Source organism: Ylistrum balloti, unplaced genomic scaffold (assembly GCF_031769215.1).
Source record: "Ylistrum balloti isolate Yb309-2 unplaced genomic scaffold, AGI_CSIRO_Ybal_v1 Utg370992, whole genome shotgun sequence".
NCBI lineage: Eukaryota > Metazoa > Mollusca > Bivalvia > Pectinida > Pectinidae > Ylistrum > Ylistrum balloti.
In genome coordinates, this window is record NW_026782555.1 from 340,713 (window position 1) to 412,801 (window position 72,089).

Here is a 72,089-nt window from a genome sequence, read left to right on the forward strand (position 1 = left end):
GTAAATTTCCTACATTTTGTAATTTTTCTTTTTGTTGAAAGATTAATGTGTATGAAATAAACAACACAATTTTATCCAGAAAATGATCCAGAATGATTTTCACGGTATTTTTATATAAACATTGTAAAGCAAAAGGCGACAACTAGGTAAGAGATGTCTACATACACTGGTTAAGTAAAGACACACCACAATTTTTATCTGTAGTCTCCATATTCAAGATTGATGTTAACAACTTGTAGAAAATGTCCTATTCATTGTTCAAAATTATTTTTGATCAGATTTCAAAGTTTTCTGATGTATTTGAGTCCATTTTATATGTTTGTCTCCAAAGAAACACCACTAATTTTCTCATTTACATGTACCAGCATATGATAGTTTCCCCGATTTGTCTTTTTAATGATTTGTTTTTTTATTGTAATGAAACCAATATATCTTTGAATTGTATCTGAAACTTTTGTAATAAAAAAGGATTGATAAATATTTAGACAACCTGGCAAACATTTGGGCTAATTATGGGTTTTTCCACAGATAACTAAGTACCTCACTAGAGATAATCCACAGACGTTAACTTGTTTTAAGCAACAAATAACAGGATAAATTGCCCTATATATAACAAGACAGTAGTTATTCCTATACTTTGCCTGCTAATCTTTATCATTTTTTTCAAATTTATTTTCCAAATTAACTGAATGTTCAATATTATACTGTACAGAGACAATACCTTTTGGCAAAGTGCTCGGAATAACTACATCTCATTTTAAAAAACATCTTTTGATTTGGTTCCTAGTAACAACAATATAGTGATCCAAATTACACACAAAAAAATATTTTTATGAATATGCAAATTTTTAAACAAAAAAAAGTTATGCTTCAGTTTCCATGAACAAAATGTACAGTTATGTATGTAGGCTTTGTACTTTGTTTGTCGCACATGATGCCAAGTGTTTCTACACAAATCATAATTATGGCCGATTTCAATAAATAACTCCATTTGAATGGGTGTATGATTATATATGTCAAGAAGAGACATTTCAATGAATGAAGTTTGCTGTTTCAGGATGTATGAGAGTCGGTTTTGACCAGAAGTATGACATATTCCAATATAAACTTTGATATCTGTAGCTGTAATGTGATGTAGAATTTCTGCTGGTGGTCTCTATCTTGTGACATTGTCAACGAATTCTATGTTTTTTCCATAGCTAGTATACTTCTCTGGAAATATTTTATTTAACGAAATTTGGCATGAATGATCACCACAAAAATGTGCAAATTCTGATCACTTTTGTTGACTTTAGCACATGAAAAAACATATTTCAGTTTTTTTTTTTTTTTTTTTTATTAGCAACCCCCCTTTTTCCTTAAATTAAGAAAAAAATACCAGGATATGAAGTGTCAAAGGTAGGATTTAACAGTAATCAAATTTTTTTAAAAACTCTCAATCTTTCTGTTGGTATGCAGTTTTGATCCTGTAAAATCATAAAGAAAATAACATTATTCTTTCATCCATAGAAACATTAAGAAAAGTAAGTTTCAAACATTTTAAAAAGTCATCACCAGAACTTAAGATAAATTTTAGAAATGTTGGTCGTCTGACCTTCATACATCCTTAAAGAACAGATTTCATTCTACTGTGAATATGTGTATATACTAAATTTAAGAACATATATGATGATGACAATGATGAAAAAGTCTAATGATAATGACTGATGTGATTAAATGACATTATTACACCTAGTTATATGGAACATGAAAGTGACAGTCATCATTCTCTATGGATGAGATAAACATATTAAATATACCAGGCAGTCACAGAACTACCCTCACAACAAGCACTTTAAGATATACAATAATACCAAAAAAAAAAAAAAAAAAAGTTCAATGCATGAGTTAAACAAGTCTTGTGCCGCAGACACTCTGTTGTAGTATTGATCGGAGATGGAGGAACCTTGTATGAACGCGAGCCCGTCAACGGACAAGTCACCATGTGAGAAGAAATCAATACAGACAAGGCTTCATAATATGCCAGAAAATTCACTCATATGTTACCTCCTTAACTACCACAAAAATATTTACCCCATCTTATACTTAGCATGCGGAGAATCAAACAATAAAATTCTAAATGGTATTAATTTTTTTAATTTCAGTTTTAAAATTGTGTCAGGTTTAAACCTGATTTCATGCAATACCATTAATGGTATTGATGAGAATTATTATTCTTTAATAGTACAGAACAAGATTCAGGGAGTTTGTGGTACAATTGTATTGAAAGAGGAGAGGGCAGCAGGACAATGTTATAAACAGGTAAATGGTTCTTCAGTGTACTATTGTTCTGGATGAAGGATACATTCCTATCTCATGGTGTAGTTTGGCACAAGACTTGTACAACATGTAAGCAACAGTAACAGTATAGCCTCTCCAGTGCTGAGTGTCGTTCAGTATCACAACAGGTGCCCTCGTGGTGTTGTAGTGCGGGCCAACGGGATGCATGCATGATCAATAACAGTTAAAAAAGCTAATACTTTCTAGTGATGTAATAGCAAGTTTTGTCCATGCAAAACACAACTTCCTTCATTGCAGAAAAATAATAACAAAAACAACTTCACCATGTGAATAATAATAAGAAAAATTACATATCTTGAAACTATTATCACCCTTGTTTGCTTATGAACAACCAATCAGATGGTGTTTTATAAACATTAAATTACTTATATCCTCGTTCAGATTGGCTGACAGAAGTTGATGTTCGCCTCATCAATAAAATCTAGCTTTCTCTACACTGCAAGTCAGCTTATGTATGATGTTGAATTAGTTCCAATTAAACCCTACATCTTTCAGGATCTCTGCCCTAACCACTATAAGTTTGATAGGACTATTCATATTACCAGCTGCCTTGCAATGGAAGAGAGTTCATTGTAGTTGCTGCCATGGGGAAGTTACTCTTACATCCCCCATTTAAGAAGGAGATAACTCCTGATTCCCCTTTGTTCTGCTACATATATATATATTTATATATAACACAGTATAAATAATCCACTCTCCATTTCCAAGGAAAGCTGGCTACAGTGCTAGAAATATTTATCCTCATAGTCAAATCATTTCACTCCTGTATTTGATATTTTGTTACCTATCCTCTAATTATGAACCCTTTATTCCTTCAACATCCCATCCCCACCCTAAAGAGAGGAGACCCCGTTTTAATCCCTTCTTCCATCTCCCCTCCAACAAAAAAAAAAATGAATGATGGATTAGCTATGATATCGAAAACGAGACTATTTCAGTCAACAGGGAGGAATGAAAAGATCTGATAAAGGGAGACAACCCACGATGAGATAGTGATAGCACCGCTAAAAAGCCTCATTTTATGTTATAAATTGTATACTAATTCAGAGTTCACTTCACACTGATGAGGAGAAATCAATTTTCAAACTTTGGCTTCCCATTTTAACCAAAACATCTTTGTCTTTATTTTTTGCCTTTCTTTTTTTTTAAAGGTAAAAGTGATTTTGGTGAATTCATCACGCTCTATACTCAAATGTCAATTCGGGAAAATAAAATCTTGAATTCCCTTCAACAGTGTAATCATGACTAGAACCTGAAGTAGTAGACTGTGCCTATGGACCCGTAATGTTGATAGCACAATCAAATCAATGCCATTTTTACACATAAATCTTGTACAGTAATGATAATAATAATACCACAACACACAATCTTCGAAATACTGCACAGAATTATCAAAGATTAGAATGAATGATAATAGTCACAAATCTTAAATGTACCATTAACATACATTAGCAGTAGTTTGATCTAGATAATGTTCCTATATATACAGCTCTAATGACCAACAGGTTCGATGCTTGATCAAGTCAACAAATGGGGCATAGGCAATTCTCATTATTATCTTTTCGAAAACTTTAAGCGATAGTGTTCAGTTTTTCTAAAAGACAAAAATGAGAATCCTCAATAAATTTTCATTAAAACAGCAAATATTCACTAAACAATGAAAATTTTGCTAAAACAAAACATTAGCAAAAGAGACTTTTTCACTTCATCATTTGTAATATTTACATGACATGACAAATATTCATGGATATTTAACTGTTAATATATACATGAACAAAATCGCCCTTGGAAAAGAAGTCCATTATGGGGAAGAAAACTTCCTAAAATGAGATACCTCAAAAAAGAAAGAGATCCATATTATGGTCAGAAACAAATTCTCCCTAAAAAAACTATCTAAAAAGTGTTCTGTGGTTGGGAGAACTACATTCTGAAACAAAATAACTTCCCTCACAGGAGAGCTTTATCACATGGGGGATAACTTCACAAAAAAATACAGTACACAATGTTAGGTTTATCTACACACACATACTACACTACAAAGCACTGTTTACATGCAAGATAAACATCACAGCCATACAAGATTCACAGTTCCTAGTTAGAGATCCCCTCCTGCAAGAAACTGTGAAGAAACACATTGGTAAAGAAAGAAAAGTATTAAGATTCCGATATAAATTTTGCTAATTTGTTCTTTCATTTTAACAAGTTAGGGATGCAGACTTTAATGTATTCTGACTTTCAGCTGGAGGGTCAAATGAAAATGCATAATGAATGATTATGTCAAATAAATGAGTTAAACATGATGATGATATAATGAATTCAGTCTTAATGTCTATTAAGTCTGCCTTAAGTCCTCAATATAGGTTCACTGGCCGATAGAATTGTACAACATTCAACAGTATATATATAACTATGTATCTATTACACAACTCCAGTATTTTTTGTTCAATGACACTTTGATGTACACCACGTGTCACACAGACAATTAAACAACTCCTGTTGTTATATGTTGTAGTATTGCTGTTGTACAACACTTGTCATATGGGGGATAAAAGTCCATAGTACAACCAAAAGTGACTTTCTTTTGCACACCTCACTCTAATGCCCAAAATCACTACAGTACTGCTTGTACTAAGAATACTCCCCACCATTGTATGTCATCACAACTAGTACCATTTTTTTAAAAAGATTCGATAATGAGAATTAAGAAATTTCCTATAACACAACATGAAGGTTTTGTAAGGGCTACCTCCCCCTTGTAAGTTTCGTGAAGGGTAGAATATTTAAGTATCCCTTTCCTTCTTGATGAACATTGTTTGGTTGTTGTGGTGTCGTGAAGTGACACCCGTGGGGGAACTGTCTGGGGAACCTTTAGATGGAGTGTAGCGCCCATCTGATGGCCCTTTGGAGGGTGTGTAATGCCCATTGTACTTTTTCTTAGACAGGAGCTCAGGCACAAGTACTCCAAGTCTCTGTAACTCCTCCTGCATCAGCAGGTTTTCACATCGTACCTGTGTATAGGTAGCCTCATACTGCTGGAGTCGTGTTGTGATCTCCCGATTCATTTGCAGAAGTTTAGCTGCCTGTAATGCAAAACAACCAGATTAAGTGTTTGATTCAATAAAAAAACAGTCGCATACAAACAAAATGATAGAGATACAAGTTATGCATTTTTAATTATGTTTTGTTTTCAGGTTTATCATATACCAGTATTATTGAATTCCTTTTTGTAACAACCACCCCTCTATATGGAAATACATTTCTCAATACCCAGTTTAGATTCAATCCTCAACAACCCAATTTAGACCCATTTCTCAATACCCAGTTTAGACTCACTCCTCAATCACCCAATTTAGACCCATTTCTCAATACCCAGTTCAGACTAACTCCTCAAAAACCAAGTTTAGACCCATTTCTCAATACCCAGTTTACCCTCATTCCTCTTTAACACAGATCAGATTATAAGATCCTGCAATAATTCTGTTCACTCCTTAACCTGGACCATCTTCCATTACTTCTTTAGGACTTTGGTGAATTAGAGTGAATGATAACTAAGCTCATAACCAATGTGCAAACTATTGGAGGAGAAAAACCCATCAAGCAGGAGATAAAAGCTCAAAAGTATGAAGGTTTTAGGGTGATGACATGAACAAGGAGGGAAAATATGTACACAGGTAATAAATGATTAACACTACATTAGATATAATGACAAAAGCAATGTTATTTAATTGAATATTGGTCTCATTCAGTAATTGATTTTTTGTTGATTCCATCGTGACTTGTGAGGGAAATAAGGGGGCAAGGGCAGGTCACTAAAGAATCTGAAAACAACAGATAATTAATCCTGGATGGAAATACATGTGCCAGTAGAGTTCAGTATCACACAACATCACAGAAGAGTATATACAATGTACATTATTGTGATTTCAGAATTTCATAAATAGAGTCCCAAGTTTACAGTCCAAGTAAACCATTCCTAAAACCCAGCAAGCACAATGGTATAATAATGGTTTGGTAGAAAAAACACTGTTGTGTTAATGTCATTTGATTCTGATGATCACTTTTGATTTGCCCTAAAATAATACATCAGTCCTGCAGGAAAGAAGAAAAAGTCCCAAAGGACCTATTGAACTGTGCCTGTTTTCTCTCCTAAGCTGTTATGTTTGATTGCCACACGACTCTGGTATAATCAAACACACATATTGTCAGAGATTCTAGTGTTCCCCTGACAACCGTGAGGGTCCCGCCTTCCCATCAATCCTCATTTTTATGTATCTAATCTGTGAGCACAATAGTCTGAAAAAGATGCCAACAGACACACCTAAAACACAAATGAGGTCTTACAACAGCCCTAAGGAGCCCCCATTTTGTCTGTGTGATCAATACTTAATTGGGACCAGCTAAGGTTCTATTCGGACAAGTGTGACATAAAATCGACTGGAACCAACTTCCTAGGACAAATTGGCACTGATAAAGTAGTGTTAACTTCAGGCCCGTCATCAATTAACAAACTTACCATCCCCACTAGTCCAAGCTAGTCTCTAACATGACCCAATTACCTCATCAATTAAATTGGCTAAAGCCAAACAGCCTTTTCCTTGTCTTTATTTGACAAGGATAGTCTTGGTCTCACGAGTGTTTTTATATATATATATACACCTACATAAAGACAAGAGTGGAATTTAAGGTCCCTTGCACTTCATGACCAGCATTTAGATGAAAATGTGATAACAAGACAAGACAAAGTTGAGATGGTATCAAATCTGGAGCTATTCTTATCATGCATTTATATCTGCAATGATTTGTTTTCTGATTTACACAAACACATCAGGAGCATGAAAATGGTAAATAACATTTTCTTGTGTACAATATTAATTATATTTACCAATATATTTCATCACTCCCTTTTGTATAACAACTTTCTGCATTAATATTAACTTATAGCCTTTACAGTAAACCCAAATATAGGCGAAACCTGTCTTACATGACATTTAAAATTTTTAAATTGTATAATGAGTTGCTGTATAATTGTATATTGGTTTCCATATTAGTTGATAAACCCAAAATTTACGTCTCCTGAAATTGAAGATCATAATATTTCAAAATTTCAAATCTTGCAAGAATATGATACATACAAAATATCATCTATCCAAAGTGCTTTTCTAAATTTTATTTTTTTTTTAAATTTCTGCGGTACAAACACCCACACAGTACTTCTAATACTTCAATGTTAAACCTGAGGCAATAAATAAAAAAAAATTGTGCACTTTAGTTTACAGTGACAGAGACTCGTAAACTCTGAAGTCTTGGAAAATTATGGATATAATTTTCTTTGGAATTAAGGAAAAGCACATTTAAAGAAAAATGAATTATTTTCTCCCTGATTACAAGGAGTTGTTTACATATGCAACACTGCATATTTGAGGCCTAATTACCCTGTAAAACTAAAACTCTGATATTTACTGCCAAACTAGGAAATGTTTCACTTGATGTGGGTCATACCACTGCAAAAATAGTAAAGGAATGAATTTGAAAAGAGATGTTGACAATGACTGTATTCACACATTAGATATAGTGCAGGCATAGACCTAAGCATCTATTTTATGAAAACTTTCCATCTCCATACTTCTCATTCACCTGATAGCTATTTCAAAAACAGGAAGTGACATTTAAAAATGAGATAAACTTATAGTGTATATCGTAAAATTACTGAAATGTCATTTGATAATATTTTACTAACGGCAATTATCTGAATATTTGATCTTCATCAGAACTTTGGTGATAATGAGAAAATTTCTGATATATGACAAATCTGTGATACTTAAGTGACACATCTTAAATAATTCATTGGTTATTTCATAATTTGCTGTAAGTTTACTCAAGCAATAATAGAACTATTTCATTACAGGTTTGATAATTAAACACAAAGGTAATTAATTGAATACGGTCACAAATATTTGAATCACATCCTTGAATAGTTAACTCAGATTTGAAGGTTTCCAACCTGATATATTTTTATCGATCATACCATATTGTACTCATCCCAAGATGTTGATGGGCTCATATGCTTTGATAGTTTACACCTTGAGTTTAGCATAAAAACAGTATTTTTTAACTAAGGTGTTTTGTATGATATAGTCTATGTGAGGAATATATATTCCAATCAGAAAGCAAATGTCACTAAAGTTCATACCTGTTTGGAAAATAAACGTCTGGATGTTAATGATATCAGGTTATGATGTTCGTACTCTTTTTATCTAGCAAAAATTAAACACTGCTTCTGACATTAATTCAAAGGGTGGGCTGATCAAATAGCATTATTTCACTGAACAATAATATATGGGTGGGCTTATTACCAAGCATGATCTTTAATAAACGATGTACTTTTAATGTATTTATATTATTGTTATTTTTAAGATCAAAGTATGGTCAAGGTAATGAAAACCATTCCCTATGATAAAAGTACACTGGCAATTTTGTTTACAAAAAGATATCGTGAAACTGGATATTTATGTTAGAAGCTGGTTTTATAGACGTATAGACGTAAGGGAAGTTGTTCTCCTTAAGCCATAGGGACCATCTCTCTTGCTTGATGGTGTGATCTCTGATGAACAAAGTAGTTGTGACCTTTGATCTTTAGTACTTTTTAGATCATCACCAGTGTGTCACACCTAATAGCACTCCCCACCACTACCGTCAGTAGTACGCCTGCAAGTACCACCAGCAAAAAGATTGAATCAAACACTACAGCCCACAAATTTACCTCAAAGAAACCCCTCTATACTCTAATTTAAAATTCCCATTAACCGAGTTTTAGACAACAGGAAGGGAACCCACCCAGCCCTGTCCTATGTAAAAGTATTAAGATTACAACTCCCCGTCGTTGAGTCAGTTGTAATCACATCAACACAAAGAGAATGATTTCAATAAAGAGGAGAGGGGAAACATTACAATGAAAACTGGGACATGGGACATCGAAATGTCAACATGTGGTAAACTCATGTGTGAAGCTCATGATCGGAGATTGACTTTCCCATACAATTAAATACAAATATTGTTAAGTTTAAGTATTCCGTTTGTTTTTCTTCTTCAGCAATAACAATTTTCTGAAATTCAAATCCTAAGGAATTGTTCTAAAAGATGGGCCAACAAATATATCCATCGTATAACCAGCCTCAAAACTATTCTATAACAATTTCCAACCATTCTTAAAGACATTTAATTTGCAAACTTGTTTCAATTTAATTCAACAAATAATACTAGTATAATATCCTCAATATAACCAGCTTCAAAACTATTCTATACAATCTTCAACTATTCTTTAAGACATTTAATCAGCAAACTTGTTTCAATTTTATACAACAAATAAAACCTGTCCAATTTTCCACTCTCTGATTGGTGTCATGTTTTTAATTAGAGGATCTGATGAAAACATGACTGAAGGCAGGAAAGGACATAATTTGATTAAGAACACATCTCCTGCGGAAACAAATTACAGTATAGACATGGTCATGTTCTATACATGAGGAACATGCAGCCTGTTGCCATTGGAAGCCAGATTTTGCCTCCAAGTCTAAACATATACACTGTTCGACAAAACAATTATGTGTATAGATTTTTTTCCCTCTGGTTTTGACAGTATTGTGTTTGTATAATTCCTCCTTCTGGTTTGGATGGCTGCATTCTGACCTACAAGTACCAGTCAATACACCACCAAATTAACCAAGCAGAACTTGGTTTTAGCTTGAGCAGGTTACACCATAATAACGGTCCCCATCATTTCCCAGACAACCAAATGCTAAAGTACATGACAACAAAGTCTACCAGAATTTTGACAGCTGTATAAAGTCAACTTAACCTGTCTATCATTTGCATTGTATCAATATCAAAAACTCTAATACTTCCCCTGGTAAAAAAAATGAATTTCATGAAAATAACATAATGGATCTTGTAGAGATAACTAGCTTGACCAATGAACATGGTCAAGATATTACATACAATTATACTTTATCAAATGGACTTTTTTCTGATGTTACTGGTTGAGTTTACAATGCTGAGAAACTAGATCTATCTTTGGAGCCAGGCTTTATCTGTAGATCCTACGGATTAACTACTGCAGCTGTTAGTAACAGCCTGCTGGGACTGGGTTTAACTGGCACCATGCAGATGTAAGGAGGAATTTCAATGGCTGCTAGTAGCTACATCTTCCCATTAATTAAAGCTTGGCATTCCCAACTTATGTGGATAAACTTTTTCAATGAATGATAATGTAAAAATTTCAGTTAAAAACAAAATATGTCAAACTAAAGAGACAAATAAAATGGTTTACTGATACAGACAATGTGGATCTGACTGGGGTCAGAGGTGATTGTTTGTACACAAATAGTACCCCCAATCCTGTAGCTCTGTCCATTTATCAGTCCAGTTTCTGACCCAGTATTCAGACACTGTTATACATTATACTTCCTAGACATCTGAAAACTTAACTTGAATGACCAAATATAAAGACAATTTCAGACTTATTTTGCTGGGTTTCTCATGACCGTTATCACATTTATGGTGTCCCTCAATGCTGTCACATTCATACATGCCACTCAATGTAGTCACATTTATAGTGCCACTCAATATTGTCACATTTATAGTGCCACTCAGTGTTGTCACATTTGTAGTGCCACTCATATTTGTCACATTTGAAGTGCCACTCAACGCTGTCGAAGTGACAGTGTCACTCAATGTTGTGACATTTGTAATGCCACTCAGTGTTGTCACATTTGTAGTGCCATTCAAATTTGTCACATTTGCAGTGCCACTAAATGTTGTGACATTTGTAGTGCCACTCAAATTGGTCACATTTGTAATGCCACTAAATGTTGTGACATTTGTAATGCCACTCAATGTTGTCACTTTTGTAGTGCCACTCAAATTTGTCATATTTGCAGTGCCACTAAATGTTGTGACATTTGCAGTGCCACTTAATGTTGTCACATTTGTAATGCCACTCAATGCTGTCAGTGATATTTCCATCAGTGTACATACTAAAATGACACAACAGAAATTAACACCTGATCTGATCATATTAGACTTATTACGCTCAGGTATGCAGGGCATAGAATATTACCAGCTTTCTTTTACACCCTGTATACCTGTAGGGCAGCATTGATCAAACTGAACCAGCTATTAACACCTTTAACAGACTAGACTTGTAATAGTTAATATAATTGACAATTTATTATACAAGACAAAAATGACACTATCAATTACCAACAGATTTATATGTCGCAAGCTTGGGATAGCCATAGTTTAACTTAAAATCTCATTGAAATTCACAGAATGTGCTAGCTACGTTTTTTGTTTCAAATATCATTGAAATTTACAGAATTTGCTATAGTGTAGGTAAATTCCATCCAATTTCTCCGAAACCCTGAATTCTCCGATGACATTATTGACTCAGAATTGTCAGTGTAAGTACAATAAAAAAGATTAAATACTGGAGTATTCGAGGAGAATGCACTCAATCAATATAGCATTAGACAGTTGAAGATCTGAGGTTGGTAACCTGATAAACCTAGCAAACAAAGCTGTTTGAAAATAAGAAGAAACGCAGGGACAAAATTGCAAGCCATATACAACCAAAGACGGTATCCATCTTTAACTTGAAATTTGTTAAACTCGCAGAATAAGTGACTGCAGCATTACATGATGTAATAACGGGTCATAACTCTGCTTAGCATGGTGAGTGCAATGCTGCACAACAGCAACGTACCTTCCGTCTATGTGATGAATGCTTTAAAACCCAATTGTCAAATACAAGGAAGTATTGATCTGCAACCCAACTACTAATACTGACAGTCCACAGGAACGTGGCTACACACTTTCCCCAGGGCTGCCACCAAACTAGCAGTACATCACACCAGACTGCTGCCGAGCCACAGTGGAAGGCCGCGTCTGTGCATGTGATATCTCTACCAAAGAACCACGCAAACACAGAAACAACTTCAGAGGAGAAGATATCAAACTATATACAAGATATCCAGATATAAGTAACACAACTGATGATTCACCAAACACAATATTTACTATGAAGTAACACAGTACAGAGTCTCCACAAATCATGGTATGACCTCAGCTAAAGATTAAACATCGCACTCAACAGTCTGTCATCAAAACTGCCGCCAAGTGGGAGCTGCAGCAGATCTAGACTGAAGTCGTAACAATTTCTCTTAAAACAGGGAAATTCAATATCTATTTATTGTCAATTAACAACTGAAATCTAAGCTATTCCACAGATACAAAAATACAATAGAAGCCCAGGGAGCCAATACATGACCTCTGACAACAAAAATCAGGGTGGGGTTAATATTACAGGAGAATGCTTTACCAATTATTGTAATTCAACTATTCATTCAGTTATAAATAGGGATGGGCTTATTACCAGACATGGGTCTACTGCAGAGTAAATATGGTAGCTTCCTTAAGCTACTATCCGAACCAAAAAAAAAACCACACAAGGCTTAGACGTGTTTCCACATTGCATCACGCCTTCTGAGCCAGAACTTCGCACCACTTAGTCTGTATAGGCAGACAGTCGCTCTATAACTGCATTGAAAATCCATAGCAAATCTTGTTACTTGAGAAACTGAATCACAACCCATCATTACTGGTGCCTTTTTTATTTCAATGAAGATATGAACCTTTTTCTTAAAAAAAAAACTTTTAATGCAGGTCCATTCCTATATGTTTACAATAATAACCAAATAAATAATATGTTGTGGTGGTGATGCACATTCACCTGTAGGTGTCCTTGAAGGACAAGATGAGTCTTGGTAAACATCACATGTAGTAATGTAACATTATCTGGACTTATCTAAGCCAAATTTAAATTGTTACCATGGCAATCGAGCATGAAATGTATAGCTCATTTGAATCAACAGGAAGGGAAAATAACAAAAAAAGGCAAGATATCTTCACAAAGAGATCAGGTCAGCTAGGGTTCAAGTGTTTTTGGAGCAAAAGGGATGTTTTTGCCAATCAATCAAACATTAAGCAATACTGAATTAGACGCTTTTTTACTGTGCAAAGAACACTATACACACGCATTAATTTGTTCTAAATAACGACATTTATTTATTAGAAGAAAACATACTCTTTTTAACATCAGCGAATCTAACACAGCAAAATAAAAAACAACTTTGATGTATGTACTACATTGGTCCTTTCAAATACTACAGAGATTTTATTTGTTTTAAATTTTTTTGGTAAAAAATCAAACTTTACATTAAATATAGTGTGTAATCAACATCCCCGACGCTCAGTAATTTACGAAATTTAGAAAGCAGAGTTTTCAATTTACTACAAAAGTAATCAACATCACCTACTGTTTGTTCGCTGGAATCATGGCCCCATGAACAATATCAGCTGTGTTAATTAATACCCCAAGGTACACAGGAAAACTTGATCAAATTAAATATAATCACGGAATTTCTATCAGGTCTCTATTGTAACATATATAAATGTAATAAATAGAACTAGAGTGCAGACAAACGTCAGGAAGCCTGGCCCCCACGTTGTGTCAGGCTCTAAACCAACATTTTCATCACTTTCAAAACACTCGTCTGTGAAACATATTTCATATTTGACTTTCATCTTTGACCAGGTGATATTGATCTGTAGTCAGGCATCTTCTTATTTCATTTCAATTCATTGATTGCCATATTGTCCCAGTAGCACTCTTATACTGCAAGCAGTCTTAGGGAAGGTTGATGTACAATTCCTATCGCACCTTTAACCCCACCCCTACCCCACCCATCTTCATTTAATCTTCTGATGATTGACAAGCGTTCAACCTAAACAGCTGTAATTATTTCCATGCTTTGACTCGGCATAATTAAATTTTCTACCTCAATTAATTGCACATATTGCTATATTTTATTGTTTTTTAATATATAGACAGAAAATATTAATAACTTATGAAAAGAATTACTTTTATAAATAATCTAGATGGCGACACTTGAAGTCAATTAAAAACTTTTTATAGTTAATAATGGTCACACAATGTTATATAAAAAAAGGTCAAATAATTTGCTAAAAAAAAAATCTATCTGCAGACACATTTCTTATTTTTAAAATAGGCAATGAAATTAATCATAACAAACAAATTTCAATAGGCTCCGTCAGCATCTGCCTGGCTATTGACAAAAATATAAATTTCAAATTCCTCCATCCTCTTCATTGGCACGAAGTATTTGTGTTGACTAACTTGTACAACTTATATAACTACTATGCGACAACTGTGAGGATCACAAAAAAGGAATGGACGAAGTCACCTAGTGTTTGTGGTTATCATAGAGTCATGTCTAGTATGAATAATAAACTCACAGACAAAAACTATAGATCTCTGGGTGCATTGTCTACAGAATACACAGACGGTTGAGCTAGGTTATCTGTCTATTGAGGCACTGTATTGCTGATGTGCATTCCATGCTCTAACAATATAAACAGTTAATGTCTGCCACCTGTACTGACTGACCCGAGATCATTGGCTCTTTACTATCAACAAAATAACGCAAGTCAACCATGTAAAGAAATAACTACATCTAAACAAGGACTGTGCATGTCGGCGTACTCCCTCAACACCATCCTGTCTGCCAGTGTGTCGTGTTTGTCTAAAGTTCACTTTCTCCAGGTTTGTTTGTCTACAGATTATGTTGAATTGATTTGAAGTTTTTGGATCATAACTACATTGATTCACATCCCAACTCAGAAACAAAATCTAAACTGAAACACATGTAGCTCTCCTTCAGAGCCCAATAGATCTGTATACAACAGTCTGATGCTTGTTCTTAGAACAGAGACCCCATCTCCTAGCCACCACAACATAACTATACACATAGCACATAGCAGACATTCCTCTAATGCCATATGGGAATCTGCCAGCCACGATTCTGTAACCACAGAGGAAGCCACCTAAACATCCTCACAAATACAAAACATTCAGCCTCAAGTTCTACCTAAGCTCAAAACATCATGCTAAGATCTTTGTGGTTTACTCTCCTACATAAACTAGAATTTCTCGTAAAATTAATTATTATGATTGGAGCCCCAGTCAGTATCCATTTTACACATTTTCATTCATCTACAAAGGTATAACTAAAGGAGTCAAAATCACTTTTGTATTGTCTTTTTCTTCTGGCAAAATTCCATTGTGATCCCCAAGAGGCATGTTGTTTACAAACTTCTATAGATCAAGTATTTGGTGCCAATAAATACTGGCTAGGAATATAAAAACTAGATGAATGCCCTTGCAGGCAACCAAAGATAATTTTAAGTACAGAGCTTTCTGGTATTACTGACATTTTAAGAGTTGTACTTGTGACTTTTTAGACTGAATCAGGTAATGGATGACCAAGCGAGGTAAACTGATAATGTTATACCACACATGGTGTAACACTTTAACATGTTTTGATTGGCTGATAGGGTGAACTTTGTACAAAAAGACCCTTCATGCACTCACACAAATTAGAATGTCCAATAAGTAGTTTACGATTGTTTTTTGTAATAGTTTGATTTTTTATAGCTTTCTATCTTTTTTTTTCACTGAAGATAACAAACTCCCAAAAGCTACAGTTTTCTTATTGTAAATTTTTAACCAATACAAGTGCCAGAAATACCATACACAACAACCAAATGTGTGTTCCTGAAGTATGGAAGTCAAGGTAAGTAGCACCAATGGCAGACCAGTATAGACAATTTTCATATATAACCTCTCTCAACTACAGCACTACACTGGCATCACCACAGCTAGAAGCCAATCTCATAAGGTTGATATGAGAGTGATCCTAGTTGCATCGTGGCATTATGATGTTCTGATATTGTAAACAGATGCCATTTTCAACTGGTTCTAATATCTTTTTTTCCACAAATTTAAACTGATATCTTCAAATTTAAATCATTAAAGAAAACTATATTCCTTTTAATAATGACTTCCTCCTCTCCCGCCACCCCCCTCCCCACCCCACCCCCTACAAAAAAAAAAAAAAAAAAACCCACACATTTGTATGGCTTAAAAACCTGATCAAAATTACAACCAAAATTTGATCTCCAGAAATCATCATCATACAACAATTTGATCTCCAGAAATCATCATCATACAACAATTTGATCTCCAGAAATCATCATCATACAACAATTTGATCTCCAGAAATCATCATACAACAATTTGATCTCCAGAAATCATCATCATACAACAATTTGATCTCCAGAAATCATCATCAGACAACAATTTGATCTCCAGAAATCATCATCAGACAACAATTTGATCTCCAGAAATCATCATCAGACAACAATTTGATCTCCAGAAATCATCATCAGACAACAATTTGATCTCCAGAAATCATCATCATACAACAATTTGATCTCCAGAAATCATCATCAGACAACAATTTGATCTCCAGAAATCATCATCAGACAACAATTTGATCTCCAGAAATCATCATCATACAACAATTTGATCTCCAGAAATCATCATCATACAACAATTTGATCTCCAGAAATCATCATCAGACAACAATTTGATCTCCAGAAATCATCATACAACAATTTGATCTCCAGAAATCATCATCATACAACAATTTGATCTCCAGAAATCATCATCAGACAACAATTTGATCTCCAGAAATCATCATCAGACAACAATTTGATCTCCAGAAATCATCATCAGACAACAATTTGATCTCCAGAAATCATCATACAACAATTTGATCTCCAGAAATCATCATCATACAACAATTTGATCTCCAGAAATCATCATCATACAACAATTTGATCTCCAGAAATCATCATACAACAATTTGATCTCCAGAAATCATCATCATACAACAATTTGATCTCCAGAAATCATGATATCTATCATATTCATGATCAAATATTTTTATTTGCCTGCAGAACTGTTATGTTTATTTTTAATCAAGGTCAATATGCCAGGAGTAGAGAGATACCTTAATGTGGACAAAGCATTATCACTGAGGGGGCTGATGGACACGGATTAATAATTCATGTGGGGGAGGTTATGTGAATTGTATGTGGAACACGGTCCTGTGATACTAGCATATAACTATAAATTTTACATGACTTGTTTCAGATCAGGAGAATGGGATAGAGGCTAAAGATGAAATAAATTTTATGTAGATGTGCGTAGGTGTGCGTATGGTAAAACTGATCTAGCAGATCCCCAATAGGTCTCGCAGAAGTATCAATGTCATCTAACAACATTAAGCCAAGTTTTGAAACATATGTGTCCTCATCGACAGAAACTATCTGCTCAGGTAGGCATGTTCTAACAAAGTCACTCTTCTGTCCTAATCATAATACCTACGTATGTTCACTCAAGCGTAACCATGAATACCATAGATATTTATTAAGCACGATCACCATGATCCAGTCTGACAACCACAGTATGTCCTGGTGTCCCACTGTAGATGGAACATGACCTTCAGTTCATATGTGACATCTTGTCTCTAGCTCTCCCATCACCTTGTCCAGGTAATTCATCATAACAGACAGGGTTATGTAACAAAGCTGTCTGACCTCTTACAACCACAAACAAACCCTCTGAACTTTTGACCCTTGAGGGTTACAGAACAACATGATACACATTAAATCCATTCCTATCTACCTAATGGGATGAGTTATGCATTGTGCTGCTAAAGCTGTATGCTGTAACCTTATTCCAGCATAATTTATCATCAAGGAAGACAACTTTTTCTCACAATTTCTAATATAAAAGCATAACATATTGGGAAAAAAAACAAAGACAATAGCATTAGTAAAAGAATATTCATTCAAATACAAAAATTGATAAAACTATGGCTAAATATAAATAAAAGGAAAATTGACATGGGGACTCCGGAAAAAGTCCAAGGAGAATAAGACATGGTGTTGCGGATTATGGTAAACATCTTCAGCTTTATCGAAGACATCCACCATGTAAATCTTGGTCTATCCAATTAAGTACTCTCACATTTCCAAATAAGTACAAGGTAAACAAAGGCACCAACAAGCAAACTTACGATTATCTAACACGTCCAGCTTCATATTGCATACATATAATACTTCTCAATAAGAGAATTATATCAAACACAAAACTTCCCTATTGTATCTATCAAACTACATCTCTCAAAACCCTGTTAGTCGTGATACTGAGAATATAAATCCTTGAATATCAAATCAAGTAAACAACAAAATCAGGATGCAGCCTCATTTTCACTACAAGTTTCTTGTCGAACATCTATATAAAATTCAAGTGCACCATGTTGTGAACTGTTTCCTTGATATGATAATAACCCTCCCACCCTTCCACCATCCTTCTACCTGGGAGACAGATGTCACTTTATCTATACAATTTATTTGACTTCGATTATTTTTCATTAAATTTTAAACTTATTGTTTGAATAACCAGTTTTGACAGAAACATTAAGATATGTTTTTTGAGAAGAAGTGTAAGTAGACACAAGAGGTCTGAATGTCTATACCTAATGCTTAGTCATTGCCATCATACCCTACAAACCAGCACAACACTGAACATGTTCTTTAATATACCTTATACACAGACATACCAGAAACATGGTCATGCCAAAACCTCCGGTATATTTGATATTCAGATACCTACAGCTACTGGAGTTGGTCAGATATTCAAAATTTAGAGTTGGACTGTACAGAAATAGCATAACTAAGACAAGAGGACAGGTAACTTACACAAGTACACAGGTAACTTCACAAGTAGACAGGTAACTAACACAAGTACACAGGTAACTAACACAAGTAGACAGGTAACTAACACAAGTACACAGGTAACTAACACAAGTAGACAGGTAACTTCTACAGATTCTTTAGGACAGCCCAAGTTGTGGCAAAACAAGTCCACAATAAATTGATGAACCAAGCCTGTTCGCCTGTTGTGACTGACTAGCACTCTTTTGATATACGCTCTTCCTTCAATCACTCTGCATATTTCAAGTATCCAGACGGAGGGGCCTCGGAACCCATTACCAACTCTATTTCTTTCTACCATCAATAAAGTCAATGACATCATCTCCATCTGTTCCCATGGGAAAGAACATGCAGTGTCCCCACAATTGTACATCATCACTTTCTTTGCCCATGTCACCAAATTAAAATCATCATTTTCTGTGATCATGTCACCAAAACTCATGACATCATCAATCTTTGCACACAATTTTGTCACAAAATACAAATATATACCTATATTACAGACCACACAAGTGCATCTTCTTCTCCAGATGCACTGTCAGTGGTGAGATAAATTGATAAGAGAAACCTTCAGAAATCTAACCATGCAAGACTCCAACACAACCTGTTGTCAGATGAAAAAGAAATTGATGACCTTCTGGTGAAAAAAACCCAGAAAACTTGAAGCAGAAAACCTAGTTTTTTGGGAAATGTGGAATTCTACGGTTCCTCATTTTTCAATGTATGTTGTCCCCGTACTAATCAACAGACTGGTTTAAACCTTCCCAATTTTATCATATCTACAGATTTCTTCCATATACTCACTAGAGTATCTCAAATGCAACTACACAGCTTAGTCATGACCTTTGTTTACTGTTACTTTTTAACATTCATTAGAAGTGAATTTCCTATATCTACATTTTGACCTTACCTCAATATTGTCATGACCTTGCAAGCGTTTGATTTCCTTCAGTAGCCTCTCCTTGTCATCTTGTGCTTCCTCTAGACGACATTCTGACTCTATCCTCATCTTCTCCATGTCTTTCTCTAGCTTCTCGTTCTGATCAGCTAGTCGCTGCAACTTTTCCCTTGTTGACGTCTTAAGGGCGGATAACTCCTGTAAAGATATATTTGTAACATTGTCAGTTTGACAACAAATACCTTGATTCATACAGACAATAACAAATTTATCTAAGTTTTAACCATTAAAGCAGTAGATTTACTAAAACTTAAGTAGATTTACTAAAACTCATGCTTGAATTTGGCACAAAATTTGCTTTTCAGAAACCGCCGATTATTCAACATAACACACTTGACAGTACAACACATTCCACCCCTTTATTCAGGGAAAGTTATTTTAATGCATGTCGGAAGTTTACAATCTTAACACAGCCTGTAGAAACTTCTCTGTAAACAGTGTTATCAAGAGCAACTTTAAAATGCAATGTGCATATCAGGTTATAATTACTGTGCACCTGCGAAAGCAATTGTTACCTGCTTGAGAGACTTTTTTGATTGGATACATCTGTTCAGTTGCTCTTCACGCTTTCTCTGTAAATTAGAGAATTCCTTCAAGAAATCCTCTTGTTCTTCCTGAGAACTTCCAACTTTTCCACTAAGAGCCCTCTGGACCATTTCCAACTCTACTTCTACAACCTTCGCTGACTTCGGGGAAAGTGTTGACCGATTTTCTTCTGAAATCATGAAAATTAATTTAATTTGCCATAACAGAACTCATTAGTATAAAACTGTTTTAAATAAATCTGCTAACCATCTTTCTTGCTATATTTAATTGTTTCATATTATCAAAATTTATGATATGCAAGACAAAAAGTGAATGCATCTGAGATATGGAAAGTACTGCTGGTAAAAAGAGGCAGATTTTCTCTTTATTTTATATGGACTAAATAGGACTAAGAGTTTCTGAATGCTAACCATCTGATAGTTGAGAAGAATCCTCCGATTCACTAAGCACTTCCCATTCTCGATACTCAGAAGACGACTTCTCCATATTATGGCATGTGACTGTTGTTGCCTTTTCAGGCGTTGGCTTCCTATCCGGAATTGGAGTGTCTTCATCTTCGGAAACATCATCAAGATCAAGCTTTTGCTGTGAGGCTGGGGCCAGAGATACGTTTGGTGCAAATCCTCTTTCATATCTAAAACAATTAAAAAATTTATTTCTGAAACATAAATTTATCATTGAATTACATCAATTACTCAAGTGCTTCCCGTCTAGGCCGACCAAGTTTGACTGAAACTAACACTTCTTGACATGGTAGAAGATTTAACACTAACAGGAAAACTTGCTTGCTATCTACACCAAGCTTAAGTGAATTTAGTGCTAGCCCATGATGTTTAGAAGCTAATTCCAACTTCCAGTCCCAGCAAGAATAATAAACTTGTGTAATTAACTGTTTCTAGATTCCGGTCATCATTATATTTCTGACCAAGTTTTATAAAAACAAAGATACATATCTTAATGTGTGGTTTCCCCACCTCTCCTAATCATAAATATATCATCTTTCCTCCATACTTTACTGTCCTCTACAACAGTAAACTCTGCTCCTCCATCAATATTTTATACCATTTCATACAACACATGAAACAAAATAGGTTGTTTTCCTTCATAAATATTCCCTATATATATTGTGGTTTTATTGTTTGGCTATATAACCTGTACGACAGACCCAAGGGCTTTAACGGTCACCTGAGTTACAATGCTGTCATTGTTCTCATAAAAAGTCGCAGAAAAAGTCTCGTAATAAAGCCAGATAAATTGAACTACATTGTACATGCTTCTAAATCCATTGTATTAAAAGAAATTGCACCCAAAAAAATTATTTTCCTTAAGAAACTCTTCAAGCTATGAACAGTAGTTAAAAGATTCTATCATATTTGGATGATGAGAAGATCTGTGAATTTAAGACAATTTCACTACTTTTGGCCTTGCCAGCCAGCTGCTGGAGGCCAGCCAGGATCAATATGTGTGTATCATCAAACTGTCATTTTGTACTAAAATGTTTAATTAAGTTTTAACTATTTCTAATTAAAAATAAAACAAATTATGCTCAAAATTGCATTTTTCCAATATAAACTATGGTAAATTTTACCCACTCCCCCGGGGGAAATGTGAGAGCACAAAGTCATGAAATTTACAATTTTAGTAAAGTATTTGAAGGCCTTACCATCCATTAAGAGTACCTGTTAAGGAGAAGATTTTGCAGTTTCAATCAAGTTGCCCACTCCCACCATCCCATGCCCCTGGGGAGTGGGGACTCATAATTTACAATTTCTACAAAATTTCACTGAAATCATTTCATAGGTTTTCAAGAAGAAGTTGAAAATGTTAAAGCTTACAACCCACAAAGCTGGACGAATGGCAATCACCACAGGTAACCAGGGAGGGGGGTGGGGGTTGGGGGGTAGGGGGGGGGGGGGAGGGGGAGAGGTTTGAGGTTACTGATTATGGTACATATAAAGCAGATTGTGCAGAATACTGAAATGGGTATAGAACATACAAGGTATATATGTGTATACAGCTCACAAACTAAGGTTAAGAAATGTATGTTTTGCCTATGAAAATAAGGTCTTTTCCCTCCATTTATGTTCCAGGTGACACCACAATCTCAACAAGGACATTTTTTGGTGACATTACCACAAAAGGTTAACCACAAAGACCGGCAGTTTGTAAGGGTTAATGGGACATTGAAAAGGGACTGACAGCCGTCCTCACTCCAAAAGTAGTCTGGTTAGCTTAAAAAGAAATGTGTAAGAATATGGCCAGGCGTGGATTTTCAGTGTTATTTCTGTTGTTTAAGAAAATTACAAATTTAGATTTTATGTCCTAGTCAAATATTTTCTTTAATCATTAATGATAACCAATACAAGATATATCATCCTTTTGTACAACAGTTTGATCCATTTTTTAGGCTCTCTAAATGTAATTTTGTACCACAGTTGGATACATTTTTCAGACTCTCTAAATGTAATTTTGAACAGCAGTTTGATACATTTTTTAGGCTCTTTAAATGTAATTTTTACCATAGTTTGATCCATTTTTGAGTTAGCAGTAGAATATTTTTTTATCAATACATTTGCCTAATTGTTACTAGTGTTCCTGGTTTTCTTGTCTTCTGATATTTACACCAATAGATGTACCGTTGTATCTATTGTGGTTTTAATTCCTTTTCACATGTACGTGCTTCTAAACCCAATTTCTTGTACACTTGTATCTTGTACACAGCAATAAGAATGCGACTTAAGCTGACTGAATATGTCTGTGTATATATTGTAACACCTGTATCCTGTGTTTTTTTTCACCGCCTGTCTCTAAACTGATAAAATCTGAACAGAGAATAGAAAGGACAGTGACCTATATACTCTATTAAGTAGCATGAATTAAACACCCAAAGCTGAACGCTCCAGCTCCATCCCATTAGGAAAACTCGATTACACAAACTCATTAGTAAAGAAACTTTTTATTCAACACGAATGGAACTGTAGCATACGAAAAGGTTATTTCTTCTCAACACTTTACTTAATGCTTATTCTTAACCATGATTTTAGAAAAAATTCCATTGTATTTTCATTGTAGCAAAGTGATATATCTATGTTAGTACAGAACAATGTATCAATATATTCCTGTTTTCGCCAATCAGGAATAAATCCTTCGACTCCTGTATCTTAGATGTTCTGGGTTACAACAATAGCTGATTGATATATTTATAAACAAGCTAATTACAAGAAGTTGTCTGATAAATATTTATGATCCTAGTACCATCCAAACTGGTACCAATCTAATAACAGTGATTTTGTCTTTGACCTTTAAACCCTGAAACATGAACTAATCTCAGTTATTTATAGTTGACCTTTATCATCAAAATTCTAAAAAAAAAATTTTAAAGATAAAAATGTTTTAGTGTATATGTTGACACTGCGTTGTTTTGTTTCTCACTAGGTTTCGTCTAAGAAAGGGTCATCAGTGTTTGGGTTGATTTCCATTATATCTACCAATTACCGTCTGAAATTTTTTGAAAACATAACCCTACAGTTCATTCCCTTCATCAAAACTATCTCTTTGCTCTAATACTAGTTAATACTCTAGGCATATATTATAATTGATAAGAGTTACTGATATGTATACATTAACAGACATCGTATGATCATATATGTCAATATTAAAGATAGCTGATGAATAAGCTTCAAATCATAACGTATTTATATCACAGCTAACAGTACTTAGAGAAAAGTATATACTAACTCCGGTCAAAATCCAAGGTTTAGACACTTTTTTCACAGGCCAATAAAAGTACATAGATTAAAAAAATACAACTTATTGCATATCCAGTCCAATATAATTCTATCACCATTTAATTTAATAAGGATGCCATACCACGGAGTAATTACCATTTTTCAAATTAACAGAAGGTTGTATGAAAAATGAATCATTATTTAATAATAAGATTTTTTTTAAAACAATACTAATCTTGTACAGGTGTTTACACCTTGCAATTTTATCGTTATCTCAAGGTGAATGTTCTAACATACTTCAAGCTGCAATCACTAAACATTAAACATTTCAACGGTACATTTTTCAAACATAACGGTATGTTTTCATAATGTACTGTAACCATCAAGGTATGACCGAATTTTTTTTTTGTTTAAATTGACATGGTGAGTCTATGATCAAGACAGATGGGACAGGTGTCACAATGACAAAAGATTTTATGTTAAACCAGTAGGAGATCCTATGTATAGAAAACCTCTGGCTTCTAGTCAATTTAAATCCCGATTCTTAGGATATTTCTGTGGCAATAAAGCTACTGGGACAGATGAAACTTTCATTTCTTGATTTAGTTTCACAAGTTATGTTAGGCAGTAGGCAAATCTACTGCTTAAGATCTTTGCCGGTATTGAATGGTCGAATATTATCAACCTTTAAATATAGAAATTTAATAAAAAGAATTCCTTATTAAAATTTAAACAAAGTTTATTGTATATGGAGTGTATAGAGAACCATTATAAGGAAACAATTAACACAGTGTCTTGATAGGGTAGGGTATATGGTCTGTATATTGTCAATCTAACAATGCAAGACACAGGACACAGTTAATTTTCTGACCTTGTCCTGATTGTAATCTGTTGAACACCATACAGCCAGGTCAACATTCTCTAATCATGACACTTACAGGTATATCGCCCAGTATATCTTGTCTACAGGACTATACATCCAGTCTGAATGTGATTAATCTCCACATGTTCCCTACCCAGGCTGTTGTAGTCAGACTTTGTAATACATCATTGTATACTGCCATTGAAAATTCATTTTAGCCGTTCACCTATTACTTTATACATTTTACACCATTTTTTAGGAAATCCTAACATTAAGAATACATGTTGAAAGGTTTGTTTTTTTTAAAGATCCAAATATTCTGCAATTATTCTTAAACCTGTTACATGTTGCAGGATTTTTCAGAAAATCCAAACATTCTGAAATCATTCTCAAACCTATAACATGTTGCAGGATTTTTCAGGAAATCCAAACATTCTGAAATTATTCTCAAACCTATAACATGTTGCAGGATTTTTCAGGAAATCCAAACATTCTGAAATTATTCTCAAACCTATAACATGTTGCAGGATTTTTCAGAAAATCCAAACATTTTGAAATTATTCTCAAACCTATAACATGTTGCAGGATTTTTCAGAAATCCAAACATTCTGAAATCATTCTCAAACCTATAACATGTTGCAGGATTTTTCAGGAAATCCAAACATTCTGAAATCATTCTCAAACCTATAACATGTTGCTGGATTTTTCAGAAAATCCAAACATTTTGAAATTATTCTCAAACCTATAACATGTTGCAGGATTTTTCAGAAATCCAAACATTCTGAAATCATTCTCAAACCTATAACATGTTGCAGGATTTTTCAGAAATCCAAACATTCTGAAATCATTCTCAAACCTATAACATGTTGCAGGATTTTTCAGGAAATCCAAACATTCTGAAATCATTCTCAAACCTATAACATGTTGCAGGATTTTTCAGAAAATCCAAACATTTTGAAATTATTCTCAAACCTATAACATGTTGCAGGATTTTTCAGGAAATCCAAACATTCTGAAATCATTCTCAAACCTATAACATGTTGCAGGATTTTTCAGGAAATCCAAACATTCTGAAATCATTCTCAAACCTATAACATGTTGCAGGATTTTTCAGAAAATCCAAACATTTTGAAATTATTCTCAAACCTATAACATGTTGCAGGATTTTTCAGAAAATCCAAACATTTTGAAATTATTCTCAAACCTATAACATGTTGCAGGATTTTTCAGAAATCCAAACATTCTGAAATCATTCTCAAACCTGCTGTATTATGAAGGTTTTTTGAAGAAATTGTAAGATTAAGACATCATTTTCTGAAATGACTCATGGAAAAGTACATCTAGAGACAAATACCAGTATGTCTGGTTGCAAACAAGATATAGATTTTTAATTAAGGGATCCTGTATTATCTTGCTGTCAGTTGCAGCTATGTTTTTGTAAGAAGCACAACAACTCTGGTATGCATTACAAGTATGCTTTGCTTCTGTAGGTGGGCTTACAGTAGTAATATCTGTTGTATATTAGGTCTAACGTTAGATACACTGGAGGAAATTTTATCACCCTATCATACTTAGGTTGAATATTTGGTTTACAACAGGTAAGAACCATTATAAATTGCGTGTAACCATGTCTCACTAATACAGAATAGTCTTCCACAAAATGAGGTCAGGGAGAGAAAATCTTTTCAGTTTCTGGTCGAGTTGGCAATTACAACTAGTCTTGCTATCAAACCTTAGTTATTAACTCGTTCCTTGTATGTAGAGTTAAGGTAAGCTTGTTTTAAACACTGCACGCTACCAGGTCATGCAAACGTTTAATTTTTCAGCAGTCTTTTGACATATCTAATTTTGACAAGTAAGCCTACACCCAAGGTCACTCAAATTCATGCAGGCATGATGCCTGAAACCATTACCGTATACAAGGAAACACTGGGCGCGGAATGATTTAGACCTTGCAGAAAACACTTTAGATTATCCCTACAGCATTACAAACCCAAAACAAAACATAGAACATGCATTTTGGCTTTACTATCAAAGTTTTCAGTATATAGTGTCTATGGGCTTAAAGTAACTCTAACAGCATACAGATGTGTTAAGGACTGGCTGTGGACAAGTAACTTATTTTTCATGACATATCATGGAAAGACATTTTATGTCTGTAAGGATTAGATAACTCACCTAGATGATTCTGAAAGGGGAATAACTCTCTCCGGATGAAGCAGAACTGGTGGCCCTGTATGTAGATATGGCGGAGGAATTCCACTAAGCCTGAACAAATAAAAAAATATAGATAAATGAAAAATAATTTCTACACAACAAATATTGTGTTTTACTGATCTTTTTCACAAAGAAGGGAAAAGAAATGCAGGGTTAAAAAAAACTGGGGAGAGTTAACATTATTGATTCAAACACATTTTCAATTATTGATTCATAAGTATATAAAAATATCTTTAATCTTCAAACTATTGTTACATTTTGACATAATTCATGAGTAACTGAAGCATATTTGACGGTACTCCACAATATCACAAGGTGAAACTGACAGACATCTTTCACAGCCTGGATTCTTCTGTACATAGTTCATTAGTGCATTTATCCTCATCACTAGGAAATTATTATGCTCGCCCAAAAAGGCAGTCCTTTCTTTGGTTGTCCAGTTTAGCAGGGGCATTTTAACATCCCCTTTCCTTCCTGTTCAGTTCATCCCACAGATGTTTGATTAGGGACATATCTGGACTGCACTAAAGCCAGTTGAGTTGGTTAACGTTATGATTTGTGTAAGGATTTGCATCATGATTTGCAAGAGAGTCTTGACAAATTCTGTCTACATGGGGCTGTACTTTAACATGCTGGAAAGTTAATGCTGTTGCACAAATGGAACTGCAACTAAGCCAAAGACTCATGAAATCTTATGCCATCTAAATTCTCAGCTTCCACAATTCCATGAGATGTTCCTTCCAAGACCATAACAGAGTCACCCCAAAACCTATTCTTCTCATTAGAATGCAAGCATTGAAAGTGTTCCCCATGACATCGACTGATTACAAAGAGAGAAAACCAGAACTTGTATGCAAGGAAGACTCACATCCATTACCTCATTAGAAAATGTCTGGGACCATGTACCGTCAACCAAGCAATACGACATGCGCAACATTCACAAACCAGCATATTTGGTCGACGATCTTGCAAACCAAAGTCAAGAAAATCAGATTTTGCAGACAGATATGGTGATTACCATGGCCTTTTGAATCAAAAGCGTTTTCAGTGATAGTCACATGACGATTACACAAGTAGGAAAGAGAAAGAGCTCTGTCTATACGTTGCATCAATACTTGCTGATGTATCCTTCAGAGTTATTCAGTTTTTCTCTCCGACATTGGACAAGATGGGTAAGATGGTGGACATATTCACAATGAACTACTTAGCAACCTTTTATCACCTTAAACCTTACATTAGCAATACTTGTCTCAAATCTTTGAACCTCCAGTTGAACGATGATTGCAAGAAATTTTAATTGACTAATAACAGACAGTGATGTGTACACGACAGACTACCAAGTATAAGACAAGATGTATCTACAAACTTGTCATCTGAAGCATTTCAAGATTGGCAAAGATTTTAGTGCAAAGAGACATCTGTCAGTTTTTCACAATTTTGGGCAGCACATTAAAATAATTGGTGCAAATCATATTACCCTGCATTTCTTATTCCTTCAGGATATATATATACATACATACAGTAAAACATGGATAAGTCAAAGTTGACAAGACCAAATGAAAAATTTGACTTATCCAATGTATTTAATTCAAGCGTGTTCCACACAAGTGAATTTTACTGTATGTATTTATAAAGAATTACATTGAAATATAGGAAATTCCTGCAACCACCTTACTTATAATTACATAAAACCTATCACTTTTCTTTACATAAAGAAAATTTTAACAATTCAAAACATTTTATAAAACTGTATTTAAGCCGTGATAATCCCTTACATGATAATCTCACTGATAACAAATGCTAATCTCGAGAATGGTAAAAAAATTGGTATTTCAATGTCTTGAAATAAGCCCCTACATCCTGGGTGTATGGCAGGAAAAAATACAGTTCCCATTTCATAATGAAATCTCATCCTTATAGAATTATGACCGGCATAACTGCACCAGGCTTGCCACTTTAGGATACTTACCCTTCTCTCATGATGGCTGGCGCTGCAGGAAGAAGTTTCCCATCCTTGAGCGCTATGAGCATGCTTGGTGACCACGGTCGGAAGGCAGACAGTCCACGCATCCCTGACACAGAATCTGCCCATGATCCACTGCTTGAAGAACTAGCACTATCCTCACTTTTCGCTCTCTTTAGATCCGATGTTTCACTCTCACTCGTCTGTCAAGCAAAACACAATGCACATAAATTGAAGAACTATTGACGATATGAAAATTGCATGTCAAATGTTTGTTTCAAAGTATTTTCTTCAAATAACTGATAAATGTATAAACATATTTTGTTTTCTATCTTAAATGGAAATCTAATCAACATAATAAACATTTCAAAGATATATGGTAAACCCAAGTCCGTCACAACTAAATATCAAATGTGAACTTGAATCAGCATTGACATTTGCCGAAACAATGGCACCTTGAATTCTAATAGTTTCATTTTTTTGTAACTTAGTTAACGTTTCCAATATCAAATTGAACGTATTTAGTAATAAGCCTCCTCATGCCTGGTTGTATGAGAACCAGTGTCGTTTCATAGTACTGGGAAATAACCTCTCTCCCTAACTTTGAAGAAGAAATAACGAGTGTAACCCGCATTTTTATTTTTGTGACAACAATTAATTGCAAGGTAAGGTGACATTTAACAATTATCACATCAACACAAGTAACATCAAGCACACCCTATATCAATTAGCAAAAAAATATATAGGCAATATACCATAAAGTGATATGATCGGTGTGGGTACCATAAATCATGTATTAGACCTCTATGATAAGGGGATACACTATAGTAAAATCTGTCTTAGAGCCACCTGTCTATAAAGTCTGTTCCTTTGGGTGCCTATGTAATGCCATTCATAGTAATTTAACCTTTATACAAAGGCCACCTGTCTATAAAGGTCACTTTTTTTTTAGTTCCCTGTGTATTGCGATTCACAATAATTTAACCTCTATACAAAGGCCACCTGTCTATTAAGGTCACTTTTTTTTAGTTCCCTGTGTATTGCAATTCATAGTAATTTAACCTCTATACAAAGGCCACCTGTCTATTAAGGTCACTTTTTAGTTCCCTGTGTATTGCAATTCTTAGTAATTAAAACTCTATTTAAGGCCACCTGTCTATAAAGGTCACTTTTGTTAGTTCCCTGTGTATTGCAATTCATAGTAATTTAACCTCTATTTAAGGCCACCTGTCTATAAAGGTCACTTTTGTTAGTTCCCTGTGTATTGCAATTCTTAGTAATTAAACCTCTATTTAAGGCAATCTGTGTAGACCACTTCCTTCTCTGTGTTATCTGTGGGCAAGTTGGACTATATATAATCATCCTATGTAACAAAGCTTTAAAAGTTCATTTTCTTTCATTTCATTGTACATTATTTCATTTCATTTTATCTTATTTTATAAATACACCTGTCATTGTGTACTATCCAGACCTCCAGAGATCACCTATACAGATCGTGGGGTCTCTGTCAACAACATTGTATGTCTCTGTCAACAACACTGCACAGCTCTCTTCATGAAATATTAATTATAACGATTTGTTGTCCATCCGAATCAAATGTATAGGAAAACCAAGTACAATATCTCTTGAACTTAAATATTGATGAAATCAATAATATGCAGCTTGAACTAATAGGATGACTTACAATTACAATTATCATGAATCAACACAGCTGCTGACCTTCTTACCTTGAACTTTACCTATTTAAACCTTATTCATTTGAATAACAATTGTTAAGGATATCATACCTAAAAATGGAGGAAATTAGCTTTTCTGATTACCTCGGCGAAATGTAAATCCAGAATATCATGCATTACAGTTCTATGTGTGATTTTATAAATAGATACCAAACTAGCATAGAGTTAAACTTTCAGAGTCATACATATAAGTGTACTGGTACACATGAATCAAGCCTATCTTAATTTTTTATTACAAAAAGCGTGTCTATTGCTTGACATTGGCTACTACAACAAACTTATCCTCATTTTACAGTTTACTATCACTCTCCCACATAAAAATCAGCTTCTCTTGCATAACATTACAAAATATGTTTGAACAAATGAGTCTAGATTGATAATTTTGTTGAAAGAATTAGACCCAAATTTGGTTCTATTAAATTTATGTTTGAAAAGTAAACAACAGACCAAGTTAGAAAAAAGGTAGATTTAATAACTTAAGATTATAAACACAAAAATATAGCGCCACATAGTGATATAGGCCGTCTAGTTTCTGATGTCTCCAGTGGCTGTTATCCCCCCATCATGTAGTGCTACAATACATTAAAAGCTTGCAGTCAGCCAGTCTAAGCAAATTCTGTGGTCAATAACACAAGCTATATACAGAGGTCAGTCAGAGAGGTCTGGTCATGCTGGCACTATGTCAATATCACCTTGATCACCGACACTGACTACAGAAGACTAATATAAGCTAATGCATAGTACTTATCAATTGAACAATAAGTTGAGGTTATAATGATGATTGCACAGTCTTAAGTCTATCATCATCCCACTACCTATGCTATCAAAACCTACATCAAATTTATCTTTGTTCTGTTAAAACATCAACCTCCCTAATTCTAACTTGGAGTCAGAAATTCTATTGCCCCACTCCCCTTCTCCTCTGTAAACATCTTCCCCATCCCTATTCCAATAATCCAATCTCTTATTACATCATACAACAGACACAGGTTAATATTTAACAAAGAACAGTCAGTCTTACTCTGCTACTCCTTATTAAAGTCCTTATACTGAGTTTTCTTACAATCATACAAGATAATTTTTTACTTTTTTTTCAAAAAACTATTTTTTATCCGCCCATTTCAAATCTTAGCAGGAACACACCTAAGCCCATAGGATTATCACATCAAGAGTTTCCTCTGGTTCAAAGCAAAGAATGCTTATTTCTGGATAATTTCAGAGTATTTCTTGTTAATTCTACAGGTTTTATATAGATATGGATTGGCATATTTATTTTCTTAAGTTATCAGAAATTTCTTTCGCAAACTAAACACTGACTATGAGCATAAATTTGTTGGTATCTAAACTGTGTCAGTTACATCATTAAACTTCTTGGCATGAGTTGTTTAAAATGTCACTGGAATTAAAATTAACATTTAAATGCATTAAATCCACATCAGAAAGGTAAGCAGATCACTGAACACATGAAGTACATGTACATACCATTTCATCAAAAACATACAAAGTCTGTCTTTATTCTTGGATTAAACAATTTACCATTCAAACGAATGAGGTCAAATACTAATATGATAAAGAATTTTAAATGTATGATATCAATATATTAACTGGCACAAAGTTGGATTTCACAGGATCATTGCCAAAATCTTTTTTAAAAAACAAAATTTGAAGTGTAATATCTTCTCAAGAGAATTTTTTTCGGAGGGTTTTGAAATAAACATTTTCCAGGAACTAGACTAGATAATCATTTAATGATTTTATACTGTAACAGTTAAATGTGTCATAGTGTGAATTAGATATTGCAATTATTAATGTCCAATCAAAGTGTGAATTTAGATTCACAATTTCCATTGGCCCATTAGAATGTCTTATTCCAAAGTCCTATTATCTTAAGTCACATGATTTTAAATTCAGAAGAGTTAACATAAACAGATATTAAGGTACTTTACATGGGTTTCCATACATTTAACATTACAGAAACTGGATTTCTATATCTAACATTACAATAACTGAATTTCTATATTTAACATTGCAATAACTGATTTATAAATTTAGATTTACGATAACTGATTTCTATATTTACCATTGAAATAACAAGATTTCATTATCTGACATTACATAAACAGGATTTTTCATATCTGAAATTTTCCATCATTCCAGAAAAGAAAAGGGTTATTACTCCATATAAACCTAGAGTGATCCCTAACTTTAAATAAGAAAGCATTATGAACCTTAATGCTTAAAGATGTACTGACTGCAAAGTACATAACTCATATCCTTGTCTCACATAATTGGTATAAAATGCCTTTTAATTATCAGAGGTGATGTATGTGACAGACACCATTCACAAAGGTCAAAGGACAAATACCATGGTGTAATAGCCAATAATTACGTAAGACTAGCCGTTTGACCTTCGTTCACCCTGATGCCCAAGGCCCTGTCATACTAGCAGGTGCAATGTGGACCGTATACCTGTTTATAGTAACACCTGTACATCATACTGTATGTGTTATAACAACATTCATTGATGTACATATTGAAATAGGATTACTGTAAGTGAAATGGAGAACTGATCTGCAGTGATTTGAGCTAGGAATATTTTAACAAAAAAACACTTTTGTTTTCTCCCTTCATTTTCAATCAACATCACAATCCTTGCCACCTTCCAAGTTCTGCACAATTTATAAATAAAACATTGTATGATAAAAAAACACTGTGATAAAAAGACTACTCTAGTATTGCTATATATTTTTATCATGGTCCCTTATAAAAAGTGTACATTTATTACACATATAATGTATTATAATAGTAGGACAGCAGAATACTGTATCCAGACTTTGTGGCAGACATCAGACTAAATATACTCAAAATATAACTTGGGAGCTTTAGAATGAAGCCCTAAGGCCCACATACACAACATGGAACATTATGAAATTATTTTTAACAGCAGGTTTGGATCTTAAAAAAAATGTAGTTCAATATACAAAATGTTGATTAAATTCAAACAAATTAATGATTCACATTATCTTAAAGAACACTCTATATAATTTTTCACACAAAATAAGAAACATGTTGATTTATATAATTCATATCAAATGATTTGCCATGGTTTATCATTTTATATGTGATATAAAAGCTAACAAAGCTTTCTAAAAATGTCTTCTCCACTGTTTTACTAGCAGATTGTGTGCTCAGCCTTGGCACAGTGCCAAGTCAGTGTACACACGGTTATATCTAGCTTTTTACTATATTATTGTCCTGCTGACAAGCAAGACTGTGTCTTTTTAAAGTAATAAAAAAAATGTTCATAGCTTCAGAAAAAAATGAAGACTGACAAGTCTGTTTTAATTTTTTTTTCATAGCATAATCATTAACTGAATTTTCAACTTAAATATCAAAATATGGTACAACAGACTTCATAGATAAGTATTTGAAATTCCGTTCATTGATATAATACTGATGCCATGTAAAATAATCTGTTTCAAAATCTAAAATACTGCTGGAAATAATTCTAACTCATACTAGATAAACTACACATAAACTGTAAGATTCCAATCAATTCATATGGTACACTTTAAAAAAATGAACATGAAGACTTAATTAAAGATTTTCGTCTCTATGAAATTTTATTAAACTCTTCTGTCTATTATTCAAAGAACATCAAAATTAAAACTATACACCAATAAGATTACAATAAAAGTTAGAAGTAGAACTTTACACTAGTGTTCACCTAATTATAATATCTATCAATTAAGTTTATTTCACTTAAAACCAATTAAAAATTCAGACTTCTTTAAACTTGTAAGTAAATTTACTGAAGTTACGGTTGTATAATCCAAATTTGGAGTCTATAGCTGTAAGTATGTATTTGAAATTTACGAGAAATTCCTTTTCTCAGTATAATGTTAGCTATATGAGGCAGCATAATTACATAATATTTACAGTCCAACTTGTCCTATAGTATAGTATTGTTGGGTAAACAATTGACAGGATACAATAATCTCATTGTGATAATTCATATTGGCTCGTCACTTACATTCAGAACAATACTACTCAGAGACTTATGACTATGTGTTTATGTGGTCAATCTACTTAAGATTTCCCTATTAAGCTTCCTGTTGATCTGTGAATATTAACTGTATAATGATCCCAGACTAAATCCTGGTTAACAATGTCAGCCACCCAGACTGATAAGAGCTACACAGAGGTCAGTGTTAATCCCCTAGGGACAGCAAGCAGACATGTGGGGTCCATACAAGGGTCAATCAGTTCCATGTGATGTAATCGTTAATCATTGTTATGTCATAAACCCCAGGTGACTGAGGCCAGGTGTTAGGTAATCTAACAACACTACCTGGTATATCAATTACCTGACATGATATATAATCTCTGATCTAGAAATCCGGTTCCTGGACTTGTCATCATATTACAACAACAACCTAAGCTTAAACTTTCAAAATACATTTTCTAGTGATGTGACATTTCTCAATTTCCTCAAACAATTATTTTGAATACCAATTCACAATGTATAAAGACCTTATTTCTTGCAAAACCTGAACTTTATTGTTAAAATCTAGAGTTGGTGAAAACTATTTTCATTCAATGTTTTTAATGCAATTCTTTAGCTCAGATAAAGTTTAAAATATACAGACATTCTTTCACTAATACCAACTTTTGCAATTTCTGAAATACCAGAAGTATGAAGAAATCTACTTTCGTAAATTATGAATAAACCTTGTAAAATTTTAAGTACATTATCAGTCTCCCTTTGCCCTGCTTGTCATCACTTATTTGGCTACAACAGGTAAGCTTTTAAGAATACACACAAGTCAGTTATGACTGTTGGTAGACTGGAACGATAGACAGACAGCAAATGTAGTACAATACCCAGACAAGTAAACTTGTTTTATTAATAAAGTGTCTCAAACTTCTGTTTCATAACCAATGTGAAGGTCAATCAGTTATTTAAATGCTTGTATATCTTCATATGTAGGTAGCTAGTCATTGAACTGAAACATGTTCGAGACATTTTTCTGAAAGTCAATAGATACATGAATGCACCAAGCCTTACAACTGTGTGTACTACATGTTAAATTCAGAGTGGTAATGCACTCGTCTTTCACCTAGACATCCGGGGTTCGATTCCCAGAATGGAGGTGAAAAGGTATGGCATCACCTGGGCGACCACATGGGTTTTTCCCCAGGTGCACAGTTTCTTTCTCACTGTAAGACCTCTGGCACACTTCCATCTAGACTAGCAAGAGTGATTACTACAAGTTGGAAAATCTTGATTTGTAATTGTTGTTCAATAAACAATGACTTTTTAAGAATCTAAATTCATGATTTAATTGATGTGCAAGGAAAACAGTCATGTAGTTCTTATCAAAGTTTTAAACCTGAAAGTTGGTGTCTACTTGTCCATAATTTAACTTGTTAAAAACAATTTTCATTGCAAAACTTTCCAAAAAACTTCCCAGACAAAAGAAAGTAGGTTTACACAATCAAATTTTTGAGAAAATCAGAAAAGGCAGCTATAGATAAAGGTGCATTAGAAAAAAAATGTACCAAGTTTCCCACTTATACAAAGACATATTTTCTAAACTGTTGTTTTGAAAAGCTTATCATTTTGTAATCATCAAAACTTGAAGATATTTGTTTATGATAACAGATTGTTGTTTTGTAAAATTCTTACATAACATGACACTAACAGGAAGCTGAACTCTAGGAACAGCGAGTACAGTTTGATTTTACATGTCTTACACTTTAGCAGAAAACATGCAATATTATTGGTTACATTTACAATGAACTTATTGTATACAGAGCTGTCTTGTGAAATAAGATATGGGTGGATTGATATTCAATTGCACAAACAACTTTTACATAAACAATATAATGCATGACTGCACACTGCAATGTTAAGTAACAATTCATTCCCAGTGTTGTATATTTGGCAATACTCTGAGCAAAACAAATTATTTTTTGTAAATTTTGATGACTGATTTCTTAGGAATGATACTCTGCTGCCACCAACATTACGTTCATGATTCATTATCAGGAAAGATTTCTTAACAAGGTAATCAACCATACTTCAAAATAAAGCAAAATACATCTACCATACATCAATATATATTTTCAACAAAATGTACAGAATAGATATATCATTTGCATTCAAATTTTAGTCATTTTGGTACCAAGCTGTTTCAGTACCCAGTTCTTTTGGTACTTACTAAGTCGTTTCGGTAATTTCAAAATGGTTTTCACAGCTAGAGTGTCATTTTGAGTGAACAGTTTATGAGTAATGGAATGAGAAAGATTTATCAATGGCAAAACACATTAAAAACCTAATTAAACAATAAGTCCAAACATCCTTAAAAGTACCAAAACAATCTTGTACCAATACGACTCATAATTTGCCAGGTTGTCATAGCTGTCATGCTTTTTGATGAAAAATGCTTGTATTGTATTCCTGTCTTATACTTGTTAAAAAGAGGAATATATTCGTATGGTTTCAAAATGGAGACATTAATTGCCTAATGTCAATCTAGATGTAGACTAGACTGGCCCATGGATATTTGTGTTATACTTAAACATGAATAATAAAAAGAAATTTAAGCTACATGTTCTAGACATATTGATATTATTATTTAGTTGTCAATTGTTAATCGTTTAGTGAAAGTTAATTCCAGTGTAACCCCCTCGGTAACAATGGGTCGGTCCTTTTCCGGTCGTTAACAGGGTCGCCTAGCCCGTTACGTAACGGGGATCATAGAGTAATCCGCTCAAGAGGGGGGGTCACCAGTTCTGAGCTGGAGTAAACAACCTTTGCGGTCGAATCCATTTATAGAGTTGAACAGGTTCGCCAGCTTGCAAATAAATTTGGCACCGTGTGCATTACAGATTCACGATATTCAAGTACTTGCCAAAATTCTCAATTCGAGGACAGGGTATATATACATATGTAAAATACAAACATATCTACATGTAAATATGCATTCAGGTATACATCTAATGTACAATGTACAAAACTGTTTCTAAATGTACTACAACAACAATGTACAACAATATTGTAAATATTGTTTGAATGATAACATAATATGGTTGTAATGTTTAGCAACAAGGAATGCGAACATAAAACAGACAAAGCATGACCAACGGAAATGTTATTTATAGCAACTAACCTGTTTTCGCTTGTACTTGTTCCCCGAATCAAACTTGATTTTCATTCTTTCGAGAACATCTTGTAATTTATCCTTTCCATCTTGATCTTTAGCCAAGAGGAGATAGGACCTCCAATTCGCAGAGTCAAATCCCCAATGACAAGTTCTATTTTCCAGGGCTTTGTGAGAATGACAAACAAACTTCAGGGTACTGAACGATCCCAAACAATCCACACACTGGATACATTTAGCGTCGGCATTATTATACAACTCCGGGTTAAATATGCCTTTGCACTTTCCAAAACACTCGTGATAGACTTTGAAGCTATCTGGTGAAGGGGGCTCGTTGAATTTTTCTGGTGTTCTATGAAGCAAAGCATTACAAAGACGTTCAGCATCAGTTTTAGTTATAAGTCCACAACTCGGTGCGTTTAGGGGCAAAATCCCCGTCACCTTCAGAATGTGAAGTTGTTCAGGGTTGCATCTTGAACAAAAAATATGTAATTCGTCACAAACAGCGTTGATCTGTTGTAAACTGAACTCTCGTAATACAGTATTGAGAATTTGCGGTAAACAGAGTCTCTTTTCTCCTCCTACTAGAAAACAGGCAATCCTCTCTTCCTCTAGTAACGTTTCAATTTTCTCGCTTTTACTCGGCGTATCTACGGGTGTAAATACCGGCATCTGCTGAATAGGGAAAGGGGGAGGAGGTACCCTCAGAGATTCAAAATCCACACTCTTATCCGAGGGAAGTTTCTTTACTAGAGCTTTACGGTATTCTTCGAGCTCAGCCATGTCGGAGGGCGAGAGCAGACTCGGAAAGCCGCCCGGCCCTGGTCCCTGTAAACTCCTCATCGCAGTCGTTTGAAAGTTTTTCAAGACCCGCTGTACATGGGGATTAAGACCCTGATGAGCGAGATGTTCCATCAAAGCTTATTTTCTGTTCACACAGCATTAAAATCCTCCAAGGTTTCTCTCTCTCTCTCCGTTCCTTGTTGTCACACATGTAGTCTATGCGCACCGATGTCTCTCGACCGAATAGTTGGCTGTTCCAACAACTGCGCTGACGCAGTGTATTATGACCTAATTTTAGTATCAAGCTTTAACGCTGTCGTGCCGGACTTACTGGCATCCTAATATAAACTCCGTATCACGTTTATGAAGTTTGACAAATGACACAAAGGCGTTTTGTGATACAACTGGACGAAAGTATGAGAATACGGCATGGCCGTATGTTTTGATTAATGTCGCCGTTCCCTTCACCTCCCTCGCACAAGTCTCCTTTAATAAATTTTAAATTGGAAGTCATTAACATTTTATTTTGAGAAGCTGAAAACATTTTCAATTAACAAAATACTTATTTCAATGGACAAGAGGATTTAAGGCGATTACAGGGTAAGTTTGGTGGTCAGATAAGGAAAAAAAACAGGAGGGCACGTTGGTCGATGTGTCTGGCGGCAGGCAAATGAACATTCAGTCGTCTAGCCTGAAGTGACGTCATGTCGTCTACCGCACTTATTGATAAAGAGAGCCGACTATAGTTTGTTTCATAAAAGTACTCCATCTGTACAAACTAATGCGATTCCCTCCCCTGTCTAAGTAACTAAGACTGATCTTGGCCAAATAGAATATATATATAAGGAACGCAGATTTAACCACAAATCAGATGTTACTGCCTTGGATGGAATGAATCAGTAACAATTCATCGACAAAACATTTAAATATTTTGCACCGAGTTTTACAAACGAAAATAACCGATAGACTTTACCTGCATAATGTCACTGTAGGTCTATAAAGTTTGAAAATAACACACAGAAATGTCATTCATTCTGACTTGGCTTAGTTATATGTCACACATTTTAAAACGTGACATATTGAAACTTTTTTTAATTGTTATATTGCGCAATATTTCCGTGTTGAATGTATTTACATGGTGATAAATTAAGAACAGATGAAGTTATAATTAATGACTGGTCACTGATAAGTCCCTATCTAACTGCTATTTTTCACTGATCAAAGCTTATCTCTATCATTTCGTAGAATATGAAATGTATGTTAGTGTGAAAGCAAGGAGTTTGATTATAGATTCATAAGAAAACAATTTCAACGGAAAGTGAGTCATGACATTTTAAACTAATTCAATTTAAACAAGGAATAATATTATCTTCTTTTTATAGATACAAATGTATTTTGAACCTGCTGTTTTTAAATCACACGGATAAGAGTCACACTCGACTGACCCCCACCCCCTTCCCTTATAGAAACACGAGATCCTCTACAGCTTTATTTTGAACCTGTCGATATTCATCATACATTCTGTCTTCCTTTTATTGTATCAAAATGTTTACATTCTATGCATTCCTATCAGTTTTGTTATGCTTAACTCTTACATTTTCAGTACATTTCATTTTTTCTGGTTTTGTTCTTTTGATCAATTTTGATTTTCCTCAACCGCCTCATAGGTCTAAAAATTACAACCCTTAGCATCATTGATGAGTCCCGGAAGACATTAGTATTGAAAGACGCTCTTTCACTTTTGTGTCTTTTGTACAATCTTTAATTCATTATCATAATATACGACCTGGTTTACTTTTATATGTCGAAACAACTCCTTTTTGATTAAAATCAAATAATAATTTATCGCACTTGAATTAACGACAAGTGTCTAGTGAAGTGTTTTGAAGTGGGTGCTTTTCCTGTCATATTATTTATTTATCTATTTTATGTTTTGTTGTTGTTGTTTTCTCGTTTTCCGTTTTTTATGCAACGGGTATTTACGTATTTCCCACAGATTGCACTGGAAAGCACAGAAAAATAATTATGTTGTGTTGGAGGACCAGTTAGCCGCTCGTGTTCCTATCAGCTCTTATATCTCTGTTAGGTGATGAAATAAACAGAGGATATTGTTGGTCTCTTGGTGAATAAGCCAAGAAATATGTTTCCGTTTCCTGCCGGAAAAAAAATTATAGGCAGTAGGAAGGGATTTAAAAAAAGAATTTTCCTTGTTTATGTAACTGACTTCTACAGTACCGGGATATTGATAAAGGAAGGGTTTATATCCATGTGCCAAGTATGTATACATGTGACATGTATGTCACATGATATGTTTATTATGCTGAACATCAAAATCTGTCAGAACACCGATGCTATTTTTTTAAATGGTAGTCTTTCCAGCACTATCACGTGCAGAGTTTTCTTCTGTACTGACGGACACACAGACAAGGCGTGCTCAAACACAACATGTAATAATAGTTTTTGACTGTTTTAAACTGAATATTTGTCGATGTTTTAAATCGGTGTTGGTTCAAACATTTCTATCTAAAGTAAAAAAAAAACAAAACAAAACACACACACACAAATTTGTTTTTTTTAAGTGGGTGGGGGGGTGGTTGGGAGGTTGGACACAAGTTCTGAGAACTTACTATGCTTTCTCCTGACAACACACGGCATAACTAAATCTATCACGTGATGGCAAAAAGGTTCAATATATATACAAACTACCAAATTAGTATCAAACTTCTTACTTGATTTTATAAATGACTGTACAGCAATTACTATATTATGGGTGTTCGGGTGGCGCAGTGATTATGTACTCGCCATTCATCTAGCCGACCGGGGTTCGATTCCCGGAACGGACGTGAAAAGGTAAGGGGTCAGCTTCCCGAGCACGTGAGTTATCCCCGGGTACTCCGGTTTCCTTCCACAGTAAGACCCCTCGGGCGCTTAAATCCGGGTCAACAAGAGTGATCAGTATAAACTGACATAACTTGTTTCTCAATTGTTGTAAAATAAATAAAGTTTACATAATTACTATATTACTTTTTGTTTCGAAAGGAAGATCAGCATCTCCCCATAAGAGGGGAATGGATAGATACCAATGTTTGACAGAGAATCAAACAATCTTATTCGAGGATTAGAAAATTTTGAACAGAAAAAAAATTAATGATAAACATCTTCATTACCACCACCACATTGACATATTGGTGAAACACAAAAACCTACGCGGAATAAATCACGTTTATGACCACTACATTTTGTCTTATTCGTGCTAAAAGAACAAAGAGGTGTCGGTTACCAACGTTAAGATAATGTGGTAAAACACGCGGTACTGCTGATATTTTGGTGTTGAATGTAGAAGTAGATGAGGCACTTTTCACAGAATCATCGAGACTATTCCATTTAATGAAGAAGGGATACATGTATTTTTATTACTATCTAATCTACAGCATGGTATCTGATAGCTATCAGGATTAAGAAAATCACTATGAAGATCATTTCTTCTAAAAGGAAGCAAGTTATAAAGATACTGGTACTAATCGATTATGTATCTTGTAAAAAGTAGGAAGTTTACACTGTTCTCTTCTAGATTTTAAAGGAACCCAACCAGCTTTAAAGTAAAGCGCCTCACAAGAGGCAACAAAGGATAGGCCAGTTACAACTCTGGCTGCTTCTAACTGTACCCTCTTCAAGGCAATTGGCATTTCAACAGAGCAACCATTCCAAACACAAGAGGCATATTTTAGAGTTAGTCTAATGAAACATAAGGTATTCAATGTATCCTTACTAACTCTATATTTCAATTGTTTTTACGCAGATACTTTAGGAAAAAACTGTTTCAACAATATGTTGAACATGGTAATGCCACTGAGTTTGGTTTTATATCAAGTGGACAAGATGAGAAAAAAATTGCTTCCGTCTTAAATTGGTGTTGTGTAATCGCCACCGTGTAATGACGGATATCGACGGAAGTCGGATCCGGTGCTCGAACACCCCATTAAAATATCGAATATTCAATGATATTAAAACCTCTTCCACTCAAAATCCGCAAAAGGCTAATTTTTGGACCAACATTGCGCTTAGCACAAAACCGTATGGTCGCTGATTTCAGCCAATTCGCCTTTTCGCGTTGTTTCTAACGCGTAACGCGAAAATAATAAAAACGGGAGAGTTTCGCTTTACATTCCTTATGCGAAAACGCGAAAAGGCAACATAGAGAACCCGAAAAGGCGCCGTTTTAAACTTGCAAAAATATCGCCTTTTCGCGTAACTTTTGTCGACTTTTTGTCTCTCGGCGTTTGTTATAATTAACACGAAAACCCGCCGAACATCGCATTAACGTGTTATAAAATTATGCGGGAAAACCTGCCGAACTTTGTCTTTTCGTGTTATTAGATAAAAAAAGGGGGGCGACGTTCGCCGTGTTTTCGCGTCTGAAACAACGCAAAAAGACGAAAAGACGCAATGGCAGAAATCGGCACACATGTTAACTAGATAATTTAATTTATTTTAATTTGCATTGATCAGCCCCCGAAATCATGGATCAATACGTGGTTTTTTTTCTATGGGAGGAAACGTAGCCCATATCAAATCCACTCCTCATGAAATACGTTTCTTTTAAGTAGTGATTATTTCGGAATAAGAAATGAATTGAAGTAAGCAGATTTTCATGAGCCAAGGCCTATCTTGATGGTAGGGTCGGTTGAAATAAGTGTTTGACCACTGTTCCCGTTCAACCACTGGCTAGGTTAGTCTTATGTACAAATGTACCAACTTGGATTTGGTGTTTATTTTTTCTATCTGACCGTAATCAGTATGTATTTACGGTGAAGTAGAATCAGAAATAGCGACGCCCAGGAATCCGGAAACACTGATATTTTACTTTATTTTTTTCCCGTAATGTTTGTATTTTATCATTTGGAGTGAAGAATATTTAAGTCTCCACTCATTCGGCGAAATGCAGCTGTTATCCAACAGGAGTCTTTTAATATTCTGTTCCTTAACGCCAGTTTGAATTTACCGCTATACCTATTTACAATATCGGAAATACGTACTTTAGTTTCGCATCTAAGCCACTGATCATGAAGTTTTATTTTTAAAATACCAAACAAGTACTTTATATAACGTATGCAGTACTCTAAAGATTAACTTCTGACTGACCATGATCAACGTATTAAAGAAAGCGAATTTCCTACCATTTTATAGGAACATCTTCACGTGATCAAGTTGTCATTCCGGAAGTCTCCAAAACATTCCGTGGAAATTAATATTTACTTATTAATCTGATTGGTCAAAAATGAATTAAAATATCTGAATTTACTATTTAGTGAAAATATCACTTATATATTTTCCATCACTGCCGAATACAGCAAACATACATATAAGGTAGGTGTATTCTGACTATGGCAGCGCATTTGCAGGTTAAATTATATTATGTAGTACTCTGGTGATTTTGGTAGCGTCATTTCATTTGGGCAATTGCAAAGGCGACGGCTGCGTAACTAAAACATTATATTTCAAGCTAACGAGAGATATATTCATTGTCACGTGTATAATTTTTTTACCGTCTCAAAACGTGACACAGTATATGCTAATTCTAAAACGAGTAAAGACACGGGCCATACGTGACTTCCGCAGGATTTGTTTACATTACTCTTCTGTACGAATTCGTTACTCATTTCTCAATTTTAATCTGAAATGGAATTTACGCAGTTTACACAGAGATAATGTAGGTGATGACTTCCTGTTCCACTAATGTCTCACCAATATGTGTTCCCCAAAATGTAATTCAAATATGAATCAGAGCTCGAAAAATTGTTTCATTTTTCAGTTCTATATCAAAATTTTACATACATTATCGTTTGGAATGTTTCGCCTTTTCTCTTGTATTTGATGAAATCGAATTTAACACTTGAATCAGAATGACCCTCTTCAGACCAGATATAAAGATGCTCTGATGATAAACTTTTAACTTTAATGTTACGTTTAAAACGTACAAATACAATATTCTAAGAACGAAATCGGGAAAATGATCAAAATTCTGATCGAATATACTTTGGTCGAGTTCGGTGATAAGAACTTCCCATGTGGGAGCAAACTTTGCAAACTGTGCCCCTTTCTTCGTCGACATATTTTTGTTTTCGTGCCAGGCTGATTTTATGGAAAAGCTTATAAATATACGTGTCAGTTTCACCTTGAGATACATTGATGATGTATTGTCTTGAAATAAGAAGAAATTTATTTACCTTGTCCATCATATACAACCATCAGAGTAGGAAATCAAGGACACGTCAGACTCCTCTACATCAACCACTTCGATCTTTTCCAACCAGAAACCAACACAACAGATACGACTTACCACTAAGCTGTATGATATGCGTGATGATTCCTATTACTGGAAGTAAATTTTCCATTCCTGAGCAACATTAATGCCCTTCAACCTATGGTGTTTACATGTCACAGTTGATTCAATATTCTATGTTACCAATAACCCATACCATATGGTATGTGAAAGACAACGGAACCTGACAGATATACTCACAACACAGTGTTTCGAGAGATGAAGGTTGACGACGAGTATAGGGACAATTTACTGTCGTCATGACGATCTCATTTAGCCTTAGTTCATGTCTATGGTGGATTACAAAATTCTTGTTCACAATATATTGTCATTTAGCTTCAGTTCGTGTCATTTTGAGAAAGGGTTTCCTTGTAGTAACCTAACTGGACATGAAAAATGTCTGCCGGATGCTTTCCAGGGAATGGATGAAGTGTCTTTCTCAAAGACACAAGGCATCTGCAGATATCCGATCGCCAGGCGACTAAGTTGATTCCGCGCTCTCAACCAAACTGGAAAACGGACCGGTCTGTGCTGTCAGTGCTATGTCATTTGACAAGACGTTTTATTACAATTACCTTAGAATGGGTGCGACGAGCCTTTCGTGTATTTTCGAGTGATTTAGCAACAAGTTAAGAACTGCTAGAAAACCTCTCCTCAAAATAACCTTGGCTGTTGACGGGGTTAAAATAAAGTCCGGAAAGAAATCTTTTCGGGCGCGAAGGCCGTAATAATGGACGTAAAACCTGTTAAATAAAAAAAAAACATTTTCGTGCGCAGTTATTAAACTGATCTGTGAACCTGGTCCATGTTTTTCTTAGTGAAAGGTTCAGAACAGGGTGTTTTAAGTCTATAAAGCTGCGAAAATTGAACAAGAATACACAATAAACCGGCGACTGAAACATCCCGGCCCTAGTTCGTCTATGTATAATTTTTTATGTGATATGTCTCTAGGTCTAACTGAAGGCCTGATAAAAGTGCATACAGTGGGGGGAAGAAGAGGTATGTCATCTATCATACAGACGTCCGCCGTCCTCAGACACCAGGTGAGCTGGAATTAGTGGGACATGGATCGTTAACCAAAGGAATAGAAGCTTACCAGAGTCCCGTACATTTTAAGTGTTGTTAGATTGACACTGGTTTAATATATAAGTTAACTACAAACTATAAATTAAAAAAAAAAATTAATTTCAACAACTGGTGTTTTATCAAAGAAATTCGAAGACTACAGAATAGCGTAAGACTCATTGTAAGAAATAATCAGTATACATTAATGTGTGAAATTTGACTTGAAGCTTGTCACTCTTTGAGAAGGCTAGGTATACCGAGTCTTTGATGAGCTCTCGGCCTTTGTTACTAAACACATCTAGCTACTATTGTCAACACGAGTATTTGATTCAATATCGACCCCACTGAAAGGCTTTTGTTTTATAGACATCTAGAGCAATTACCTCTACATAAGTATGGATAGCTTGATATCAAGTTAAAACAGATTGACAATAATTCGTTGACACGACGAAACCCCTAATACATATTTACTGTTTTAGTTCCATATCTAACACCCAATCAATTCGGACTTTTAGAAAGTATGTTTGCCATAAAATGTATTTCAAATGAGAAAACGATTACGTGTGGGTACGTTTTAGAGCTAATTAGCGCCGACGGTATCGAACCGCCCTAATGACTTTGACAAAGATAGTAATCGAATGCACCGACTAACTCCGTGTTCTTACAAATGTATTTGATTTTCCAGAGACAACATTCCTGGTGTCACGTCTGTTGTGGAGACAATACAGTGTGTACACCGACCAGAACGTGTCTCGCCCTAGTAATCGACTGTCTAAGCTGAAGAATATATATGTCGTTCCGCCTCGTTTATTTGCCTGGACACGTTACTTGTGGTGTGTGTATAAAATCACCTGTGTATTACCTTTGTAAGACTACTTCCTAACAAGTCGCCTTATTTTAAAGCATCGTTGTGAAACTGTAGACTATAAATATGACACGCCATTAAAAACGTGTTCCAGCTAACTCTATCACTAAGTGTCTGATTGGTTAATAATTAAGCCAGGCTACCGTACCTCCAATTATGATTGGTCAAAAACTGTGTCGTTCCGTTCGAGTGCTCGAAGTGGCGGTTGCACTCGAGTCAATGAAACCACATGACTTGGCCGATCAATTTCGTATCTAGTGCCGTGGTTAGAACATTGGCATAGGCAGTAGATTGACGATCGATAAAAATCTAATCAATGGTTGAACTCATTATCTATATTCAATACCAAACTACAATAGTATTGTTGGTCCTGATATAACCTAATTATAAGACAAAATTTTACATATTTGCTGGTATGAAAGTGACTATGCTAGGCCAGATGCAGTGACAAGCTAACGGTGTAAACACCGGTTAGATTAAATAGAGTCACGACAACAAACACGAGGCAATAATCAATAAGGTCAGGTAAGGCGAATATCGTGTGATGGTCAATTAGAATGGCCGGAGTGAGCAGGGATACCACTTGATGGTCAACTAGTATGGTCAGAGTGAGCAGGGATACCACGTGATGGTCAACTATGATGGTCAGAGTGAGCAGGGATACCACGTGATGGTCAACTAGTATGGTCAGAGTGAGCAGGGATACCACGTGATGGTCAACTAGTATGGTCAGAGTGAGCAGGGATACCACGTGATGGTCAACTAGTATGGTCAGAGTGACCAGGGATACCACGTGATGGTCAACTAGTATGGTCAGAGTGAGCAGGGATACCACGTGATGGTCAACTAGTATGGTCAGAGTGAGCAGGGATACCACGTGATGGTCAACTAGTATGGTCAGAGTGAGCAGGGATGTCGTGTGATGGTTAACTATGATGGTCAGAGTGAGCAGGGATACCACGTGATGGTCAACTAGTATGGTCAGAGTGAGCAGGGATACCACGTGATGGTCAACTAGTATGGACAGAGTGAGCAGGGATACCACGTGATGGTCAACTAGTATGGACAGAGTGAGCAGGGATACCACGTGATGGTCAACTAGTATGGTCAGAGTGAGCAGGGATACCACGTGATGGTCAACTAGTATGGACAGAGTGAGCAGGGATACCACGTGATGGTCAACCAGTATGGTCAGAGTGAGCAGGGATACCACGTGATGGTCAACCAGTATGGTCAGAGTGAGCAGGAATACCACGTGATGGTCAACTAGGATGGCCGGAGTGAGCAGGGATGCCACGTGATGGTCAACTAGTATGGTCAGAGTGAGCAGGGATACCACGTGATGGTCAACTAGTATGGACAGAGTGAGCAGGGATACCACTTGATGGTCAACTAGTATAGTCAGAGTGAGCAGGGATACCACGTGATGGTCAACTAGTATGGTCAGAGTGAGCAGGGATACCGTGTGATGGTCAACTATTTTAGCGAGAGTGACCAGCGATATCGTGTGATGGTCAACTATTTTAGCCAGAGTGAGCAGGGCAACTAGAGTGGTCAGAGTCATCAGTTATTCTGTTATGGTCAGAGGGTACCACCAGATTAACCTACAATACCGTGTGATTGTCAACTGTTATGGCCAAAGTGACCAAGGTTACCGGGTAACGGTCAACCACCGGCTATAAAATGTGTTACTAGTAACACGTATATCACGACCGGAGTATTTATGTGTGGTGATCTATTTGTAGAGTAGATCTCACAACAATACTGTGTAATGTTGTACAACCAAACTGATAAGTAGATGATAATTAGGATTAGTAGAAACCTGTGTTCTATCCTTCTACAATACACGTGCATCGATAGACACGTGCATTGCTATACACGTGCATCCAATATACATTGTTACCGCCTGTTGTGCTGGCGTCCGTATAGTACTTCCCCAGTCTAAACAAAGACTTTTTGCCCAAGAAATTGGAGTAGTAATATCACTCCAGATCAGAGGAACGTAGCGGCTGAGAAGAAACACACAAGCAGTTCGAATGGCATAACCTGTCTGCCAAACCAAGCCAACCTATTTTTGTGCTTCCCCAGCACGTGCAAGCTATCAAGTTCAAGTTCAAACTGAGAGGTTCGGATCATTGGAGACAATTTCAACACATAAAAAGCTATAAAAGAAGTATTTCCATCATATTGCAAAATGAATACTTCAAATCAAAGAAAAATATCTTTCAGATAAAAAAAACAAAAACAAAAATGCCAGAACAATAATAATTTTTACTAATGACAGGAGTTCTTCAATAGAAGAGCTCTACATATAGACATGCAAACTTACAGAATTGATAAATTATTGTGTACACTGTATGCAGTAAAGGTTTCCGTGAGGTTATTTAACGTGTGTAAACAACAACATGTATGTGCAGGTACAACAAAGAGCAAATCCATTTGTCATAAAATATTTTTTAAGAACAAGAATAAAGAGATATACGACGATACAGAATTACCTTCATGGTTGAGAAATTGTGACCGAATTGTTCTTGTAGTTGTTAACCAGCCACAAAAAAAGTCAATACAGGAACGTCCTGAATGCGTTTACCATCTATACCGCAGATGTTTACATAGTTGGGCTTCTGCTGGTAAAATCTCGAATTTATCGCGTAGAAAGTTGGATGATATCTCGCCCAAGTTTTCAAATAAAATTCTGGTTTGCTTTGTAAATAAGTGTGTTTTCAAGATTTTGATTCATAATTTTAATTGTAGCCTTTTATGTTAACGCTGAGAAAGCGGTAAAATCTTTTCAGAGATAACAAAATATAATTAAAAATGAAAAAAAAAAAAAACACAAACAGACCCTTTTGGTTTTAAGAAATAATGTGGCAAAAACAAAGAATTACTAAAACTTTCCAAAAATATAGAAATTTGGCATAAAAAATGGGACCTAGTATATCCCTTAAAACGATATGATGGCGGTACGGTTGTTACTGTGAACTATTTTTAGGTGTTCTAGTTGACGGTGAAGTGGTCACTGTATACCTTGTTATTTTTGGGGGTTCTAGTTGACGGTGAGGTGGTTACTGTAAACCTTGTTATTTTTGGGGGTTCTAGTTGACGGTGAGGTGGTTACTGTAAACCTTGTTATTTTTGGGGGTTCTAGTTAACGGTGAGGTGGTTACTGTAAACCTTGTTATTTTTGGGGGTTCTAGTTGACGGTGAGGTGGTTACTGTAAACCTTGTAATTTATGGGGGTTCTAGTTAACGGTGAGGTGGTTACTGTGAACGTCGATATTTTTAGAGGATCTAGTTGACGGTGAGGTGGCTACTGTAAACCTTGTTATTTTGGGGGTTCTAGTTGACGGTGAGGTGGTTACTGTAAACCTTGTAATTTATGGGGGTTCTAGTTAACGGTGAGGTGGTTACTGTGAACGTCGATATTTTTAGAGGATCTAGTTGACGGTGAGGTGGCTACTGTAAACCTTGTTATTTTGGGGGTTCTAGTTGACGGTGAGGTGGTTACTGTAAACCTTGTTATTTTGGGGGTTCTAGTTGACGGTGAGGTGGTTACTGTAAAACTTGTAATTTTTTGGGGTTCTAGTTAACGGTGAGGTGGTTACTGTAAACCTTGTAATTTATGGGGGTTCTAGTTAACGGTGAGGTGGTTACTGTGAACGTCGATATTTTTAGAGGATCTAGTTGACGGTGAGGTGGCTACTGTAAACCTTGTTATTTTGGGGGTTCTAGTTGACGGTGAGGTGGTTACTGTAAAACTTGTAATTTTTTGGGGTTCTAGTTAACGGTGAGGTGGTTACTGTAAACCTTGTTATTTTGGGGGTTTCTAGTTGACGGTGAGGTGGTTACTGTAAACGTTATTATTTTTAGAGGTTCTAGTTGACGGTTAGGCTGTCATCGTAAACCTTGCTTCATTTTTTTCACATTTTATACAGTTTATAAAATCTAATAGCATAGACACATTCGAGGAAAAAAAACGATCCAAAACATAGTCCTTGTCTTGACTTTCAGTTCTTGATTAAAGCAGGTAGTTATATGATACCTATTACACAGCATTATAAGAGGGACGCTCAGTCGGTTAGAGAGTCGACCTGTGAAACATCAGGTGAATTCTTTCCGCATCGACTTCACCGGAAGCTGGGGTTGTGTCCTTGTGTAAAACAATGCACTCTAATTGCTGCGGGTGAAATACGACGGACCTCTCGTATGTTATTCAGTGAGGTAGCCACCAACTACTACAAGGAGAGCTCGCCTTAGAATGGCACTGGCTTTTCACGCGGCCAGACACATTAGACTACATAAGCTGGTTATATCTGCAATGACTCAAGGATGGTATCACTTCTTGAAAGGGCAAACGCCCGAATGAAAAAAATGCCTCTTTTATCGAGAAATACGTCAAAAAGAAGAGAAAATGAAGAGAAAAAGATACAGATTAAACTGACCCTTTCAGATCACGTAAAAGGAAATAGTAATTATAACAATTACCATATCATGTTCGTAGGTCTCGAAATCTCGTCTGAAGTTCTGGGATGAACAATGGAAGACCTGATGTTATATATATATATATAAAAAACATGAATCATTGCTATTTATATGCAAATTTAAAAGAAAGCAGAAACAAGACTTATCAATCATCATTTATGTTTCAATAATAAAAAAACCCTGAACTTACGTAGGAAGCATTATATGGTTTTGATGTCACTGTGGATGTTTTGGATGGATGACAGACTTCATTTATCACATGTTTGAATCAACGTTTAGCTATCAGTGGTGTGATGTGTGTGTGTTTTTTGGTCAACATAAACATTTATAAGTATCCTTCAGAGTTGTGTACCAAGTCCTGTTCTTATTTTTATCTACGCAGGCGACGTCCCTGCCGTCCCACAAAACAGCATCATAAAAATTGTTTTGCTGGTGACTTTAAACGCAAAAGGTTCAAACAGATATAAAACATGAAAGCAATGCGAGAATGTCCTTGGACAAATACACATAAACAATTTTAGAAAATCTTAGAAAATGTAGTATCGAGGGAAAAAAATAAAATAAGACGTGAGTTTACGTAACATACCGCATGTAGCCTAATCACCCTCTATTGTACAGATAAAAAGCATTTTATAGTTGTGAACATACAATGCTAGTAGCAAGCAAAGAAAAGAACATGATTTTCAGAATCTGCTACTGTTGGATTCGTCTTGTATTTTCCCAACACAGGTCTAGATATAGTATCTCCACTCATCACACGGAACAAAACACAGGGACCGTAACAACTGGAACGCCACCTAGTATATCATTCAGGGGGCATAACCGACAAATTATTCTCGTACGGATACCTCGTGGAACATGGTATTATTTGTTTCTATAACGTAAGAAAGAACATGACTACAAAACACTCACACAGATGCAACGAAAAAGACCAAACAAGCCAATACATGTTTATAGTACATCCGTGTTAAAACAAAAACATTGAGACCTACAGCTAGCGGGGTGGGGGTGGGGGAGGGGGATGAGTGACATTTTTATTAGTTCTCTTGATGATAAATTTAAAGTGATCGTCTTCTCTTAAGAATGAAAATCAAACCAGGATAATATAATTTCACAAACATTAGAAATGAACTCACTTGGAGGAAATACCAAAATCCCCATTTACAGTTAATCCTAGCTATGTTCTTTGCGTTGAACGAACGGGTAGGTTGTGAAGAGATATATTCGATCTATGCTTGTCTTGACTTGAAGGTTGTGAAACAAAAAAAAATCGAAAATGTTGATCCGGATTGGTAGCTTGTGAAAGATGAATTCACTAGTAGGTTGTGTAGATTTAAATTCGATCCAGTAATTTCCGGTCTGGAAAATTCGGTTTATGTTTATTGGGAGTGGTAAGTTGTGTAGAGGTAAATTCGGTCAATGTTTATTCGGGGTGGTAAGTTGTATAGAGGTAAATTCGGTCCATGTTTATTCGGAGTGGTAAGTTGTGTAGAGGTAAATTCGGTCAATCGTTACTCGTGGGGGTAAGTTGTGTAGAGGTAAATTCGGTCCATGTTTATTCGGGGTGGTAAGTTGTATAGAGGTAAATTAGGTCCATGTTTATTCGGAGTGGTAAGTTGTGTAGAGGTAAATTCGGTTCATGTTTATTCGGAGTGGTAAGTTGTGTAGAGGTAAATTCGGTCCATGTTTATTCGGAGTGGTAAGTTGTGTAGAGGTAAATTCGGTCCATGTTTATTCGGAGTGGTAAGTTGTATAAAGATAAATTCGGTCCATGTTTATTCGGATTGGTAAGTTGTCTAGCGGCAAATTCTGTCCATGTTTATTAGGAGTGGTAAGTTGTGTAGAGGTAAATTCGGTTCATGTTTAATCGGAGTGGTAAGTTGTATAAAGATAAATTCGGTCCATGTTTATTCGGATTGGTAAGTTGTCTAGCGGCAAATTCTGTCCATGTTTATTAGGAGTGGTAAGTTGTGTAGAGGTAAAATTGATTAAGATAAATGTACATTTAAGTCTGGGTATTCCGGAATAAAAAGTTGAGAAGCGGTTTAAATCCTCATTAATTCGGGAACAAAGTTTGAAAACTGACTCAGATCCTTGTTACTTCAGAAAGATAAACTGAAAATTGATTTTAATAGAAAGCAAACAATATCTCAAATCTGAGTACAATATCAGCAATAATTGGTGACTTTGTCTACCACAGTACCTAATTTTGATGATATTCCTGCCATTTTTGTGGTAGCGATAATCTGAAATGTACTAAAACAATTTAACATACAAGACCTCTTGTCACACAAGTTGTCCGAGTTAAAATTAAAATTTGACAATCTGAAATGGAAACGAGGTTACCTTTTACCAAAGTAAAAGCACGATGAATTGAGCCGTTCTGGCAGGACAAGTGTCATTTTATGGTAAATTTACGGTAATAATGCCATGTTCTCAAAGGGAAAACCAGATTTACAACAACGAAATGAGGAAGCCTTTAACTAAGGAAAAGCACGATGAATTGAGCCGTTCTGGCAGGACAAAGGTCATTTATATGGTATATTTACGGTAATGATGCCATGTTCTTAAAAGAAAAAAACAGATTTACAACAACGAAACATGGCACGCTGACGAACGTTTAATACATCTAACTTCGTATCTTACAGGGAAATGGAATATTTTCCCATAATATCATGATGGCGACCGTGAACATATTCCACATTGTCTTCGTCGCCCAAAAAAATCTGTTGTTAGCTCTCCAATGTCGGAATATTTTACGGAAGCTGTAGAGTGATTATTAAGCTGGGCCGAAAAATATATGTTTCCGGTTTCTACTTGGAAAAAATTATGGTCGATAGGTAGCGATTTTTTTTTAATGTTTGCCTACATTTGACAATGACTTCTCAAGTACGGCATATTGATTAGAGAATGGTCTATACCCAAGTATAGTATGTATAATGTCGGATGTGTATATTTCAATGTTTATCTATCCCAAAGGGTTCTGACTATCTATCCGCGATTTGTTTTTTTTTCGGTTGCGGTCGATAGAATTCTCTCTGAAAAAAGTAGCGACCCGTGTATGTGTCGGCATTTAAGCAATACAGTTAGGACTGATATAGCGATGAAAAGATAGATATGTTCTCTTTTCGTGACAAAGCAATTGACTGTTGTAAATTAAGTATTTCCACTCATTTTCCAAGACAAAGTTTACTTTCCTGCATATTTGCAATGACTGCCACTATAAGGAATCTTTCTAGATTTTACCAAAAAGTAGACTCTCTCTAAATTGGCAGAAACGGTAGCTTTGCTTTGAGGATGCAAATTGGAAACGTCAGTGCCACTTAGAATCAGCTAATGAAGTAGAGCTTCCGTCAATATTAACTTCAAATCATAGTCAATGTCACTACACGTACTTCATTTCCTGCACACAACACGTATTTACAATGGCCGCCACTATGCGGAATCTTTCTAGAGTTTACCAAAAAGTCAACTCTCTCAAAATTGGCGGGAATGGTTGCTTTGCCTTGGGGATGCAAATTCACAATTGGAAACATCAGTGCCACTTAGAATCAGCTAATGAAGGAGAGCTTCCGTCAATATTAACTTCAAATCATAGTCAATGCGACATTTAACGTACCAGTTCAAGGAAATTCATGTCTGGCAGCAACTAAAAACTGTCATGGCGTGCAATGTTGGAAGTGGTGTCATTCAATATGGCGTGATTAATGATATACGGCAATATGATTAACGGAGAGTAACTCGGTTATTAGATTTATAGAAAGTAAGTGCACCGAATGAACCAGTATTGATTACAATACCTGTATTGAAATTATTTGAACCATGACTAAATATTTCTCCCTTTAGTGGTATTATCAAACAGACACATTTTGGCTTCTCGATGAATTTGGCAATAGACTTGATGGAGCTAAACAACAAGATCGTAATATAGATATGCAAGCTGCAGACAGACATGCAGCATTTTCAAAACGTGCGCAGTAATTATTTTTCCTTTTAAAGTTTGTTAAAATGTTAGGCGTTTGTGCCATCGATTTTACGCCATCACTTTGCTGTTAGCCGCAACATTGCTTTCCGGCTGCGTTCCGGTGGTGTTCCATACCAAGGCCTGGAAAATAGATTAGTACTCAAGGGAGACAGGTTTCCCCGAGACACATGTTGATGAGCATATTCTCAAACTGTTGAAGACCGGACACGTACGATATTACAAGTGATGTGTCAACCAAGAACGTGCCACAGCTATTAACCCGACATTGCTGTTCCATACACCCTAATTTACTGGAAGTGAATTAATTCACAATAGTTATGCAATCTTAATAAAATTTGCACGTGTCCTATAAAGAGTCTACAAATGTCGCCATGTGTTCCATACGGTCTGTCATTAGCACAGATGTAAGAACCCGATCCAACAACATTATAGAGAGATTATGTCGGCATTGGTTTTCGTCCGCTTTAACGTCGATCCAACAAACGAAATTGCGAAAAATGTTTCGTTGGCGTAAATTTCATGTTTTATATCTTTTTGTTGGAATTTCATTTCATAGATAAGCGGTGCTCATAAAATCCCCTCGTACTGTATAAACATGTCTGTTTCTAATTTTATCATTTCATTGACATAATTATCCATTCCCGATTTGAGAACTTCTCACGAAGAATTAAGGATATTGCAGTGTATCTATTTCAGTTTTAACCAGTGTAAGTTTAACATGAAATGACAAATGTTTAAATATTTCTGATAAAAGTCGATTTGTTAATAGAACGGTTATTTCAATTCGAAACATTACTGAAAGCCAATAAGAATATGGAGTTGTAAATCTTAAGATGTTCAGAGAATTAGTTACAGATCCATACCATCAACACAAAACCATGTTTGTAGCTCCCCTTACAGGATACAACACTGTTGTATGCGACAAGTGGAATTATATTAGTTGTCATGAAATGGCGAGTTCCAGTGGCAGATACCAGCTGATGTCAAGGTTTTGTCTGGGTCAATCCATCTTGGTGATACATTGGGGAAATCAATTATACATTTCAGTTATGTCACAGAAACAGCATAAAGAATGATGGAAATAACTCGACATTTTTTTCTACGTTGTGACCCGAAGCAGTCACACGAGCGTTTGAATTGCATTGAGTCAGAAAGCATGCTCATGATTGAGACATTTTTAGAAAATGGCCGCCAAGGATAACATGCTTGCATATGCTTTGCAGACGATACATAAATGCATTGATTTTGCCCCAAAGTAAGAACAGCAATATGGTTTTCACTATTTTTATTATATTGTAAATGATATTTTAAACGCGTGAAAATTGGATATATCATTGCTGATGACAGCGCTTGCGAAATTTCGTGAGATTGTCTCTGCGATGCTGAACCCATTGGCTGTCTTTCAACGATAACGTTATCTGGATAATGAAATATATGCTTTAAACACGGTTTTACGAGAAGATCGGGACCTGACCGAGTCCAGCTCAATAAAGAACCAAAATCTGATTAAGTGCACGGAAAAAAGCCCCCGTGTGTGTCCTTCCTTCAGAAAAACCAAGTACCTAAAGCATTGTGTCTTAGATATATCGTGCTGAATTTAACTTGTAACCAGTGCTTTGGGAATTTTATGTTAGTAGGACTGAAAATTTAGTATCCGAGACTGTTATGTAATTTACTTGTTTTGCTATCACACAGAATATTTATAATTCGCTGAGGTTGACAGCGATTCTGAGGAATTTACAGTCTAACTCACTCCTCTGATAAAAATGTGTGTAAATGTAAAGTAACTGTAATATTACTTCACTGATGATGAACATAGCAACGATTTTTATAACATTTCCGATGAAAGTAATTTTAAAATAAACTTGCAGCTGCCGAAGCCACCAAAAAAAGGTATTCACAAACATACATAAGGCATGTCGTCTTATAATGTTTTGAAAAAAGAAAAAACGGATGAAAGTTTCAACGTTTATATCGTGATGCGAAACTCTTCGTATCTTTCATAACACACTGGTAGAGAAACTTATTCAATATCGTTCTTTCCGATCTTAATGACAAATTCTGAAAGCACAAGCGCTATGTTACCCTGCAGTGTCATTTGGAACGAAATTTTGACAGACTGACGTATCCTATTTGTCAGGTGCAGCAGTATGCGCTACAAGCTTGTTCATCTTAATTAATTGAAGGAACACTTTTGATGTTTTTAAAACTGACAAACTCTTTCGCTATTCCCATGCCTATACTCACATAAAATTTCGTGATAATCGCAACGTTTGTCATTGGTTCACATATTTTATTTAAGTAAATATGGAGTTTGGTTTTTTTTATCCAAATTGGTAAAATATTTTAATTTTAACAAAATTAAAGTAAAAATATTTATAGCTCGAATGTGGTTTCAAAAACAATAAGAACTAATTCCACTTTAAAACATTTTTTTATTTCTACTTGTTCATTATTTCGAGATTGTGTAAAAGACTTAAATATGAATATTGAATAGTTTTCAGAAATCCTTTTGTTATACCGAATATCATAACTCCAACGTGTCTTGACGTCATCAGCTATAAATTTTTTTCCATATAATATGGCGGTCTTTCTGGAGGCAAAAATGGAATAAGTTTCACTGAGTTATAAAATGGACTAGGACTTTCTCTATCATTTAAAAGGTAACACCATTTTCCATCTCCTTGTTAAGTCAACTAGACTTTGTCGAAAGAAATGTGTTTCTGTAAACAAGGCCCCACTTGTATAAAACATCTCAACTTGAGATTTCCTCAAGTCGAGATTTTCCTCTGCTGATATCTCCTCAAAAACGGCTTGTATAAAATTTTCTCAAGGAACAGGAGGAAGTCCTCGGCTAAGATGTCCTGAAATTCCTTGAGGAATTTTCATACAAGATATTTTCAAGGAGATATTAGCTAAGGAAAATCTGGGCTTGAGGAAATCTCAAGTTGAGATATTTTATACAAGTGGGGCCAATTATATTACGGTGTATTATTCGTGATGTTACGAAGTATGTACATTGTTACCTTTACAATGACTTGGTATTAGACTAATAGGGAAGAATTTCGAATACAACCGAAATATATATGGGATACCTTCAGGAGAAAACGAAAGCTTTATTCTAAGTTTTTCTTCTTCAAATGCGGAGCCGGTGTTTTAATTTATAGCACATCATTTTATGAGTGACATGGTCATGGAATGGCACTCAGATGTACTATCACATTTTGATTTGAAGAGGAACCCTAGTTACTTCATCATCGTCAATCGGCAATGATATTATCACACTTTAACAGTTGTTCTAGCTGTCGAGGTTTCATTGACGTCACAAGGAAGCAGAATTAAGTCCATTGCTCCCGATTCCATGTAATGGCCAAAAAGGCACACGGGAGTGATAGCTATGCCTCAAGCAATCGTCTAAGTTCGTATGAAACAGGAGCTACCGAATGATTTCAAAATGGATTATAATCGAATATCATTTCAGAATCAGCCATCTATACCATGACTGGATGGATGTTCGTGTCAAAGAAGGCATATTCTTGTTAACACGTGAGCTTCCCTTGTAAATAATGTCTGTCGATATCTGCCCTTGATAAATCTTGAATTTTGATAATTAATTTAATGATACACGTATCTTGGAAACCCGAATTCTGTTTTTTCATCATTCCGTTACAGCAGGTTCTTCATAGAACTGTTCCAATAGCATTATCAAACGCAATGTCATGGAGTACAGGGTTGACGAGATTAAAACTCCTGGTTCTTAATAAGCGTAATTCCTTTCTTTCGTTCCTTTTTTTTTGTTTTGTTATTTTTTTGTTAATATTTTGCCATAGTTCCATCGATTTTGAGTTCTAATTAAGATTCTGTTGGCATGTCGGTATGTTTATTTATTTATTTAATTTTTTAGATCGGTTGTGTCCCTGGAATTGCATATTAGATACAATATTGACTTCGTACGGCAATACAAAAAAACATCAATAATTTAAATGAGAATTTTTAACGCCTATGCATCGACATTTCATGAAATCTTCAGAAAGTAGTTGATCAAATGATGCAAAACAACATCAAAACAGGGTCGCATTTTAATTTTTAAACAATATGTGTGTTTATCTAATATGTTGCATCGAAATAAACTTCTGAGTGTTTTTTTCCAAATAAATTACGACTTACAAGGATTTTCATGTTGGAATGATTACAGTGTTATAGTGCTATCACACCGAAATATCATAACCTCAAACATTCCAATTGATCACATTATACAACCAGCCATTCCATACCACAACCGAAATACAATGGGTCAGTTCATAATATGCATATTGTCTTTACTCCTTGGAACAGACCCAAACACAAGTGAAGGAATATCACTCGGCAGGTGACAAAAAATACTATTTCACTGTCCTGGAGATTGCCTACAGAACACTAGCGTACGCGGGAAAATATGATGACCAATTCTGGTTTGCGTGTTGCGTCGGCCCAGGGTCGGTAAGATGTTTTGACTTAAGTCTGTGGATAAAGTGTAGGAACGTGTACCGTCTAATTTCTCGATTCAATAGTAAAATGTAAAATGAGAGAGAGAGAGAGAGAGAGAGAGAGAGAGAGAGAGAGAGAGAGAGAGAGCACACACACACACACACACACACACACACACACACACACACACACACACACACAGACACAGAGAGAGAGAGAGAGAGAGAGAAAGAGAGAGTCTCCCCTACCTGTAACCAGTGTTAAACATTTAAGTATAAGATCGCGGTCTATTTTTATTGGTGATGCCGTATATTTCTATTTTCGAAGTATCACTAGGAAAGTTTCTGTGCATACAATCGATACCAGAATGTCTATTTCATTTAAGGAAGCCAGCAAAACTCGTGTTCAGCTGTTACGTAATATTCCCGAGATAGACAAATTCTTCCATGAAGATTGTGTTTGTTATCTCAGCACGTGATCAGAGCGGTCGTCATTTCGAATGTTTGTAATAAATTCAATTTTTTACACGTTTTCTTTCCGTTGGAAATAAAAATGTCCAACAGAGAATGAGATAAATGTCCCCTTCTTTGTCTTCAGTATGAATTTTGGAGAATAATTCTTAAATCATTTCTTGTTACACATTTATTTTGGTGTCAAGTACGAGATACAGTCTGTAATATAGAAACAAGAGGCACATCGGGCCTGCACAGGTCAAATGAGTCTATAATTTCCTGGAAAACCAACACACTTGTGAATAATGCCAAAAATAATTAAGCCAATTAGAGGCCAGATCATCCACTTTGGATTTTAAGATCAACACGAAAAGAATCATTCGGCTGTGATACTCATTTGGAAATTTTGTTCAGTTTGCTGTCAATTTCTGTTGTTCTAAAGCAGGTACATATGACCATGAAGAATATTCGAAATTAGCTTGAACAATGTTATATTCAATATTGAAACAGTATAACACATACATATATACACATGGGATAAAAAAAACAAGCTTACATCTAATATTGCTTCATTTCTCAATCAGACAACAACAGTACACAACAAAATCATTTTTTTTTATTATTCTCAATTCGGCCATTTTCATATAAAGTTATTCCGGTACCAATCCTTCCTATAAAGAAATTTCAGCTAACATTAAAACTATTTTTATTACATTTGTGAATTCTTATGGGCGATCCGTGTCACTGACTTCTCATGTCATTGATCATGTGAAGCAGAGCACTTCTGCCCGCTTCGACTCATATATGTCGCGGTCAGCGTGTCCGAACGGTCAGTAATATCACATAGTGAGATAATACACGCACCTACAGCCTTGAGACAGCGTACACATATAGTCTATCATTGTTGGATCAGTGCCAAAACTGTCTATCTGTCGTGCTATTAAAGATTTGCATATATTAACCGAGTTTCTTCCAGGCGAGAGAACGATCTAATACACCGATTGATTTACATACAACAAGTCTTATCATTCTGACGTGTGAAAATAGTAGGTTTATTTGAGTGTGCGCTCACGTGAAGTTATATTTGTACCCGACAGTTCAAAATATATAGTTCATCTTGTTTATTTCGGTCAGAAAACCATTTCTTTACTGCAGCTACTTACATTTCATCAACTAATTGAATTTACGTAATGTTGATTTCTGTTCTGCCCGTTTTAGAAACTCGTGTTTGTGGAAGACCGGTTCTTAATCCATCTGTACAAAATTCTAACACAACCTATTTTACCTTTGTTTTAGCTTAAAACCTGTTTTAATTACAATTATATATCTTTCAAGATTTAGGATGTTATTCCATGACCACTGAAGGATATGATAGGAAATATATATATTTAACCTGCTCGTCTCGATACTGGGTTAACTGTCTCACACGCAACTGTATGGTGTATAGAGGGTAGCGCGCGCTGCGACGATCAATATCGGTCAAGGAATGCCATACTAACTATACAACCTCGATGGTTTATAGAAAACTGTCATTTTTTATTACCTCCTTCATATGTTCCTCTTATCTGTTTTAACAAATATGACACAATCTAAGAAACATATGGGAATGTAAAAATTTGACACGCAATTACATCTCTTCGTGTCTATTATCCTTTAAGATTCCAGGGGTAATTTTATTGAATTGTTCTCACCGTCTAGGATAAAAGATGTATGTTTCAGGAAAGGAAATCCAGCATAAACAAGTATTACAGACACAAATACGTTTATAATTTCTTATCCCACTGACAATAAGACCTATTGGTATTTTCATAGGTGTGTATACATTTTCTCAGAGATATAAATACACGTCTGCTAAACTTCCCCTGCCGAACACACTGGTAAAGGTTACTCGCGAACTCACTGCCCCCAAGTCTCGGGGTTTATTGGATAAGTAATGTATGTGGTTAATAACGGCTAGCCTTCGGGCAAAATGTGATGGCGGGAGAACGGCGGGACGGCGAGCCATTGATATTTGATACACATCACAACAGCGATAAGAACGCAGCATCGTGGCCGCAATAAAGACTTGTAGACGGTAAACATTTACATAATTACAACGGCCAATAACGCATTCTCCTTACCTACGGTAGCTTGTACCTAGAGTCGCCAGAACTGGCTCCTTACTTTTGGTACAAATTGATTGATGTGGACAACGGATGACGTCAGAATTATTGAGGTTATTACTATTTTTCGTCCAAAGTGGTGCTATAACAAAATTGATGACGTCATTGGTTATCCGAATTTGAGTTTATCGTTATATACATGTTATGGGAATACAAACGGTTCTGAAGACGGTTCCCTTCGAATTAGCAAAAACAGGTTAAAAAAAAGACAAAATTAATAATCATTTCTAGATTCTATTTTTTTTCTAAAATAAATTTTTATACTGAAGGTGCGAAGGTTGCAAATTTTAAATAAATGCGCATGGGTCAGACGGAAAGAACCGACGGATGACCAGTTCACACAGTACATAGTACAATGATGACGTATATCATTGTATGTGGAGGTACTCCGAACGGAAGGAACCATCACCACATCCTACCGGAAATATCAGGACGAACGAGAACGAGGCTCACCTGGTCAATGCCCTTACAAGATGTAGCGGAAAGGCAGAGGGAAATGTTATATATCCTCTCTAGGTTGAAAGTTATCGAAGGTGTGGATAGACGAGAAAATTAATTGACTGTGATCAGTTGGGTCATATGACTTATTGTTACTGGGCGGTACTGCTGAAAATAGAATGGAAAGAAAGAAGGAAGGCAATACGCAAGTGAAAGGAAGGAACGAAACGTATATCAACGAATAAAAAAGTTTATCTCTAGAGGGAAATACGACATGGTTTCAGGAAGACATAAAACTTCTAATTGGTGCTACAGAATAATCATCTTCTGTAATATCGTGGTCTTCCTTGGCTTGTTAATAATTATAGAAACACCCGCACTGAATCATCCAATTGCTCTTGAGTGAAGCTATTCTGAAGTCATTTCCGCAGTAACCTGATGGATTCTAACTCTCGATAACCATCCTGGTTTGCTTTAATCGTAACACTGCCGTGAAATTTACGACAATAACATTTCAGGTTTGCTAAGGTTTATTTTGTATATTACATCGAATTCAGTAAACACTAATCCTTCTATAAAACGGACCTGCATGATGAACGGTGAGAATAAAAATGAACGATCTTTCTCACATACATGTACAAGTGAAATCGCAGCCTATCGCAAGCGTTTGAAGTGTACACGCTTCACTGTCATCAATGATCCATGAAATAAATGCCACAAATTGACGACAGTATCCAATTGTGACATGGTTACACTGCATGAAATAATCACGCGATATTTCCATGTGTAGCGTCATAGCGCGTGCCAGCTGTGTTTTCCTAAAGATAGTTATCTGTTCTCTGGATAAAACGGAACCATTTTCTGTACAGCGTACTCTATACTCCATCCTCCCCTTCACATACTCGTGTCCCTTATGGAATACCATGGTGGCTTGAATGGTTGTTTAGAGATACGCTACCTAGGATCACATGATCGCAGGACTTTAAGTAAATCTATGTTTTTTGATAAAGACTATACTTTAGTGTCACGTTATTTTCCTTCAACTAACACATGCTAGACCTTCAATCGGCAACATTTTAGGGTTTTCTTTAATACACGTGGATTGAAATCAACGGATTAACACATTAAGATATATATATTAAAAAAAAAAGATCAGGAATATTCCCCATCCCTGCAAGAAAGAACAATTCACACTTGGTGTATGTCTCAAATTTCATCACAATGGACCCCCTTGTCTCCTTTCATTAGATCTACTTACTATAAAGCGAAGATGTTGGTTCAGATGTTTTTCGCCTATACGGAAATACAAAAATTTTCAACCACTATGGAATGATAAATAATGTTTGATGTTATAAAAACAGATGACAATAATTTTACTGATGATCAACAGATCGGTATTTAGTGTTTTAGAAATAATCGGAAAAGAAAGCCACAACTTACAGGTGTTAATGATGATACGCGGCGAAACATCTCACTATTATCCATAGAGAATATATATTATGACCAGTTTTCCCACGCAAGATTCACACTGTTTATAAAGAATTTCAATCAAAACTCGACCTTATTGCCCAAGCTCGCAAAACACTAACTCATCTTTCATCACTAGCTGTTGTGTCCTTGGCCCTCACGTATTTGTTCACATCATCTCATAGGGAAAGATCTTAACCCCTAACATTGAAATCAGCACTGATGAAAGAGAAATGTTGACTTCCATGCTTCCTTTCAGATCAAAGGACATCATCAATGACCTTTTGGAAATATCACATATGCTGTCAAAGAAGGAGCCTTCTTTTACTTTGTGTTTCTCCTCTCTGGATGGTGCAGATTGTAAAGCCTGGACTGGTTGGACAAGTACACAGTTTCTAAAAATTCTTTCTTATTCTTCATCCTCTATTGGTAATGGTATTTACACTTTGAAAAACGAGGGCGCACTACTGTTGTTCTGGGTAAAAATGAAGACGGCCATGTCATGGTAACAGTGTTCAACCCTTTTTAACATGTCAATTTCCATAGAAAAAAAAGCATTAGAAATAAACATTGTTCCTTTGTTCCTTGGACGTGAATATTTGACAGTATAAAATATTCTGGGGCAAAAACATTATGTTTTCAGAAGCAGTTCTTGGCCAACTGGCGACTGTTATACATGACCGTACATATATCTTTATTCCTAAGAGTTCTGATCACAAGCTCTAGAGAATCTCCTATTGTGGCCAGAAGCGCCAAAAAGTCAAAATGTTTAAGACAAACCTCAAGTGATGTAGATTTCGCTACTAACCGTCATCTTAAAGGCATTAGGTATGGTCGACTTGAACAATTAGAGCTACATTACTGTACGATGTAGACTAAAACAGACATGGCCAATCAGATTCTTGTGGTTATCAGGGAACATGAAGACCGTTTTGAAAGTTGAAGTTTCACTTTAGTGTGTTATAAGTGTAGGTAGCATTCACTTTGTACTAATAAAACCAAGTGTATTTTTGTTAATTTCAGTTTACTTTACAATACTCCATCCAAACCAGATTTTTCCCTTTGCTCATTTTCCCTTAAAAATGCATACCAATATTGTCAATCAATTTTAATTACTTTGAATATAACTCCTGATTACTATTTTTGGGCAATTTATTTACACTGAAGATGTTTTAGTACATAATGACGAATGGACTCCAATAGGAAGTTGTTTTTTGACCTTCAGAAAATTTCACTTAATGTAAAAAGAGCATGTTCTTTCTTAAAATCCATAACAGTTTTATCTCCTGTTCCCAATGTGTTCCAAAGTGTGACTTCTTGTTTTACATATCTGATATCTAACATGTTATTGTCAGCATGTTCATGTGTAGTTTTCTTAGAAATATGAAGAAATGATATTGTAGCATTTTCCCAAAAACTCCTACTTTTTTCATTTCTGGTACAAAAGGGCGCTATATTCTTGCGTATGGACATGTTTGGACTTAAAAAACCTACGACTACATTGGCTACCAATAGCACATAAAAGCTGTTGTATTTACTTCTTCGGCCATTTTGAAACCCCACCTTTGTATAACATTGCTGATATTTCTCATTAGCATGTAAAAAGCAGAATGTTATCTGTGCACAATAAGCAGAAAAACGGACTTTGAAAATGTCACTTCAACTTGTGTGGTGACAGCGCAATCTGATAGGTGTTGGGATTGGACTTTAGAATGAAATTTATCATTGATGCACAAAAATGGGAACTGACGATGATAAAACTATAAACTATCTAGATAATACATTAAGTGAGATATGTGAAATAGCATTAGGATAACAATAGAGACGGATCTCAAAGGGTGCGGTATTTGTAAAAGCAGATCGCAGAAAAGATTATCATCAGCTATAGGAAGGAAGGCAATCAAATTAAGGTGATATTAGTCATTGCGCCAAAGTAAAGTACAGAAAAAGGCAGGAGGTAGTGTCCTTATGTGTTTGTGCTGTGGTAACTTGTGTCCTGTGTCCTTATGTATTGGTACTGTAGTAATTGTGTCCTGTGTCCTTATGTATTGGTGCTGTGGTCACGTGTCCTGTGTCCTTATGTGTTTGTGCTGTGGTAACTTGTGTCCTGTATCCTTATGTATTGGTGCTGTAGTAACTTGTGTCCTGTATCCTTATGTATTTGTGCTGTAGTAACTTGTGTCCTGTGTCCTTATGTATTGGTACTGTAGTAACTTGTGTCCTGTGTCCTTATGCATTGGTACTGTAGTAACTTGTGTCCTGTGTCCTTATGTATTGGTGCTGTAGTAACTTGTGTCCTGTGTCCTTATGTATTGGTACTGTAGTAACTTGTGTCCTGTGTCCTTATGTGTTTGTGCTGTGGTAACTTGTGTCCTGTGTCCTTATGTGTTTGTGCTGTGGTGACTTGTGTCCTGTGTCCTTATGTGTTTGTGCTGTGGTGACTTGTGTCCTGTGTCCTTATGTATTGGTGCTGTGGTCACGTGTGTCCTGTGTCCTTATGTATTGATGCTGTAGTAACTTGTGTCCTGTGTCCTTATGTGTTTGTGCTGTGGTGACTTGTGTCCTGCGTCCTTATGTATTGGTGCTGTGGTCACGTGTGTCCTGTGTCCTTACGTATTGGTGTTGTGGTCACGTGTGTCCTGTATCCTTATGTGTTTGTGCTGTAGTAACTTGTGCCCTGTGTCCTTATGTGTTTGTGCTGTGTTATCTTGTGCCCTGTGTCCTGTGTTGATAACTTGTATCCATGGGTGTTGGCGTTGTGATATATTGTAACCTTGTGTGTTGACGTTGTGGTATATTGTAATCTTGTGTGTTGCCGTTGTGGTATTTTGTAACATTGTGTGTTGCCGTTGTGGTATATTGTAACATTGTGTGTTGACGTTGTGGTATATTGTAACCTTGTGTGTTGCCGTTGTGGTATATTGTAAGCTTGTGTGTTGACGTTATGGTATATTGTAACATTGTGTGTTGCCGTTGTGGTATATTGTAACCCTGTGTGTTGCCGTTGTGGTATATTGTAACCCTGTGTGTTGCCGTTATGGTATATTGTAACATTGTGTGTTGCCGTTGTGGTATATTGTAACCTTGTGTGTTGTCGTTGTGGTATAGTGTAACCCTATGTGTTGTCGTTGTGGTATATTGTAACCCTATGTGTTGCCGTTGTGGTATATTGTAACCCTATGTGTTGCCGTTGTGGTATATTGTAACCTTGTGTGTTGCCGTTGTGGTATATTGTACCCTTGTGTGTTGAAGCTATGGTATATTGTACTCTGATCTGTTGACGTCAGAGAAATATAACATAACCATTCCCTCGCATCTAACTTAGGATATTGTTGAAGGTCGGGAATAGTTGAGAAATAGAAGAAAGCTTTCAAAGGCAAAATCATTTTTAGACAGGATAGGAGAGACAATATCAAATAATTAAAAAAATTGTAGGAAATATGAAAATAAATCGATCATATCTATCCTTTACACCCTCGCCTTTCACCCGAAATTTTAACACCTCTTATAAAGGATTTTAATATTCCCTCCAACCTCATGATAACTGTGATACATGAAGCCAGAGTTAGTTCGCGAAGGTGAATATAACCATTATAATCAGAGTATTTAGTTACAATTTTTACTATCTTTTTAATAGGATTTTTTTTTCATTGGTATATCAGCGGAACAACTGCCCCAGAGCAAAGTCATAAAAACCAGAATGTAAGGGAACGTGGCTGCTAGTCTTTGTTGGTGTCACGTCTCACGTTATGATTTCGCGTTCCGATGGAAGATCGGAAGACGGAACTTCACAGCTTTAAATCCTTCATCATTGAAACACGCAATAATACGATATAAAAGCTGTAATTAACTCTGTATCACATTAGGAATCTACGTCGTCTTTCTTTTATGATACAAAATCAGTATTTAGAAAAGTCACTTTATTCAAAAAATGATTTTTTTATATTGACACAGCCGTCGTCTTATGACTTACGCTGTGAAGAATACCTTAATTCCTGGACTAATGCTGACATTTCGACAAGTTATATTTAGAAGCAGATAGTAGTAGTAATTAAGAGTTACTGAAATAGATCTCTTTTTAAATCTAAAGTATTCAGAACAGATCCTGTAACATGCCAGTAGCTGTGTGTAATTTTTTTTTAATTAAAAAGGAGTTTTATGTGGATGTTCTTGAATAGTAGGTCAAAGCCCATAACAAGACAACAAGACAATAATAAAATAAATAAATTAAAAAAAAACAAAAACAAAACAACAAAAGACCATATCTATCTGGGGCGCATTTTCTTGTTACTGGTGTCCATGTTGATAAAGACATCAGCTCTACTTTATTGGAATATGTTCCCTGTTCTTGTGAAACAATGCTATGTTCTTCATTAAGAGACTATCTTCTCCCTCCGAAGATCATATACCCTTCTTACCCTTGGTTTACTTTATTCTCACCTAAAGTAATGCCGTCGTCCTCTTCTATTTTGGAACATGCTCTGTTCTGTATAGGAAGATGTCCACTTCTACATTGGAATAAGTCCTCTTTTCCAATAGAAAATGCCCTTTGATGCTATGAGTCTCGTGAAGGGTAATTGACTATATATGTCCATATGAGCATAATCTTTAAGAATGAAGTAGTAAGAGAAGGAAGCCCATCCTATAGTTAACAAAGCATTACGGAAGTGTGGTGTGACTCTTTTTCCGTCTCATTGAGCAATGGCCGCGAAACAGCAGAAAACAATTAGCAGGGTGCCGCTCTAATGCTGATTTTTTTTTTCATATTGATAAACAGTTAAACGATATGCTGTTCATCTTTGGTCCGAATGTCCAACGACCGGATTTTTTTGTCATTTTTCCAATATGGTCACCGTCTGGGTTGATTTATTATCATTTTGATTTAAAAAAAAAAAAACCCATGAAATCGTTCACCTACGTGTTAATTATTAACTCTCACAGAACTATCTGAAGTCCGAATGATAGTGGATTGAGACCTAAAACATGCCAATAAAAATGTTGGTTACCTTTTTGGAGCTTTTTAAATCTTTGCTGCTTCTAAGAGAGAATCCTGTATCCATATTGAGTCAAAATACATTAAACGCTGTTAGAGTTTATAGTTTATAATACTTAACACCATTTTGAGCATATTTTTTGGAAATAACGGTGAGATCAGGTCCCCCTCTTGATTCAGTGCCTGGTTAATGCGCATTTAATCTTACGTGTCTTTTTCATTTGTATTACTTGTACAATGTAGTTCAAGTTGATTTTTTTTTATTTTACGGATAAGATTGTTTTTATGACATATGTTAAATTCCCTGAGCCTTTTATTTGAAAACCCAATAGTCATAACTCTGCAAAAAATAAGCTCACTGGAATCTGCTGTCCGCATTTCGTGATCGTAAGAGGCGACGGAATTTAGGATCGTAAATATTTATTTCTAAACATTTCTTCTCTTTTACACGGCTTTACTTATGAAATTTAGTTAAGCGTTAGCCCGTATGATGTTGGGTCCTATCTGTTACATGCCATTATCAATAAAATGGTAGATACTACCCTCTGCTTAACGCTTAGCATAGTGGTAGTGTAATGACCTGTCCCTCGTTGTCAGTATAATGTGACCAGGTGGGTTGTCCCCCGTGGATTCCACTCCTAAATACTACCCTCTGCTTAATGCTTAACATTGTGGTAGTGTAATGACCTGTCCCTCGTTGTCAGTATAATGTGACCAGGAGAGTTGTCCCCCGTGGATTCCACTCCTAGATACTACCCTCTGCTTGATGCTTAACAATGTGGTAGTGTAATGACCTGTTCCCCCCTGTTGTCAGTATAATGTGACCAGGAGGGTTGTCCCCCGTGGATTCCTCATCAGTGTACTTTTGTGTGGAAGCTCTATAAAGTCTGCTTCTAACTCACGCTTACAAACACACACACTCAACACATGCATTCACATCGCATACCACGGGAGGTCGTCCTTAGACGATATTTAACCAAAAGCAATCACTATTTCTGATAATTACAATAGACTATCTAATATACTACTCACAATTTGATAGGGATCACTTTTTATTGAATGTGAAACGGTATCTATTTTAAGAATATATTCTACAGTTCAATTTATACATATTTCGGCATTATAAGATGAAGATTTAACAACACCAAGCGAAGAATAACAGTATTAATTTGCTTCAATGCTCATTGTACACAGATACCCCGAAAATCGCAAATTACGACAAAAGGGGCAAACAATTAAGTCCTACGAAACAGTGTCGTTAAAATACAGTGTTAGTATCGAGTATAACGTCCTCGAGCATCAATTACGCTGTGGCAGCGGCGGCGCATGCTTCTGATCAAGTCTCGTATCCGGTTTTGGGGCATATTTGTTAATTCAGAGACGAGAGCTGCTTGAAGTTCCTGAAGCGTTCTAGGTTGGATGTTTCTCGCCGAAACAGCGTTCTGAAGCATGTCCCACACGTGTTCTATAGGATTGAGATCTGGAGATCGGGCTGGCCAGTCTATCCTCTCAATTATTTCCCTTTCCATATACTGTTCAGTCACACGAGCTCTGTGTGGTCGCGCATTATCGTCCATAAGAATGAATTCCGGACCTATAGCACCAGCATAAGGCCTGACGTACAAGTCCAGGACTTCGTCACAGTACCTCTGTGCAGACAAACTGCCATTAAGGAACACATGAAGGTCGGTCTTGCCTTGCATGCTAATGCCAACCCAAACCATAACAGATCCACCACCGTATCGGTCATGTTGGGAAACGTTAGCGGCATTGAACCTCTCATTTGGTAGTCGCCACACCCTGGCACGTCGGTCAGTGAAATCTAAGCAAAATCTAGACTCGTCCGTAAAAAGTACGGGGGACCAGTCATGGAGGTTCCAATTCACATGATCTCGAACCCAAGCAAATCTAGCTTGAACATGTCGTAACGTCAAAGGAATTCTCACAGCAGATCTGCGCGACCTTAAACAAGCAGCATGAAGTCTATTTCTCCGTTCCGGTGGCATTCTGGAAGTCATTACGTAGTGACGTAGCGTAGATGAACCTTTGACGTCGAGCTGCAATAACAAGATAGCGGTCTTGACGCTGCGAGGTAAGTCGTTCCCGACCCCCACCATGTCTTCTGGAGACAGTTCCATAATTTTGGTAACGATTCCACATACGGGACACAACACTCTGGGACACATTAAGGTCATTAGCCACCTCCCTTTGTGACCTACCAGACTGGATCATACCGATGCCCCTGTCCATATTTGAAGTGCTTAGACGGCTTCTAGCCTGCTGTCGGGGCATTTTGAAACCATTAAAATTCAAAATGTAAAGCAAAAAGCG

The 72,089-nt window shown here is 35.7% G+C and overlaps 1 protein-coding gene across 1 annotated transcript; it reads right to left on the minus strand.

Moving 5' to 3' along the window:
• Window positions 1–4,078: 4,078 nt before the first annotated feature.
• Window positions 4,079–39,240, minus strand: LOC132559897 (ski oncogene-like). Its single transcript, XM_060224527.1, has 7 exons — window positions 38,287–39,240; window positions 29,382–29,578; window positions 27,374–27,463; window positions 21,016–21,239; window positions 20,575–20,774; window positions 20,012–20,197; window positions 4,079–5,420 (listed from the first exon to the last, which is right to left on the minus strand). The coding sequence occupies exons 1-7, from the start codon at window positions 39,190–39,192 to the stop codon at window positions 5,121–5,123; spliced, it is 2,103 nt and encodes a 700-aa protein (XP_060080510.1). The 5' UTR covers window positions 39,193–39,240; the 3' UTR covers window positions 4,079–5,120.
• Between the last annotated feature and the right edge of the window lie 32,849 nt (window positions 39,241–72,089).

What these genes read in the sequence shown, in the direction of transcription:
- LOC132559897 (XM_060224527.1), bottom strand. Translation starts at nt 39,192, where the DNA reads ATGGAACATCTCGCTCATCAGGGTCTTAATCCCCATGTACAGCGGGTC. An exon ending in ACAAGTACAAGCGAAAACAG is followed by an intron (nt 29,579 to 38,286) that starts GTTAGTTGCTAT and finishes TTTGCTTGACAG; the next exon opens with ACGAGTGAGAGTGAAACATC. An exon ending in CCAGCCATCATGAGAGAAGG is followed by an intron (nt 27,464 to 29,381) that starts GTAAGTATCCTA and finishes TTATTTGTTCAG; the next exon opens with GCTTAGTGGAATTCCTCCGC.